Raw genomic sequence first — 72,089 nt, forward strand, 5'->3', positions numbered from 1 at the left:
TTTAATGGAAACCAGCAATGGCAGTATTTTCTGACAACGTATATTCGATCTGTTTGATGGAGAAAACATAGTTTAAATACCTGGCCTGTAGGTAAGTAGTTTAAACAGCAAACTACGGTGAATTGCTTCAATGACACACTAAAGGAAATTTTTAATGGAGGCCAGAAATGGCAGTATTTTCTGACAACATATATGTGATCAGTGTGACGGAGAAAGCACAGTTTTAAATACCTGATCTGTAGGTTGGTAGTTTGAATAGCAAACTGCAGTAAATTGCTTCACTGACACACTGAAGGAAATTTTTAATGGAGGCAAGAAATGGCAGTATTTTCTGACAATGTATATGTGATCCGTGTGACGTAGAAAACAGAGTTTTAAATACCTGGCCTGTAGGTAAGTAGTTTGAACAGCAAACTGCTGTGAATTGCAACACTGACACACTAAAGGAAATTTTTTATGAAGGCCAGAAATGGCAGTATTTTCTGACAACGTATATGTGATCCGTTTGAAGGAGAAAACAGAGTTTTAAACACCTGGCCTGTAGTTAAGTAGTTTGAACAGCAATCTGATGTCAATTGCTTCACTGACATACTGAAGGAAATTTTTAATGGAGGCCAGAAATGGCAGTATTTTCTGACAATGTATATGTGATCCGTGTGAGGGAGAAAACAGAGTTTTAAATACCTGGCCTGTAGGTAAGTAGTTTGAACAGGAAACTGCGGTGAATTGCTTCAATGACACAGTAAAGGAAATTTTTAATGGAGGCCAGAAATGGCAGTATATTCTGACAATGTATATGTGATTCGTGTGACGGAGAAATCAGAGTTTTAAATACCTGGCCTGTAGGTATGTAGTATGAACAGGAAATTGCTGTGAATTGCTTCACTGACACAATAAAGGAAATTTTTAATGAAGGCCAGAAATGGCAGTATTTTCTGACAATGTATATGTGATCCGTCTGACAGAGAAAACAGAGCTTTAAATAACTGGCCTGTAGGTAACTAGTTTGAACAGCAAATTGCTGTGTATTGCTTCACTGACACACTAAAGGAAATTTTTAATGAAGGCCAGAAATGGCAGTATTTTCTGAAAACGTATATGTGATCCGTTTGACGGAGAAAACAGAGTTTTAAACACCTTGCCTGTAGTTAAGTAGTTTGAACAGCAATCTGGTGTCAATTGCTTCACTGACATACTGAAGGAAATTTTTAATGGAGGCCAGAAATGGCAGTATTTTCTGACAATGTATATGTGATCTGTGTGACAGAGAAAACAGAGTTTTAAACACCTGACCAATAGGTAAGTAGTTTGAACAGCAAACTGCTGTGAATTGCTTCACTGACAGACTAAAGGAAATTTTTAATGGAAGCCAGAAATGGCAGAATTTTCTGACAACGTATATGTGATTCGTGTGACGGAGAAAACAGCGTTTTAAATACCTGGCCTGTAGGTAAGTAGTTTTATCAGCAAACTGCTGTGAATTTCTTCACTGACACACTAAAGGAAATTTTTAGTGAAGGCCAGAAATGGCAGTATTTTCTGAAAACGTATATGTGATCCGTGTAACGAAGAAAACAAAGTTTTAAATACCTGGCCTGTAGGTTAGTAGTTTGAACAGCAAACTGCTGTGAATTGCTTCACTGACACAGTGAAAAAATTTTTTAATGATGGCCAGAAATGGCAGTATTTTCTGACAACATATATGTGATCCGTGTGATGGAGAAAGCATGGTTTTAAATACCTGGCCTGTAGGTAAGTAGTTTGAACAGCAAACTGCTAAGAATTGCTTCACTGACACACTAAAGGAAATTTTTAATGGAGGCCAGAAATGGCAGTATTTTCTGAAAACGTATATGTGGTCCGTGTGACGGAGAAAACAGAGTTTTAAACACCTGGCCTGTAGTTAAGCAGTTTGAACAGCAAACTGCTGTTAATTGCTTCACTGACACACTGAAAGAAATTTTTAATGAAGGCCAGAAATGGAAGTATTTTCTGACAACGTATATATGATCCGTGTGACGGAGAAAACAGAGTTTTAAATACCTGGCCTGTAGGTAAGTAGTTTGAACAGCAAACTGCTATGAATTGCTTCACTGACACAGTAAAGGAAAATTTTAATGGAGGCCAGAAATGGCAGTATTTTCTGAAAAAGTATATGTGATCCGTGTGATGGAGAAAACTGAGTTTTAAACACATGGCCTGTAGGTAAGTAGTTTGAACAGCAAACTGCTGTGAATTGATTCACTGACACACTGAAGGAAATTTTTAATGGAGGCCAGAAATGGCAGTGTTTTATGACAACATATATGTGATCCGTGTAACGAAGAAAACAGAGTTTTAAATACCTGGCCTGTAGGTTAGTAGTTTGAACAGCAAACTGCGGTGAATTGCTTCAACGACACAGTAAAGGAAATTTTTAATGGAGGCCAGAAATGGCAGTATTTTCTGACAACGTATATGTGATCCGTGTGACGGAGAAAACAGAGTTTTAAACACCTGGCCTGTAGGTAAGTAGTTTGAACAGCAAACTGCTGTGAATTGCTTCACTGACACACTAAAGGAAATTTTTAATGAAGGTTAGAAATGGCAGTATTTTCTGAAAACATATATGTGATTCATGTGACGGAGAAAACAGAGTTTTAAATACCTGGCCTGTAGGTAAGTAGTTTGAACAGCAAACTGCTGTGAATTGCTTCACTGACACAGTGAAAGAAATTTTTAATGGAGCCCAGAAATGGCAGTATTTTCTGACAACGTATATGTGATCCGTGTAATGGAGAAAACAGAGTTTTAAATGCCTGGCCTGTAGGTATCTCGTTTGAACAGCAAACTGGTGTGAATTGCTTCACTGACGCACTAAAGGAAATTTTTAATGGCGGCCAGAAATGGCAGTATTTTCTGAAAACGTATATGTGATCCGTGAGACGGAGATAAGAGAGTTTTAAACACCTAGCCTGTAGTTAAGTAGTTTGAACAGCAAACTGCTGTTAATTGCTTCACTGACACACTGAAAGAAATTTTTAATGAAGGCCAGAAATGGCAGTATTTTCTGACAACGTATATATGATCCGTGTGACGGAGAAAGCAGAGTTTTAAATACCTGGCATGTAGGTAAGTAGTTTGAACAGCAAACTGCTATGAATTGCTTCACTGACACATTAAAGGAAATTTTAAATGGAAGTCATAAATAGCAGTATTTTCTGAAAAAGTATATGTGATCCGTGTGACGGAGAAAACAGAGTTTTAAACACCTGGCCTGTAGGTAAGTAGTTTGAACAGCAAACTGCTGTGAATTGCTTCACTGACACCCTAAAGGAAATTTTTAATGGAGGCCAGAAATGGCAGTATTTTCTGACAACCTATATGTGATCGGTGTGACCGAGAAAACAGAGTTTTAAATACCTGGCCTGTAGGTAAGTAGTTTGAACAGCAAACTGCTGTGAATTACTTCACTGACACACTAAAGGAAATTTTTAATGGAAGACAGAACTGGCAGTATTTTCTGACATCGTATTTGTGATCCGTTTGACGGAGAAAACACAGTTTTAAATGCCTGTCCTGTAGGTAAGTAGTTTGAACAGGAAACTGCTGTGAATTGCTTCACTGACACACTAAAGGAAATTTTTAATGAAGGCCAGAAATGGCAGTATTTTCCGACAACGTATATGTGATCCGTGTGACAGAGAAAACAGAATTTAAAATACCTGGCCTGTAGGTAACTAGTTTGAACAGCAAACTGCTGTGTATTGCTTCACTGACATACTAAATTACATTTTTAATGAAGGCCAGAAATGGCAGTATTTTCTGAAAACGTATATGTGATCCGTTTGACGGAGAAAACAGAGTTTTAAACACCTGGCCTGTAGGTAAGTAGTTTGAACAGCAAACTGCTGTGAATTGCTTCACTGACACCCTAAAGGAAATTTTTAATGAAAGCCAGAAATGGCAGTATTTTCTGAAAACGTATATGGGATCCGTGTAATGGAGAAAACAGAGTTTTAAACACCTGGCCTGTAGGTTAGTAGTTTGAACAGCAAACTGCTGTGAATTGCTTCACTGACACAGTGAAAGAAATTTTTATTGGAGGCCAGAAATGGCAGTATTTTCTGAAAACGTATATGTGATCCGTGTGACAGAGAAAACAGGGTTTTAAATACCTGGCCTGTAAGTAAGTAGTTTGAACAGCAAACTGCTATGAATTGCTTCACTGACACACTAAAGGAAATTTTTAATGGAGGCCAGAAATGGCAGTATTTTCTGAAAACGTTTATGTGATCCGTGTGACGGAGAAAACAGAGTTTTAAACACCTGGCCTGTAGGTAAGTAGTTTGAACAGCAAACTGCTGTGAATTGCTTCACTGACACACTGAAGGAAATTTTTAATGGAGGCCAGAAATGGCAGTGTTTTATGACAACGTATACGTGATCCGTGTGACGGAGAAAGCAGGGTTTTAAATACCTGGCCTGTAAGTAAGTAGTTTGAACAGCAAACTGCTATGAATTGCTTCACTGACACACTAAAGGAAATTTTTAATGGAGGCCAGAAATGGCAGTATTTTCTGAAAACGTTTATGTGATCCGTGTGACGGAGAAAACAGAGTTTTAAACACCTGGCCTGTAGGTAAGTAGTTTGAACAGCAAACTGCTGTGAATTGCTTCACTGACACACTGAAGGAAATTTTTAATGGAGGCCAGAAATGGCAGTGTTTTATGACAACGTATACGTGATCCGTGTGACGGAGAAAGCAAGGTTTTAAATACCTGACCTGTAAGTAAGTAGTTTGAACAGCAAACTGCTATGAATTGCTTCACTGACACAGTAAAGGAAAATTTTAATGGAGGCCAGAAATGGCAGTATTTTCTGAAAACGTATATGTGATCCGTGTGACGGAGAAAACAGAGTTTTAAATACCTGGCCTGTAGGTAAGTAGTTTGAACAGCAAACTGCTGTGAATTGCTTCACTAACACACTGTAGGAAAATTTTAATGGAGGCCAGAAATGGCAGTATTTTCTGACAACGTATATGTGATCCGTGTGACGGAGAAAACAGAGTTTTAAATACCTGGCCTGTAGGTAAGTAGTTTGAACAGCAAGCTGCTGTGTATTGCTTCACTGACAAACTAAAGGAAATTTTTAATGGAGGCCAGAAATAGCAGTATTTTCTGACAACGTATATGTGATCCGTGTAAAGGAGAAAACAGAATTTAAAATACCTGGCCTGTAGGTAAGTAGTTTGAACAGCAAACTGCTGTAAATTGCTTCACTGACACACTGAATGAAATTTTTAATGGAGGCCAGATATTACAGTATTTTTTGACAACGTATAGGTGATCCGTGTGACGGAGAAAATAGAGTTTTAAATAACTAGCCTGTAGATAAGTAGTTTGAACAGCAAACTGGTGTGAATTGCTTCACTGCCACACTAAAAGAAATTTGTAATGGAGTCCAGAAATGGCAGCATTTCCTGACATTGTATATGTGATCCGTGTGACGGAGAAAACAGACTTTTAAATACCTGGCCTGTAGGTAACTAGATTGAACAGCAAACTGCTGTGAATTGCTTCAATGACACAGTAAAGGAAATTTTTAATGGAGGCCAGAAATGGCAGTATTTTCTGACAACGTATATGTGATCCGTGTGACGGAGAAAACAGAGTTTTAAATACCTGGCCTGTAGGTAAGTAGTTTGAACAGCAAACTGCTGTGAATTGCTTCAGTGACACACTAAAGGAAAATTTTAATGAAAGCCATAAATGGCAGTTTTTTCTGACGCCCTATTTGTGATCCATTTGATGCAGAAACACAGTTTTAAATACCTGGCCTGTAGGTAGTTAGTTTGAACAGCAAACTGCGGGAATTGCTTCACTGACACACTAAATGAATTTTTAATGGAGGCCAGAAATGGCAGTATTTTCTGACAACGTATATGTGATCCGTGTGACGGAGAAAACAGAGTTTTAAATATCTGGCCTGTAGGTAAGTAGTTTGAACAGCAAACTACTGTGAATTGCTTCACTGACACACTGAAAGAAATTTTTAATGAAGGCCAGAAATGGCAGTATTTTCTGACAACGTATATATGATCTGTGTGACGGAGAAAACAGAGTTTTAAATACCTGGCCTGTAGGTAAGTAGTTTGAACAGCAAACTGCTATGAATTGCTTCACTGACACACTGAATGAAATTTTTTATGGAGGCCAGAAATGTCAGTATTTTCTGACAAAGTATATGTGATCCGTGTGACGGAGAAAACAGAGTTTTAAATATTGGGCCTGTAGGTAAGTAGTTTGAACAGCAAACTGCTGTGAATTGCTTCACTGACACACTGAAAGAAATTTTTAATGGAGGCCAGAAATGTCAGTATTTTTTGACAAAGTATATGTGATCCGTGTGACAGAGAAAACAGACTTTTAAATATCTGGCCTGTAGGTAAGTAGTTTGAACAGCAAACTGCTGTGAATTGCTTCACAGTTTTAAATAGCTGGATTTCTAGCCCTGTAATATGTAAAGGACCTGGCTGAATTCTGCAATACCAACAAGCAAATGGCGCAGAAATACTGTGTTCTCTGGATTGCTTTTTAAGCAAATAATGAGGATCAAGATCCAAAGAAAAGTATTCCTGGCCCCTGAGACCTGGGCCTTTGTATAGAAATATCTAACAACAGCAGAAGGCAGAATTGGAATGGAGCCTCTTGTGCTATATGCACTGCAGTCTGCTATATACCCTGCCTGCCTGCCTATATACACTGCCTGCCTGATATCTCTGCAGATGGATTATTTAGTCCTCAAAAGGACTGTTTGTTAAGATGGATATGTGTAATGTAAGGTTTTTCTTCCTACACTACCTAATACACAAGGAAATCTCTCCCTGATGCAGCAGCACCTCTCCCTACACTTTCTAATTCCGGAGTGACTGTGACCAACATGGCGGCGCCAGGTCTGATATAGTCCCGATGACGCTTTGCGGCCAGCTAATCACTGTAATGCCACAACCAACATGGCTACGGCATTACAGTGAGTGGCAGGCAATCCCTGCATGTTGACTGGCGCTCTAAAGAGCGCCAAACATGCAGGGAGGGGACCCGAGCTCCTGCCGAGCAACCCCGGAAATACTCAGCGAGCGCCGAGCATCTCGAGTAGTGAGATGCTCGGGCGAGCACCGAGCAGTAGCGAGCATGCTCGCTCATCACTAATGTCCACCTCTGTTACAGCTGACGGGCTCTCACTTAGCCTGATGAAAGTGGCTAAACAAGTGGAGGTAATGCGGTCAGAGACCTGCGTGACAACACTTGGCACAGTAAAAAAGGAGGAGGAAGAAGCTGCAGATGCGGCTGATGGGGAGGTCGATGGCTGGCGAGGTCCTCTGGTCTGCATTTTAGCACAGTGAGATTGCTAGAGTAACACATTTTGATTGCGCATGGGAAGTGTCATGCATATAGTAGTCAAATTAATGCACTTTTTCCCTCTACTCAGTTTTTATTTTTGCAAAGTTGGCTGATAATGTGAATTGGCTGATCCTTTGCGGTTTCAAAAAAGGCCCAGGCTAGGCAACCCTTACCACCCCAGCAAGCTGCAGTACCACAACTGCTACTGGCCACAGCCACAGTTGTGGCTAAGGATGCAGTGCTTGTCGTGGTTGCAACACTCCGTGTCTGCACTGTAGGGCGCAATGTAACCTCCTCGTCTTCCTCTTCCTTCACCTCCTCAGATGACCTACTCAGATGTGTACCCCTGGGTTAACATCAAGTGGGATCTACAACCACATCATCATCCTCTCTGTTCTCACATTCCTCGCCCTAAGAGTCACCCTCTTCCTCTTCCTGCCCTGACAGCCTCAGGTATCTGAGTCTCTTCAGGATCACCTCCCCCCAGGGGTTAACGTCTGGTGACGAGGGTCAGGATGCTGCTCGGACCCTACTTCGTCCTGCCCCTGGATCCAACCTAAAAAAAATTGGGGGATCAGTGCAGATGCTTTTCTCCTCTAGAGTCTGTGAATCTTTGGAGCAGAGTTCTGATGCCCATGGCATAGAATGTGTGAACAGCTCTGCAGATTCACCCATCTGTGGTTCCCTACAGTCAGTTGGGCGGTTGGAGAGTTGTGACATGGGGGGAAACAAGGGTAATTGTGGTACTAACTCTGAGGACTGTACTGTGTGTGATTTTGAGGTGGAGGAAGAGGAGAGGCCACTTGATGCAGCGCTTGCCATCCACTGGAGCACATGCTCTTTTTGGCCCTCATCTTCAAGGCGTACCACTGTGTGGCTGCCAAAGAAAGAGAGTAGAGTAGAGTAGCCCATCCAGTAACAGAAGTTGTCAGTTGTGTTGGGATAGGACGTGATGGTGTTGGATCACTATTGCTTTCACTAACATTACCACCTACCCCACGTATACCTTGAACACCAAGCCTACTCCCCCTTCCTTCACGACCTCACTTTTTCCCACTCCTGTAGCTCAGATAGTGTGGTTGGAACTTGATGAGGCCTGTATTAAATAGGGTATATGTTCCAAGCAATTTCAAACTGAGATCTGGCCTACTGTATCACGCTAGTAACAGAAGACATTTTTTTTACTGTGAATGAGGCCTGCATAACATAGAATATATGCTCCAAACAATTTCAAACTGAGATCTCCCCTGCTGAATAACCTTAGTAACAGAAAAAATTATTTTTTTACTGTGGATGAGGTGTGTATTAAATAGAATATATGCTCCAAACAATTTCAAACTGAAAGCTGGCCTGCTGTTTAACATTAGTGATAGAAAAAATAGATCTTGTTACTCTGAATGAGCTCTGCATACAGCTGAATTTCACTGCGACAAAATGACAAGCTGAGATATGGCGTGCTGTATCATGTTAGTAACAGAAAAAATAGATTGCTTTACATTGCATGAGCTCCGCATACAGCTGAATTTCACTGCCACAAAATGACATGCTGAGATGTGGTGTGCTGTATCACGTTAGTAACATAAAAAATTAGATTTTTAAGGGTGTACTCGTGCATGGAGCATAATAGAAGCAGTGCATATCAGAATTCTATGCTGAAATGTGCCCTGCTGTCTTTGTCTGGACCTCAATAATGGCACAAAAAGTTAGATTTCACAGCCACATGGGACCCGATCTATCTAAACTATCTGACTTAGAAGCAACTGCCTAGCTAACTATCTAATATCGCTCAGTATCCAAGAGCAGACCAGGAGCAGCCTCTCTGATCTGTTATAGTCACAAAATGGCGCTAAAACAACATGTCTGCTCCTTATATAGAGAGGGAAATGTGATTTCAGCAGCCAATGGCACAAGCCCTTTTGTCTGGCCATTGTGAATGGTTCCTGCGCTCTGATTGACTAGCCACAGTTTGCACACATAAAGTTAAGAAAAAAATAGATTACAAGCATGCCGCTCATGTCACTCATCATACAACACCACTATCCTAGCCAAAGTGATAAAAATACTGTAGTGGAAAAGCAATAATTTCCCGCACTTTTGCTGATTTTAAGTAAAAATGCTCGTGTGTCCGATAACGAATCCAAATGTGAAATGTTCATGCCAAATTTGAAATTGACGAACGTTTTTTGAACATGTTTGCTCATCTCTAGTCAAAACCGATAAGTCTGCAGTCACTCTACGGGCTGATATTAATAGCCTAGGAAGGGACAATTAGGCCCAAATGTTACTTGGCTAGAAATAATAGCTCACAGCTGTTTGATTAGCGTTTACTGGCAAGTTTACTGGGGGACCGCAGAAAAAAATTGATAGATAATAAATAGATAGGGGAATAAGACAGCGTGATGGAGATAGCAGCGCAATATGTGAGCCCATGCCATATGCTGTGAGAAAGAGAACTTTGAAATGCCATAGACTTCCATAGCCCCCACCCTGGATGTGCCCCATCCATCATCCCCACAGTCCATATTTCCTACTGTACACGTGCTTTCGTAAAACTAATGTTTGTTTATTCCTGCCAATAAAGCTTCTTTGAAATGAATTGATAGATAATTAGATAATTAGATAGATAGATAATAGATAGATAGATCGATAGATAGATAGATCGATAGATAGATATTTAGTAACAAATTGGAACATCACTATATATTTTAAATCCCGGGTGCATGGTCCCCCCCAAACAAATATCCATTTGAAGTAGTAATATCAATAAAAAAAAGGCAGGAAGCACTCCAAAAGTTCTTTTGTGAAAAAAGTGGACTTTATTAGCTCATATGGTGTGGCAACGTTTTGGTTTTGACCTGACAAAGGTTGGTCATAACCGAAACGTTGCCATACCATATGGGCTAATAAAGTATACTTTTTTTTGCAAAAGAACTTTTGGAGTGCCTTTTTTATAGATAGATAGATAGATAGATAGATAGATATTGTATAATAAAAGCAGGCAGCACTCCAATCTTTTGGAGTGCTGCCTGCTTCTCTCATACAATATACAGGTGCTTCTCACAAAATTTGAATATCATCAAAAAGTTAATTTATTTCAGTTCTTCAACACAAAAAGTGAAACTCATATTATATAGAGTCATTACAAACAGAGTGATCTATTTCTAGTGTTTATTTCTGCTAATGTTGATGATTATGGCTTACAGCCAATGAAAACACTCAAGTCATTATCTCAGTAAATTAGAATAATTAACAAAAAACACCTGCAAAAGCTTCCAAAGCGTTTAAAAAAGTCCCTTATTCTGTTTCATTAGGCTCTACAATCATGGTGAAGACTGCTGACTTGACAGTTGTTCAGAAGGCAGTCAGTGACACACTCCACAAGGAGGGTAAGGCACAAAAGGTAATTGCTAAAGAAGCTGTCTGTTCAAAGAGTCCTGTATCCAAGCATATTAATGGTTGCACAAGCAACCGGGATAACCGCACCCTTGAAAGGACTTTACTTGAAATAAAAGTCCACACCATTTTTTACACATTTATTTAAAAATAAAAAGCACTGTTATACTCACCTAACGCCCAATCTTCTGAAGCCATTGTCCCCTGTAAAAAACAGAAAATAAAAAAAGCAACCTTATACTCACCTAACGTCCAATCTATTTGAAGCCATTGTCCCCTGTAAAAAAAAAACAAAAAAAACAACAACAATATCCCTCACCAGTCCAAAATAATGAAATAATCCATAGTGTCCAATGAAGATCTGGATCACTTGTAGAACAGTCACATCAGCAGTAACTGATGTGACTGTTCTACAAGTGAGATCATCATTGAACAGTATGTATTACGTAGATTACGGTGGATAAGTGAGTATTAAAGTGATTTATTATTTTCACTCTTTTACAGGTGACTTGTTCTTTGGGGATTAGGCGTTAAGGTGAGTATCATGGTGTTTTTTTATTTTTTACAGGGGACAAAGGCATCAGCGATTAGGTGTAGGTGAGTATAAATGTGTTTTTTATTTTTATTTCAATATGTATTTAGCCATTTATTTATTTTAACTCTTTGTTTTTTTACTTTGAGCACAGGCGTCGGCTGATGAATACTCCCATCAGAGGCACCTGTGCTCACTGTTATCAGTGACAGCAGGCGTTGGCTGAAGGAAGTAGTAGTCTCTTATCAGCCGACACCTGTGACCCGCAGTAATCTTTTTACTGCAGGTCACAGTAACAGCTGCGGGCTTATGCTGACATCTGGCAGCGTGATCCCGCATTGTTTTGACCAGCAGTAAGGATCTTACCGCTGATCAGAGCTCGTGTTTCCTGTCTTGTCATGCAGATGAAAGTGCGGCAAACACCCAAACCCGAACATTAACACGGACTTCCTGAGGAAGTCCGTGTTCGGGGTCCGTGCCCTAACAGTAGGTATTCGGTACGGACCCCGAACTTTACTGATCAGGTTCGCTCATCTCTAATTTTTACAAATTTCTCCTTGTGAAAATGTAAAATCTGATGCTAAAATAACATTTTAGTGATAAAAAGTAGTGATGAGCAAGCATGTTCGCTACTGCTCGGTGCTCGCCCGAGCATCTCACTGCTCAAGATGCTCGGCGCTCGCCGAGTATTTCCGGGGTTGCTCGGCGGGAGCTCTTAGAGCGCCAATGAGCATGCAGGGATTGTCTGCCACACACTGTAATGCCGCAGCCATGTTGGTTGTGGCATTACAGTGATTGGCTGGCCACACAGCGTCATCAGGTCTATATCAGACCAGGTGCCACCATGCTGGTCAAAGTCTACTCTGAAATCAGGCAGTGTGGGGAGAGGTGCTGCTGAGCTAGGGAGAGATTTGCTTGTTTCTTAGTTAGTGTAGGTATACCACAACATATTCTACTCATATCCATCTCAACTAACAGTCCTTCTGAAGACTAATCCAGCTGTATAGATATCAGTGCTAGGCAAGCAAGTAGTATATGTGACAGACTACAGTGCATTTAGCAAGAGGGTCCATTCCAGTTCTGTCTGCTGGTGCTTTTACTGATATTTCTAGAAATAGCCTCAGATATCAGGGGCCAGGAATAATTTAATCCTGATTATATTTGCTTAAAAATCAATCCAGAGAACACAGTTTTTCTTCTCCATTTGCTTGTTGGCACTGCAGGTCCTTTCCATATTACAGCGCTAAAAATCCATCTATTTAAAACTGTGGTTTGTCCGTCACACGGATCACATATAAGTGCGCTGAAAATTCTGCCATTTCTGGCCTCCATTGAAATTTTGTTGCAGTGTGTCAGCGAAGTTATTGACAGGAGGTTGTTGTTAAAAATAGCTACTTACAGGCCAGCTATTTAAAACTGTTGTTTTCCATCACACATATCACATATTGTTAAGGGAGGGCAATAACCCTTCACGGTTGACCAAGTGAGTGTCAAATTATGTTGATTGCGCAATCCACAGAAAACCAAACGGAGGCAATGCGTGCTCTGTATTGGGAGGATTCAAAGAATCTCTGATCCCGTTTATTTTGCTTAGCATTTTATATTGTTTTGAGTATATAAAATAGCCAATCAACTCTACAGCCATACTACAATACTATAGGCTAACTGATGTTAGTACAATTATTATGGAAAACACATATATGGTCATATTATCATTGTTAGTTTGAAGCACTATGGAAATTTTACAAGGTCAAACCTGGCCTAAACAAGTTAGATAACAGAGTGTCTGACAAAATGTTCTCTTGAGAAAAAGTTAGTGTGAGATAAGTTCCATGGGAAGAGAAAGAATGTATGTTATACAAGGAGTGATAATAACATGATTTTAAAGCAAGCAGACAAAATTGAGTTGCTCTAGCATGAGTATCAATATGTCCTTTACATTCCCCCCTAAAAATTATGCTATTATCAACAATAGAGGTGCTTTCCCAGGGTCATGTTTTGAGCCTGAGGGACATTGGTCTTCACTCAATTAGTGCCCTTGTTACCAATTGGGGCTGTCGCGGCATGTCCACCCCCCCTTGTTAGTTGATATAATCATAAGCTCAGATCTGAGGTTGGTCGGGGCAAGCGGGTAAAGGTCATCATTCCCTTGTCATCCAGGTCCTCAATGATGGTTACATGTCCGTCTATAGTAGCACTGGATGTTGGTTAACAGCGTCCTCCTTGCTCTCTGATGACTGGCAGACTTTCCTCATGCAAAATGGGATACAATAAAAGACTAGTTTTAGTAAAACATATATTAACAAGCAAGCAACAATATTCAACACTCTTTGGTCAATTCGTTATGTTTGTTATACTCTTCCCTGAGTTTCCTAATGTCTTCCATTTTAGTCTTTAACCATATGGTAGAGTCGGGGTCAATATATGGGTCAATATAGTGACAACAGGCTGGGCCTACAACCTGACACACATCCCTCCTTGAGCTGCTGTCAAATAGTCCAGCACTAACATATGTTGATTAGCCACTATAATAAGCTGATTCTGCACTGCAACAGTAGTATTAATTACTTCCAAAATATTCCAAATCTGGTCATCTAAGTAGTCCGTGACTTCCACTAACTTGTCCCACATTTATGTAACCATAGGGTAGAGGAAGACAGTACTAACTATCTTATCGGGTATACTCATTTGAACTAAATGAGGTCCTTCCTGATGGGTGTGGGGTGTTGTCTTTGGCACGTTTATAACGTTTATAGATGGTATGAAGAGGGATGGCTCTCATATCTACTTTACTATGGGGAATAAGATAAGTGGCTGAAGTTAGCCGGCCCAACGTACAAGTCCCCCCTACTCCGACTGGGAGCTATTTATACGCATTATTCCCACAGACCCAATACGTGGCTGATGGCAGATCCCATAAAGCAGAGTGCTGTAATACTAATTTATGTACCAAATCAATAAAAACGGTGTTATTTGATAACATACACCATGAAGGCATTTGTCCCAGGGGGCTACAATATCCAACATCCGGATTACCACATGTTGGATCACTAGGCTTATATTCAGAAGATTCATTACAAGGGACATTACCAGATATTTTATAACGTGTCATTGGTGCCTTTTATAAACAGATTTGCATGTACCCATGAGTGATTGTGAATGTATATTTCCAATAATGATGGTCTGGGACGGACCGCCAGAAAGGGCATACTAGCGGCTGAAACTGGTGAGTGAGTACATATCCAACAGTCACTGATCTGGTTGTTTTCTAATTGTCTCAATTCTTGAACACAAATCTGATGGTGAATAATGAACTTATTATTAAAGGGGTCAGTACTCTGTGGTAGGCTATTCCAGGTATTGACTAGTTTAACCATACATATTATCATAAAACATCTCAGCTGTTGGGATTGTCAGGAGCACTTGGTATGGTCCGTCATACAATGGTTCTAGTCCGTGTTTCCGAACTCTTCACATACACATAATCTCCAGGCCTGAGGGTATGACAACCTTCTGCATCAGCTGTATCTGAAATAGAAGATGATACTAATGCATGGGTGTTAGTTAGGGTTTTGGCAAGCTGAATCACATATTGCACAACATAATCTGTTTCTTCTGATAATTGTTGTGGTGTAAATCTAGCTATAGCTGGTTGTGACCTAAATAGCATCTCATAGGGTGACAGTTTGTGTTTCCCTATGGGGGTGGTGCGTATGTGATATAGTGCAATGGGAAGGAGCTCAGGCCACTGGGCCTTAGTCTCCTGCATCATTTTGGTTAATTGCCCTTTCAGTGTGCCATTCAATCTCTCCACCTTGCCACTTGACTGTGGATGGTAAGGAGTATGTAACGTCACTGTTGATCCGATCATGGTAAATATTTCTTGATATACGCATGAGGAAAAGGCTGGTCCTTGATCAGTTTCGACAACTTCTGGGACTCCATACCGGCAAACAACTTCAGAGACCAGCTTCTTGGCGGTAGTCTTGGCAGTCATGTTTGGAACGGCGAATGTTTCTGGCCAACTGGAAAACATATCCACTACCACTAAGCAGTATTCATATTGTCTTGCTTTAGGGAGAGTGATGTGATCAACTTGCAAGGTTTGGCAAGGTGTTTTGTCGGTACATTCTGTAATCTACCTGGGTTGCAGGTTTGGCATATTGTGCAACCTTTGTCCTGTGCTCTCAACACAGTGGAAATTCCTGGAGCCCAACAGAGTTTCTGTACCAGTAACAAAGCTTGATTCTTCCCTCGATGTACCGGTCCATGGGCCCAGGCCGCAACGGCTGAATACAGGAGTCGAGGCAAACAGTACAGTTGTTTCTTCTTCCATAGCCCATCTATCAACTTAGCACCCGCCTCCTTCCACGACTGGCATTCTTCTTTAGAGCGTAGAGCATGTGGAGCGTAGCTTTGTGATTGGAGGGACCGGTTGATGCTCTTTTGCAGGTTGATCCTGGGTTGGCAAGGAATTTAGCTGTTTGGCCTGTTGCCGCGTAAGAGCCATGGACATGGATGTCAGAAGAAGAGCTGCTCGCTTAGCATGGAGATCAGCAAGTGCATTTCCTCTTGCTTCAGGGGCATCTGGTCGGGTATGAGCTTTTACCTTTACGACAGCCAACTGTCTTGGTAGTTGCACCACTTCCATCAATTGTCTGACGCTTTCAGCAGTTTTCACAGGAGAACCTGCAGTCAGAGCTTTGAGCTCTGCTTCCTGTGCTGACATACTGGGAGGTAAGACTGCAGCCTCTACCAATGTATCTTCAATTGTGACAGCATATCCAGTATGAAACCTGCCAGAGGTGTCAACATATCTGGATCCATCCATATATAACGTAAGTTCTGGGTTATCCAAGGGTACCTCCCCCATTAGAACAAGTGGAGTTGACTCCGCAGTAATCTGTTCCGGACAATCATGCAGTGGAGCCTCTTTCCCCTCTCCTTCAGGTGCTAGTAGCAGGGTGGCTGGGTTTATGGTGGTGCACCGGTGTAATTTCACATTTTCTGGCAACATCAACGAACACTGCAGCCGCAGGTGTCTCTGTGTAGACAGATGTTTAGATTGCTGTAAAGCCAGAACAGCCGCAATATCGTGTGGGACATAAATGTGAGTCTCATGTCCAAGGATGATGTCCGCCGTCTTCTCAAGTAACTGCTGTGTGGCGTGAACCGCTCGTAGACAGCTGGGGGAGGCTACCGGATCCAGATGCGCTGAGTAATACCCGACTGGGCACTGCTTTGTACAGTGTCTCTGCTTGAGTACTCCGGCAGCATGTCCTCCTGTCTCAGAGACATACAAATGGAAAGACATTCCAAGGGCAGGGGCTGTCATTATCCTTGACTTTAGTTGCTCAAAGGCTTGTTGCAGCTGTTCTTGGTGGTCCTTGTTGTTTACATCAGCCAGAGTGTCTTCTTTTAATGCATCATAGAGGGGCGGCTGCATGAGACGTGAGACATGAGGCATCTGGGATCCATTGTCTGCAGTATGTACATAGTCCGAGGAACCGTTGCAGCTCTATGGAATCTTTTGGGAATGGTAGTGCGTAGATGACCGTCTTCCTTTCTTCTGTGAGATGTCTGGCACCCTGAGTAAGGCAATGGCCTAAGAAGACCACTTGACCGAGGAAAACTGAAGTTTCGAGGCTGAGACTCGACAATTCAGTCCTGCTAGATGCTTGAGGAGGCTAACACTGGCCCTGATGGACATTAGCTACGTGTAAATGTAATATGTAATGTAATATGTAAATGCAAACAGAAACTGACAGTGTTTGTGTAGTGGAATGCTAATAAAAAAAAAAACGTTTGCTAAATCAATTACTGTAAACCAGACAATGTGTATGTGCATCTATTAGACACTTAAGGATATATGACCATCTAGAGAATTAGTTTACATCACCATATTTTATCCCTAATGTCAAAGTGGACATAAATATGTGCTGTTGAGGGTAGTGGATCGATCAGCCAACTTATCACACACTGATCATGATGATCTTCCTCATACACATTCTGGGTGTAGTGTGTATTGCTGCCTGTATTTCGGGTGTGCCAAGATGGCTACCACCAGAAGGAAGCATACTACAGGAAGGGTGCACCAAGATGGCCACCACCAAAGGGACATGTGGTCAGAGGCTGGAGGTGATGCAATGGGTGTAGCAACATGGCAGCTGCAGGAAGGGTTGGAAGTTTGGGCGGACATAGGTATAACAGATGAGGATGGGGCACTAGGAGTGGCTTGGGTAGTGGCAAGGGGTGTAGTCCCATTAGGGGTCTGATATTATTTAACTTCAAAGCAGTATCACCTCGGATTGACAAGTGAATATTGTGTGAACCTTTCTCAGCTTCTGACAAAAATCCTTAGGAGAGACTGAACATTGTTATTTTCAGTCGCGGCAGGTGATCGAAGATTGGGTAGGACACGCAAGTAGATATACGTATATCGAGTGTCCGGAGCGCTGCAAAACTGCAAAGCTGCATAGCTGCAGAAGTGCTCCTCCTTTCATTTGTTGTGTGAAAGAATATAAGAATTACAATATAAGTGTGCTCCAAATTCAGGCATTTCAGGCCTCCATTTCAATTTGGTTGCAGTGTGTCAGCGAAGTTATTGACACAAGGTCACTGTTAAAAATAGTTACCTACAGGCCAGGTATTTAAAACTGTGGTTTGTACATCACACGGATCACATATAAGCTTAAAATTCTGCCATTTCTGGCCTCCATTGAAATTTTGTTGCAGTGTGTCAGTAAAATTATTGATATGAGGTCGCTGTTAAAACTAGTTACCTACAGGCCAGATATTTAAAAGTGTAACTTGTCCGTCACACGTAAATGTGGAAAATATTCTCCTCCATTTAAAATGGGCAAGGCGCGTGGCAAGGGACGGGGAAGTAGACGTGATGGCGATGATGGTGCACGCAGAGGACGTGGGCTAGCGGAAATTGTGCCACAACAAACACCCACATCTACTCGCTCGACCTTCCTGTCCCAATTAATAAGGGACCGCAGAACACCACTACTGAACACAGAGCAGTGTGAAAAGGTTATTGGTTGGATCTCATATTCCTCACCCTAATCCTCCTTCCTCCCACCATGCCGAGTGCCTGGAGACAACTGATCCCATGCTTGGAGACTCCGAAGAGCTAATCACTTTTCCATTTATAGATTCGGGCCTTTCGCCCGGTTCACTTCAAACGGGTCAAGAGGAGATCGCATGTAGCAAGGCCCAAATATTTGAGCAGCCACGGTCACATGAAGGCGACGGTGGGAAAGTGTCACAAGAGGTGGACAATGATGAGACACAATTGCCAGTAAGTCAGGAGGAGGACCAGGGTGCGGAAGTGGAAGACGAGGTGGTGGATGATATAGTAAGTGACCCAACCTGGCATAGGGAAATACAGAGTGAGAACAGCAGCACACAGGGGGAGGATGGCATAGCACCACAACAGGCAGGAAGAAGCAGTGTGGTGGCCGCAGACACAAGGAGGGAAAGCGTTCCTCATAAGGTCAACACGAAGGAAGTTGCCAGTACACTATTAGGTCTTCCTGAGTCTGCCGACTCTGCCGATAACCCCAAAAAGGCCATTTGCACCACCTGCCAGGCCAGCATCAGCAGGGGTAGCAAAACTACTAGCCTGACCACCACCAGCATAATCAGGCAAATGGCAGCAAAGAACCTGACTAAGTGGACTGAACAACAGGGTCTAGGAACAGTGTCTGACGGTGGCACCACTGCTTCTTCGCTGTTGTGCATGCAAGCCAGCCCTCTGTCCATGAGGCATGCGAAGATGCCTCCTGCCTTTCACACTCTCAAGTAATAGCATTTGCAAGCATGTCCACGTCCTTGTCCCAAGGAAGCGTTCAGTTGTCCCTACCCCAGCTCTTGGAACGCAAGCACAAATATGCAGCCAACTCCCCACAGGCCTCACTACTAAATTTACACATTTCGAGACTGTTTGCACTCGAAATGTTGCCTTTTAGGCGCTTGGAGACAGAAGCTTTCCGCAGCTTGATGGTGCCGGACGTCCCTCGGTACTCAGTCCCAAGCCGCCACTATTTCTCCTGGTGTGCCGTCCCCGCATTACAAAAGTATGTGTCCCACAACCTTAGCCGTGCCCTCAACAACGCAGTTACTGGGAAAGTCCACCTAACCATGGACACATGGACAAGTGCTTGTGGGCATGGACAGTACATCTTGCTGACGGCACACTGGGTTAACATAGTAGAAGCCAGGACCCAGTCGGACTTTAGGACAGAACACATCCTCCCAACGCCAAGGATTGCCGGCCCTGGGTCAATCAAGGTTGCCCCCACATTCTACAGTTCCTGCACCTCCTCCTCCTATTCAGCATCCATCTCCGAAATGACCAGATCAGTCGCAAGCTGAAAGCACTGCAGCACTGCCTCGGCCAAGTGGCAACAGGATGTGCTGAAGCTAATATGCTTAGGTGACAAACCACACAATGCTGAAGAGTTGTGGACAGCTCTGAAGAGCAGGCAGATCTGTGACTGACACCGCTGAACTTACAGCCAGGCATGGTCATGTGTGACAATGGCCGGAACCTGGTGCCGGCTTTGAGGCGAGGTGAGCTCACACAAGTACCATGCCTGGCCCATGTGCTTAATCTCATGGTTCAGAGGTTTCTCAAAACCTACCCGGAGCTGCCGGATATGCTTGTCAAAGTATGCCGCCCATTTTAGACAGTCACCTACAGCTTCCTCCGCCCTTGCCGTGTTTCAGCAGTGTTTGCAGCTTCCGGCTCACCGACTGGTATGTGATGTCCCCACGTGTTGGTACTCTACATTGCAGATGTTGTGAAGGATTTGTGAGCAGAAGAGGGCAGTTGTTGACTACCAGCATCAACAAGGCAGTTTAGACTCCACACATAAGACCCCATCCTCTAAAACTTTGAGGACTCCACCAAGATGTTGAGCGTCAATCACGCCATCTCTGCTCACAATCAAAGAAGATGCATTGCAGGCAGAGCACGATGAGAAGGAGCAAGGAACCATACAGTGTGATTACCAGCAGACCAGCCTCATCTCATCCCAACATGGATTGGGTGACAATGAGGAAGAGGAGGAGGAGGAGGAGCTAGTTTCACGTGCTATAGAAAGTACTACCTGCACAACTGTCATACCGTCTATTCAGTGTGGATGACCTGATGACAGGGAGGAGGAGTAGGAGAAGGAGAGCATAGTCAGTCGTCCTCTTGGTGAGGACACGGAAGTCTTGCCTGTCAGCAGTTTGGCACATATGGCTGAGTTTATGTTACGCTGCCTTTCCCATGACCTTCGCGTTTTCAAAATTTTGGGTGACAGCCATTACTGGTTGGTTACACTTCTTGACCCACGCTACAAGGAGAACTTTCTATTTCTTATTCCCCAGGCGGACAGGTCTACTAAAATGGGGCAGTACCAAAAGGCCCTTGTTGCGGAATTATTAAAAAAATTCCTATCTGAAAACGCTGGCGGCACAGATCACAGTTCGTTGAACAACCAAGGAGTACAGGTTGGAGACACAACTCCAATCCAACAGAGGCAGGGGAACACTGTCAAAGTTCTGGGACAGTTTTCGCAGACCCTCCAATCTTACAGGCCCTGAGGCGTGGAGTACTCTCACAAGGAGTGCAAAGTTTGGGAAGATAGTGAGGGTGTACCTTACCAACTGTACCAACATCCTCCATGATTCCTCTGTGCCTTATAACTACTGGGTATCCAAGCTGGACACATGGAATGAACTGGCTCTCTATGCCTTGGAAGTCCTGGCCTGCCCTGCCACTAGCGTTTTATCAGAGCACGTTTTTAGTGCCGTCGGTGGAATTATAACCGATAGGCGCATCCGCCTGTCAACTGAAAATGCTGACAGGATGACTATTATAAAAGTGAACAAGGGCTGGATTGAGCCAGACTTCTCAAAACCACCGAATGATAGCAGCGTAACCTAAACTCAAAAACAGTGTCTTTTTTTGGGAGGTCTAATTCTATTCCCATGCACATCTGTCTTCACACCCAGACATGGGTATACGCTTCCTGATTTTGTCTATTTGCTCTTGTCCTACTCCTTCTCCTCATTCTCCATCACCACATCATTCACCACCATATTTACCATATCACCTCCTTTACATGCCTTGCAAGGGGCACTGGAGTTCCTCCAAATTTTTGGCAGCTTTTCCATTCACTGCATAGGCAAACACTATGGGAGATCCACTTCCTAATAATGGGAACATTGTTTTTAGGAGGTTCTCTGAACTCTACGTCTCTTCCAAGGTTCATTAGAGTACCTCCAAATTTTTGGCAGCTTTTACATTCACTGCATAGGCAAACACTATGGGAGACCCACTTCCTAATAGTGGGAACATTGTTTTCAGGAGTCTCTCTGACCTCTGTCTCTTCCAAGGGGCATTGGAGTGCCTCCAAAATTTTGCCAGCATTTGCATTCACTGCATAGGCAAAAACTATGGGAGACCCACTTCTTAATAATGGGAACATTGTTTTAGGAGGCTCTCCAACCTCTACGTCTCTTGCAAGGGGCATTGAAGTGCCTCCAAATTTTTGGCAGCCGTTGCTTCACTGCATAGGCAAACACTATGGGAGACCCACTCCCTAATAATGGGAACATTGGTTTTAGGAGGCTCTCTGACCTCTACGTCTCTTGAAAGGGGCATTGGAGTTCCTCCAAATTGTTGGCAGCCGTTGCTTCACTGCATAGGCAAACACTATGGGAGACCCACTTCCTAATAATGGGAACATTGTTTTTAGGAGGCTCTCTGACCTCTATGACTCTTGTAAGGGGCATTTGATTGCCTCCAAATTTTTGCCATCCCTTGCAGTCACTGCATATGCAATAACAGTATAGGAGACCCACTTGTTAATAATGGGAACAACAAAGCATAGCCGGCTGATGACTCTCTAACAATAGCGAGGGCCGACTGCTGGCCCTTTAAGAATAGTAAGGGCCGCCTAATGGCCATATAAAAATAGGCTTTGTGACTTTCAGAGTCCCTCCATCATAAATGAAACAGGATGTGCTGGATGATGTCACACACCACATGGCCAGATAAGGTTGTAAAATGTTAAAATGACATTTCCCAGTAAATGCATTTGCCTTGGTTGAAAGCAATGCAAATGTGCAAAAACGCATCAAAAACGCTACGTGTGAACATATCCCAACCTGTGAAGGAGCATTTTTGTTTTTGTATATTTATTTTGACTTTTATACAAGTCATTACCCTGGAAAGGATGTTCCTTAACATTTTTCCCAAGAAAATCCATTTTGGCTTCGTTTTTGTATGTTTTATTGTGAGTCCCTAAAAGTGATACCTCTGACAGCATTGTTGACAGCAGTGACCTGGGAGTCAGAAATGCTTCCAGGGGTCTTCCGCATGCTGTTCCCATGTTATTTGAGCACTGTTCCCATCGATTTGGGCAATTTTTAGTCCCTCTGCAGTCTGCCGGGGGGAGCTGTCTGAAAAATGCTCGAGTTTCCCATAAACTTACATTGGCCTCGTTGCTCGAGTCGAATACCCGAGCATTCCAATTTGCTCAAATCGAGCATCGAGCACCCGAGCATTTTAGTGCTCGCCCATCACTAATAAAAATGTAATTTTTTTTTCTTCATTGCCCAATGGTATAAATCTGTGATACATTCGTTGTGTCAATATGATCACTGGACCCTTAGATGAATACTTTTAGGGGTGTAGTTTTGTTTAAATAGGGACACTTATGGGGGGGGTTCTACTGTTCTGACACCTTAGGGGCTCTGCCAAGGTGACATGGCAACCGTAAACCATTCCAGCAAAACCTGCACTTCCCTTCTGAGCTTTCCACTGTGCCTGAAAATTATTTATTGATTGCATGTAGGGTATTGGCACACTCAGGAGAAATTGCACAATAAAATATGCCATTCAATTTAACTATTAGCTAGTGATGAGTGAGTTTGTTTTGCTAACCCTTTCGCCGAGTATGCTCGGGCGAGCTCCGAGTATTTACAGCTGCTCGTTGTTATGTTTGAATCACTCCCGTGTGCATGATTTGCGACTGTTTGACAGCTTTAATACATGTGAGGAATGTGTAAGAAATAGACATTCCTCACATGTATTAAAGGGTTAACAAAACATTTTTGTTCATCACTACTATTAGCCCTTATAAAATTACAAATTTGAGGCTAAAACAACATTTTAGTGGTAAAAATGTAATTATTCTTTCTTCATCACCCAAATCTACACAATTCACAGAGGCACATGTGGTGTCAATATGTTGACTGCACCCCTTAATGAATTCATTGATGGGTGTAGTTTGTAAACTCGAGTCACTTATAGGGTGTCTGCTTTTGTGGCATGCCAATGTGATGTGGCACCCTCAAACTATTCCAGCAAAACCTGACCTCCAATAGGGAATTCCTTCCCTTCTAAGCATTGCACTGTGCCTCAAAAGCAGTTTTTGACCACCAATGGGGTATTAGCATACTCAGGAGAAATTGCGTAACAAATTGAACCATTGTTTTCTCCTATTACCCTTTTGAAAATGAAAAACTTGGGGCCAAAGCAACATTTTAATGGAAAAAATGGAAATTTTCCATTGACTCAGCACACTGTCATACAATTCTCTGAATCACCAGAGGGTTAAAAATGAATTCCTCAGGAAGTATAGTTTCCAAAATGGACTCACATATGGGGATTTCTGCTGTTTTGACATGTCAGGGGCTCTGCAAATGTGACATGGTGCCCTGCAATCTATTCCAGCCAAAATGGCGCTCAAAAATTGAAATAGCTCTCCTTCCTTTCCAAGCCCTGCTGTACACCCAAAGGGTATGTGCCCACGATGCAGAAATGCTCCGGATTTTTTCCTGAGCGCTTCTGCATCTCCCTGGCAGAAAAAACGCATGCGGATTGTACATGCGTTTTTCCTGCCAGGGACAAGTGGAAGTGAAGCGTTCTTCACATGCATTTCCGCATAAGGGTTGTCAAGGGCTTTCCAAGCGATTTTAGCATCACTTGGAAAGTGCTTGACAACTTGTTCACACTATATAAATCCATGAAACCAGCATGGATTTATATAGTGTGACCGAAAGAATGGTAAAATATAAAAAATAAATATTATACTTACCTTCTTATAGCCCCCGGTGTCTTTATCTGATGCGTCCTGGCTTGCCGGCAGCTCGCGTTACACTAAAGGACCTGCCGACGGCAGCGGTTGCGTGACTCGTCACATGACTAAATGACATCATGGCAGGTCCTTGAGTCCACCGCGAGCTGCTGGCAAGCCAGGATGCATCAGATAAAGACACCATGGGCCATCAGAAGGTAAGTATAATGTATATTTTTTATTTCATTATTCTTTTCTTTACAGGTACAATGGCACCTGGGTCCGGAGGAGAGTCTCCACTTCTCCAAGCCAGGGTACCATCTGCACATTGAAATGCATGGAATCCACATGTACAGATGCAGTGATGCGGATTCCATGCCTTCCAATGCAAGTCAATTGCGGAGAAAACGCTGCACTTTCGCAAAATAATTGGTAGTGCTGCGTATTTTTCCGCAAGGATAATCCACAGCGGAAATTTCCGCAGCATGTGCACAGCACGTGCGGATTATCATTGGGGAACATGGCAGACCTTCTACCAAGCATTTTTTAAGCGTTTCTGCAGCGTAATTGCCGCTGCGGAAACGCTTAAAAAACGCATAGTGGGCACTAGTGATGAGCGAGTGTGACGCTCGCAAGCCCTACCCTGGGAAGATGGGGGATACTCGGAGCAGGGTCCGATGTTGAGGGGGATGCAGCTGTGGCCTGGACCCGTTCCGTGCCCAGGGCCGTCACATTAAAAAGGATGTAAGGGCTTTCCGGGTTGAGTGGTAATTGTCGACTACGCCACCTGTGGTGTCTGGTGATGCGCCACCAGCGCTGCTACAGTCCGCTGAGGCCCGGTGTCATGGCGGCCTGAGTTCTCGCTGCTCCCCACAGGCGGAGCGTGGCATCAGGGCAGGCAAGGCAGGATAGAGGAGGGTTAGTAGTGCGGGGAGTAAGGGCACCGCGTCGCATGGTATGGCGTGTAATGAACAGTCTGGAGGCCATAGGGATGAACTTCCAAGGCTTTACTCACAGTTGTCTCTCAAGCAGCGCAAGGCTTCTCCCTGCTCCTCGCGGAGTCCTGCGGCCTCCAGGGACGGGGGTCCGACTACCTCCGAGGAAGTCCAGAGTGAGGTAGCATCCCTACACCAGAGTGTTCCTGCACTACAGACTTTACCCTTTCCCGTCTGTGCGTGTGTAGATAGGTCGGGTTTCCCTCTGAGCTCCTCTCAGGTGTAGGGCTCGGGTGGCAATTCCTCTCCATTGAAGGCCCGGCAGGATCCTCAGGGCCTAACCAGGCTTTCCAGTCCTGGACATAGAGTGCGAGGTCGGGTGTCGGGGGCCGATACCCCTCTCGCAGCCGGAATCCCTCTGAATAGATCAGGTAGGCGAGGACAGGTGGCGTGCTCCGCTCCGTCTGCATCCTCAACGGGGCCCATTTGCTAGGGAGCCACACTCTAAAGCTCCCGGGCCTTCTTGATCCTGGTCCTTGGCCGGGTTAAGACATTCCTTGTCTGCAACCTTCCTCTCGTCCCATAGATCGGGGTACGAGGGCTGTGTCCCATACCGGTGCAGGCCCACACAGGATCTGCGCTCCCGGAGGTAAGTCACTTTACACACAGTAGTTTAGACCGCTTGACAGCCCAAGAACAACCAAGATCAAAGATGGCATTCTATTAAATATGAAATTTGAAGTGTAACTTACTAGTGTTCCTCCACCCACACCCACTAGCTGGTTCCTACCACTTTGTTTTCCCCAGTCTCCCTGTAACCAGGGGAGCAGCACTAGTGCATACTAGCTCCCTCTGGTGGAATGTGGTGTTGGATGCAAAAGGCTAGGTCACTACCATCACACAGGCCTTACCTCAGAGGAGGAACACCACACTCCCTTAAAGAAGTGCAGCATTCCTATGGCGGTCGAACACTCAGGGGCGCCACACGAGCATGCTCGCTACTGCTCGGTGCTCGCCCGAGCATCTCACTGCTCGAGATGCTCGGCGCTCGCTGAGTATTTCCGGGTTGCTCGGGCGGGAACTCGGGTCCCCTCCCTACATGTTTGGCGTTCTTCCGATAGCCAATGAACAAGCAGGGATTTCCTGCCATGCACTGTAATGCCGTAGCCATGTTGGTTGTGGGCATTACAGTGATTGGCTGGCCGCACAGCGTCATCAGGTCTATATCAGACCTGGCGCCGCCATGCTCGTCACAGTCACTCCGGAATCAGACAGTGTAGGGAGAGGTGCTGCTGCGTCAGAGATTTGCTTGTGTATTAGGTAGTGTAGGGAGAAAAACCGTACATTACACATATCCATCTTAACAAACAGTCCTTCTGAGGACTAATCCATCTGCAGAGATATCAGGCAGGCAGGGTGTATAGGCAGACAGTGTATATAGCAGACTGCAATGCATATAGCACAAGAGGCTCCATTCCAATTCTGCCTTATGCCGCTGTTAGATATTTCTATACAAAGGCCCAGGTCTCAGGGGCCAGGAATACTTTTCTTTGGATCTTAATCCTCATTATTTGCTTAAAAAGCAATCCAGAGAACACTGTTTTTCTGAGCCATTTGCTTGTTGGCACTGCAGAATACAGCCAGGTCCTTTCCATATTACAGCTCTAGAAATCCAGCTATTTAAAAGTGTGTTTTCTCTATCAAAGGGATCACATATATGTTGTCAGAAAATACTGCCATTTCTGGCCTCCATGAAAAATTTCCTTTAGTGTGTCATTGAAGCAATTCACAGTAGTTTGCTGTTCAAACTACTTACCTACAGGCCAGGTATTTAAAACTCTGTTTTCTCCGTCACACGGATCACATATACGTTGTCAGAAAATACTGCCATTTCTGGCCTCCATGAAAAATTTCCTTTAGTGTGTCATTAAAGCAATTCACAGCAGTTTGCTGTTCAAACTACTTACCTACAGACCAGGTATTTAAAACTCTTGTTTTCTCCTTCACACGGATCACATATAAGTTCGCTTCAAACTCAGTCATTTGTAGTGAGCGTGGAAGATACTGTTCTCCATTTAAAATGGGCAAGGCACGTGGCAAGGGACGGGGAACTGGACGTGATGGTAATGGTGCACGCAGAGGCCGAGGACAATGCCGTGGGCAACCCAAATTTGTGCCACAACAAACACCCACATCTTCTCACCTGACCTACCTGTCTCAATTTCTAGGGAACCGCAGCACACCACTATTGAACCCAGAGCAGTGTCAAAAGGTTGATGGTTGGATAGCAGATAATGCTTCCAGTCACTTTGCCACCACCACCACCAACACCCTGTCTTCCACACGGTCAAGTCTCAGTAGCCGTGAGTCTGGACCGCATATTCCTCACCCTGATCCTCCTTCCTCCCACCATGCCGAGTACCCAGAGACAACTGATCCCACACTTGGACACTCTGAAGAGCTGTTCACTTTTCCATTTATAGATTCAGGCCTCTCGCCCGGTCCACTTGAAGCGGGGCAAGAGGAGATCGCATGTAGCGATGTCCAAATATTTGAGCAGCCACGGTCACACGAAGGCGACGGTGGGAAAGTGTCACAAGAGGTGAACGATGATGAGACACAATTGCTAGAAAGTCAGGAGGAGGACCAGGGTGCGGAAGTGGAAGACGAGGTGGTGAATTATATAGTAACTGACCCAACCTAGCAGGAAGACATGCAGAGCGAGGACAGCAGCACACAGGGGGAGGGAGGCAGAGCACCCCAACAGGCAGGAAGAAGCAGTGTGGTGGCCGCTGACAGAAGGCAGGCAACCGTTGCCCGAAAAACCAACACGAAGGAAGTTGGCAGTACAACTGTTACGTCTTCACGAGTCTGGTTGTTTTTTAAAGACTCTGCCGATAACCCCAAAAAGGCCATTTGCACCACCTGCCAGGCCAGCATCAGCAGGGGTGTCAAAACGACCAGCCTGACCACCACCAGCATTACCAGGCACATGGCAGCAAAGCACCCGACTTTGTGGGCCGAACCCCAGGGTCCAGGAACAGTGTCTGCGGGTGGCACTATTGCTTCTTCCACTGTTGGGCATGCAAGCCAATCCCCTGGCTATGGTGCATGCGAAGATGCCTCCTGCCCTGCACCTGTCATTGCACACTCTCAAGTAGCAGCATCAGGAAGCATGTCCATGTCCTTGTCCCAGCGCAGCGTTCAGTTGTCCATACCCCAGTCCTTGGAAAGCAAGCGCAAATATGCAGCCAATGCCCCACAGGCCACACTTCTAAATTCCCACATTTCACAACTGCTTGCGCTCGAAATGTTACCTTTTAGGCTCGTGGAGACGGAAGCATTCCGCAACCTGATGGTGGCGGCCCCTCAGTACTCGGTCCCCAGCCGCCACTATTTCTCCCGGTGTGCCATCCCCGCATTACACAAGCACGTGTCCAAAACCATTAGCCGTGCCCTCAACAACGCAGTTACCGGTAAAGTCCACCTAACCACGGACACGTGGACAAGTGCTTGTGGGCAGGGACGGTACATCTCGCTGATGGCAAGCTGGGTTAACATAGTGGAAGCCGGGACCCAGTTGGACCTTGGGATGGAACACGTCCTCCCGACGCCAAGGATTGCGGGCCCTAGGTCAATCAGGGTTGCCCCCACAGTCTACAGCTCCTGCACCTCATGCTCCTCACCCTCCTCCTCCTCTTCAGCCTCCATCTCTGAAATTACCTCATCAGTCACAAGCTGGAAGCACTGCCGCACTGCCTCGGCCAAGCGGCAACAGGCTGTGCTGAAGCTAATATGCTTAGGTGACAAACCACACAATGCTGAAGAGTTGTGGACAGCTCTGAAGAGCAGGCAGATCTGTGGCTTAAACCGCTGAACTTACAGCCAGGCATGGTCATGTGTGACAATAGCCGGAACCTGGTGGCGGCTCTGAGTCGAGGCGAGCTCACACATGTACCATGCCTGGCCCATATGCTTAACCTCTTTGTTCAGCGATTTCTCAAATCCTACCCGGAGCTGCCGGATCTGCTTGTTAAAGTACGCCTCCTGTGTGCCCATTTTAGAAAGTCAGCTACAGCTTCCGCCGCCCTTGCAGTGTTTCAGCAACATTTGCAGCTTCTGGCTCACAGTCTGGTGTGTGATGTCCCCACGCATTGGAACTCTACACTGCAGATGTTGGGAAGGATTTGTGAGCAGAAGAGGGCAGTTTTTGAGTACCAGCATCAACAAGGCCATCGGTATTCAGTTCAGACTCCACACATAAGACCTCAGGAGTGGACATGGATGTCAGACATATGTACCATCCTCCAAAACTTTGAGGACTCCACCAAGATGGTGAGCGGCGATGACACCATAATTAGCATCACCATCCCGCTTCTCTGTCTTCTGAAACGCTCTCTGCTCACAATCAAAGAGGATGCATTGCAGGCGGAGCACGATGAGATGCAGCAATGAACCATACAGGGTGATTACACACAGCCAAGCCTCATCTCATCCCAATGTGGATTGGGTGACAATGAGGAAGAGGAGTAGGAGGAGGAGGAAGAACAGGAGCTAGTTTCATGCACTATAGATGGTACTAACAGCACAGCTATCATACCGTCTGTTCAGCATGGATGGCAAGAGGACAGAGAGGAGGAGGAGGAGAGCATGGTCAGTCATCCTCTTGGTGAGGACACGGAAGTCTTGGCTGTTAGTAGTCTGGCACGCATGGCTGAATTTATGTTGCGCTGCCTTTCCCATAACCCTCGCGTTCTCAAAATTTTGGGTAACAGTCATTACTGGTTGGTGACACTTCTAGACCCACGCTACAAGGAGAACTTTATATCTCTTATTCCTGAGGCGGACAGGACTACAAAAATGGGGCTGTACCAGAAGGCCCTTGTTGCGTAACTATTAAAAAAATTCCCATCTGAAAACGCTGGCAGCAGTGGTCACACTTTGTTGGACAACCAAGGAGTACAGGCGAGAGAGACACAACTTCAATCCAGCAGAGGAGGGAAACACTATCAAAATTCTGGGAGAGTTTTCTCAGACCCTCCCATCGCACAGGCCCTGAGGCATGGGGTACTCTCACAAGGAGTGCAAAGTTTGGGAAGATGCTGAGGGAGTACCTTGCCGACCGTACCAAAGTCCTCCGTGATTCCGCTGTGTCTTATAATTATTGGGTAACTAAGCTGGATACGTGGAATGAACTTGCTCTCTATGCCTTGGAGGTCCTAGCCTGCCCTGCCGCCAGCGTTCTATTAGAGCGGATTTTTAGTGCCGCTGGTGGAATTATAACTGATAAGCGCATCCGCCTGTCAACTGAAAATGTTGACAGGCTGACTCTTATAAAAGTGAACAATGGCTGGATTGGGCCAGACTTCTCAAAACCACCAAATGATAGCAGTGTAACATAAACTCAAATCCAGTGTCTTTTCTTGGGAGGTGTATTCCCATGCACCTTTTCACACCCACACATGGGTACACGCTTTCTGATTTTGGCTATTTGCTCTTGTCCTCCTCCTTCTCCTCATCCTCCACCACCATATCACAAGGGTGACCGTGGTCCATGATGCAATACCCACATAATTTTTTTAAAGGGTGTTTATGATACCCATAAAAAAAAAAATGTATACAGTATGTTCATGTATACCACCCAGGGGTAAATGTTTGTCAGCCCATACACTTAGTGCATGGGCATTACAAGTATAGGAGGCCAGCTCCTTTCTAATGGGAACATTTATTTATGAGGCCCTCCTCCACGTCTCTTCCGAGGGGCATTGAAGTGCCTCCAAATTTTTGGCAGCCCTCGCATTCACTGCATAGGCCAACACTATAGGAGACTCTCTCCTTTCTAATGGGAATTTGTCATTACTGTGTCCCTGCTCTATGTGTCTTTAAATTCTTAGTGGGGTTTTTCCTAAAATTGGTCAGACGTTGGACTCACTGCATACCCTATAACTGTATAGCAGACTCTCTCCTTTCTAATGGGAACATGTCGTACCTTGTTACTGTGGCCCTGCTCTGTGTGTCTTTAAATTCTTAGTGGGGTTTTTCCTAAAATTGGTCAGTCGGTGGACTCACTGCATACCCTATAACTGTATAGCAGACCCTCTCCTTTTTAATGGGTACATGTCGTACCTTGTTACTGTGGCCCTGCTCTATGTGTCTTTAAATTCTTAGTGGGGTTTTCCTAAAATTGGCAGCCGTTGGACTCACTGCATACCCTATAACTGCATAGCAGACACTCTCCTTTTTAATGGGAACATGTTGTACTTGTTACTGTGGCCCTGCTCTGTGTGTCTTTAAATTCTTAGTGGGGTTTTTCCTAAAATTGATCAGCCGTTGGACTCACTGCATACCCTATAACTGTATAGCAGACTCTCTCCTTTCTAATGGGAACATGTCGTACTTGTTACTGTGGCCCTGCTCTGTGTGTCTTTAAATTCTTAGTGGGGTTTTTCCTAAAATTGGTCAGCCGTTCGACTCACTGCATGCCCTATAACTGTATAGCAGACTCTCTCTTTTCTAATGGGTACATGTCATACTTGTTACTGTGGCCCTGCTCTGTGTGTCTTTAAATTTTTAGTGGGGTTTTTCCCAAATTTTGGCACCACTTGCAGTCACAACATGGGCATTACCACTATAGGAGACCCGCTCCTTTATAATGGGAATATTTTTTTACTGAGACCCTCCTCTATGTCTTCTCAAAGGGGTATTGGGTTGCGTCCAAATTTTTGCCAGCCCTTGCAGTCACTGGATACGTAATAACAGTATAGGAGACCCACTTGTTAATAATGGGAACAACAAAGCATAGCCAGATGATGGCTCTCTAACAATAGCGAGGACCGACTGCTGGCCTTTTAAGAATAGTAAGGTCCGTCTGATGTCCCTATAAAAATAGGCTTTATGACTTTCAGAGTCCCTCCATCATGAATAAAACAGGATGTGTCTGATGATTTGTCACACACCACATTGCCAGATAAGGTTGTAAAATGTTAAAATGACATTTCCCGGTAAATGCATTTGTCTTAAAAAATAACATAAAAAAAACAAAACAATAGGATCTTACTTTAGTATAAAAAACAGCGTCACCAATTTAACCTCAATGTAATAACATTGTTCAGCTCATGCAACTACTCCTCCATCTCCGAAATGACCACATGAGTCACAAGCTGACAGCGCTGCAGCACTGCCTTGGCCAAGCGGCAACAGGCTGTGCTGAAGATAACATGATTAATGCTTAATTGACAAACCGCCCAGCGCTGCAGACTTGTTGAAACGTGTAACACAGAAGCCTGATCTGTGGCTCTCACGGCTGAACATACAGCCAGGCATGGTCGTGTGTGACAATGGGCAGAACATGGTGACGGAGAAATGACAGCCAGAGTAGATACGGTTTCCCTCTATGCCAGTCCTTTCACCGAGCTAAATACAACTGTCAGCAAAAAAAGTTGTGTACTGGCTCCGTAGCGTCCCTGGCCACATTCACCTGTCCACGTGTTTGTGGTCAGGCGGTCCTTCCCAGTAAGATCACTGGGGAGGGCACGGGTAATGTTGTGGGACCCGTGCTTGTGGAAGGCGGAGACGATACCGGGAGAAATAGTGGCGGCTGGGGACCGAGTATGGACACCAGGCCGCCGCCAGCATGAGGTTGTGAAAGATTTTGCCTCCACAAGCTTAAAAGGCCATATTTCAAGTGCAAGCAGCTGCCCAGAAATCTGGCAGTTTAGTGTTGCGGCCTTTGGGTGTGTGGCTGGCTGCATACTTGCACTTGCATTCCAAGTAACAGAAAACTAAGCAGATGGTGGCCTCTATCATCATCATGGCTGCACCTTGGCACTATGAACTCTCCTGAAGGAGAAGCCAGGGCTCTCCGGAGGAGTCTCCGGTTCTCTGGTGGGCCCGTCCAACCCTGCCGAGAAGCAGCCCTGGCTAAGAAAAGTGTAGCGGAAGGTTCCCAGACACTCTATGGCTGCTTTTTTAATATGGATCGGCCATGCTCATGCATGTTATTTCTCAAACCGCATTACAGATCAGGCCATTGTCCAACTCTGCATTCAAGAAATTAAATGTGCAAATAAAGATGTGTGCGTATCAAAGCACCACCGACAAGTGCGAGTTGATGTTGGACGGGCTCCCATTGCTTCTGTAACAAGCTGCATTAGATAACTTCCTGAGAGAAATGACACGCATGGTACATACGGTTTCCCTCTATGCCAGTCCTTTCACCGAGCTAAATTCAACTGTCAGCAAAAAAAGTTGTGGACTGGCTCTGTACCGTCCCTGGCCACATTCACCTGTCCACGTGTTTGTGGTTAGGCGGTCCTTCCCAGTAAGATCACTGGGTAATGTTGTGGGACCCATGCTTGTGGAAGGCGGAGACGATACTGGGAGAAATAGTGGCGGCTAGGGACTGAGTATGGACACCAGGCCGCCACCGGCAAGAGGTTGTGAAAGGTTTCGCCTCCACGAGCTTAAAAGGCCATATTTCAAGTGCAAGCAGCTGCCCAGAAATCTGGCAGTTTAGTGTTGCCGCCTGTGGGTGGGTGGCTGGCTGCTTACTTGCACTTGCATTCCAAGTAACAGAAAAGTAAGCAGATGGTGGCCTCTATCATAATGTTGTGGGACCCGTGCTTGTGGAAGGCGGAGGCGACACTGGGAGAAACAGTGGCGGCTGGGGAACGAGTATGGACACCTGGCCGCTGCCGGCATGAGGTTATGAAAAGCTTCCGCCTCCACGAGCCTAAAAGTCCACATTTCAAGTGCAAGCAGCTGTCAAAAATTTGGCAGTATAGTATTGCAGCCTGTGGGTGGGTTGGTGGCTGGCTGCATACTTGCGCTTGCATTCCAAGGAATGGGGTAGGGACAACTGAACATTGCACTGGGACAAGGACGTGGACGGTGATTGCTGCAAGTCTGCGATGACAGATCCATGACAGGAGGCATCTTTGCATGCGCCAAGGATCACTTATGATGGGGATACTTTTAGGGAGTCAGAAATGCTTCCAGAGGTCTTCCCCATGCTGTTCTCATGTCTTTTCAGCACTGTATGCATGTGTATGATGATGTGTCACGCACCACATGGCCAGATAAGGTTGTAAAATGTTAAAATGACATTTCCCAGTGAATGCATTTGTCTTTGTTGAAAGCAATGCAAAAGTGCAAAAACGCATCAAAAACGCTACGTGTGAACATAGCCCAAGGTGTGGAGGAGTATTTTTGTTTTTGGTTATTTATTTTGCTTTATATGCATTGTACATGTCATATAAAGGATGTTCCTTAACATATTTCCCAGGAAAATCCATTTTGTTTTTGTTTTTGTATGTTTTATTGTGAGTCTGTAAAAGTGGCGTAATACTCTGACAACGTTGTTGACAGCAGTGACCTGGGAGTCAGAAATGCTTCCAGGGGTCTTCCCCATGCTGTCCCCATGTCATTTGAGCACTGTTCCCATCAATTTGGGCAATTTTTAGGCCCTCTGCAGACCGCCGGGGGGAGCCGCCTGAAAAATGATCGAGTTTCCCATAGACTTACATTGGACTCGTTGCTCGGGTCGAGCACCTGAGTATTCCAATTTGCTCGACCCGAGCAATGAGTACCCGAGCATTTTAGTGCTCGCTCATCACTAGTGGGCACACAGCCTACAGTAGTTTTCCATCACATATATAAGTTATCAGTATACTCAGGAGAAATTGTATAACAAATTGTATCATCAATTTTCTCCTGTTACACTTGTGAAAATGAAAAATTTGAGGCTAAAGCAACATTTTTGTATGAAAAATGTCATTTTTTATTTCCACTACTCAACATTATAAAATTCTGTGAAGCACCTGTGGGTTCAAGATGCTCACCACACCTCTAAATTAAGTCCTTGTTGTGTGCAGTTTCCAAACATAGATTCACTTGTAGGGGTTTTTAACTGTTTAGGCACATCAGAGTCTCTGCAAACGCGACAAGGAGGTGTCTATCTGTTTCAGCCAATTTTGCACTTCAAGAGTTAAACGGTGCTACTCCCCTTACGATTCCTTCCATGCACCCAAACAGTAGTTTTCTACCACATGTGGGGGTATCAGCATACTCAGGAGAAATTGCACAACAAATAGTATGGTCCAATTTTCTTGACACCCTTGTGAACATGAAAAATTGGGGGCAAAACTACATTTTTGTGAGAAAGATGTATTTATCCATTATAAAAACTCAACACTATAAAATTCTCCGAAGCACCTGGGGGTTCAAGGTGCTCACCACACCTCTAAATGTGGGTAAAATCCTGGAGGGTTTTCTAAGAGATGCTATACTAGAGTATCTGAAGAAGAATAACTTCATGACCCAATATCAACATGGGTTTATGAGGGACCGTTCCTGTCAAACTTATCTGATCAGTTTTTATGAAGAGGTAAGTTCCGGACTGGACCAAGGAAATGCAGTGGATGTTGTGTATATGGACTTTTCAAAAGCTTTTGATACGGTTCTACACAAAAGGTTAATACATAAAATGAGAACAATGGGGATAGGGGAAATATATTTAAGTGGGTTAAAAACTGGCTCAGTGATAGGAAGCAAAGGGTGATTATTAATGGAACACACTCAGACTGGGTCACAGTTAACAGTGGGATACCACATGGGTCAGTTTTGAGCCCGTTTTTTTTAACATATTGATTAATGACCTTGTAGGGGGCATACAGAGTAGTATTTCAATATTTGCGGATGACACTAAACTCTGCAGGGTAATCAATACAGAGGAGGACAATTTTATATTACATGAGGATCTATGTAAACTAGAATCTTGGGCGGATAAATGGCAAATGAGCTTTAATGGGGATAAATGTAAGGTAATGCACTTGGGCAGAGGAAATAAAATGTATAATTATATGCTTAATTGTAAAACACTGGGCAAAACTGTCACTGAAAAAGACCTGGGTGTACTGGTGGATGACAAACTCATGTTTGGTGGCCAGTGTCAGGAAGCTGCTGCAAAGGCAAGTAAAATAATGGGATGCATTAAAAGACGCATAGATGTTCATGAGGAGAACATAATTTTACCTCTATACAAGTCACTAGTGCGACTACACTTAGAATACTGTGTACAGTTCTGGTCTCCGTTGTATAAGAAAGACATAACTGAACTACAGCGGGTGCAGAGAAGAGTGACCAAGGATATTAGAGGACTGGGGGGTCTGCAATACCAAGACAGGTTATTACACTTGGGGTTATTTACTGTGGAAAAACGAAGGCTTAGGGGTGATCTTATTACTATGTACAAGTATATGAGGGGACAGTACAAAGACCTTTCTACTCATCTTTTTACTCTGAGGCCAGAGACGGGGACAAGGGGGCATCTTCTACGTCTGGAAGCAAGAAGGTTTAATCATAATCACAGATTGGGATTCTTTACTGCAAGAGCAGTGAGACTATGGAACTCTCTGCTACATGATGTTGTAATGAGTGATTCACTGTTAAAATTTAAGAAGGGCCTGGATGCCTTTCTTGAAAAGTATAATATTACTGGTCATATATACTAGATTCCTTGATAGGGCGTTGATCCAGGGAACTAGTCTGATTGCCGTATGTGGAGTCAGGAAGGAATTTTTTTCCCCAATGAGGAGCTTAGTGTTTGCCACATGTTTTTTTTTGCCTTCCTCTGGATCAACATGTTAGGCTATGAGTTGAACTAGATGGACTTAGTCTTCCTTCAACCTTAAAAACTATATTACTATGTTAAATAAATACATTGAGGAGTGTAGTTTCCAAAATAAGTTCACTTGTGGGGGGTTTCCAGTATTTAGGCACACCAGGGTCTCTTCAAACGCAAAATGAACTCCAAGAGTCAAATGACTCAAAAGCTCCTTCCCTTCCGAGTCCTGCCGTGCACCCAATCATTAGTTTTCCACCACATGTGAGGTATCGGAGTACTCAGGAGAAATTGCACAACAAATTTTTTGGTCCATTCTCTCCTGTTACCCTTATGAAAACGAAAAAATTGATGCAAAACAACATTTTTGTGGGAAGAAATTAAAATGTTCATTTATTCCCTCTCCATTCCTGTAAAGCACTTTAAGGTTTAATAAACTTCTTGAATGTGGTTTTGAGGACTTTGAGGGGTATAGTGTTTAAAATAGTGTTACTTTGGGGTATTTTCTGTCACATAGGGCCTTCAAAGTCACTTAAAATGTGATGTGGTCTCTAAAAAAAATTGGTTTTATAAACTTTGCTGGAAAAATAAAAAAAATTGCCGATGCGCTTTAAGCCTTCTAACATAGTAACAAAAAAAATTGTTTAAAAAATTATTCTTATGTAAAGTAGACATGGTAAATGTTATTTATTATCTATTTTGTGTGGTATGTGGTATAACTATCTGGTTTAAGGGCATAATAATTCAAAGTTTTAAAATTGCAAAAGTTTCAAATTGATTGTAAAATTTTCATAAAGACAAATCACATCGACCAAAATGTATCACTAACATGAAGTACATCGTGTCACGAAAAAACAGTCTCAGAGTCACTGAGATATGTTGAAGAGTTCCAGAGTTATTACCTCAAAAAGTGACACTAGTCAGAATTGTAAAATTTGGCCTGGGCAGGAAGGTGAAAACAGGCTTGGGGGTGAAGAGGTTAAAATCTATGGGTCTTTCATAGATCTTCCTGAGAATCTGCCTCCAGGGATTATTTTAAATGAAAGAGGGTGTTACCAGAGTGAGACAAGAAATGACTGACACTTATCAGATCATATGTGATGATGAATAGAGATAAGCAAACGTTTTGATGCTTGGGTTCATAGACTAAACCTGAGCATCAAAAAACCTTTGTGTTCGGGCACCCGTGCTTGAGGATGAGCCCGAAGATCCCTGGTTTTCCACACTATCATCTGCGTGACAGTACAGGAAACAGGGGCTTTGATCTACGGTAACATAGTAGTCTCTCATCAGCCGGCGCTTGTGCAGAGAAAGTAAAAAAAAGTAAAATTTAATAAATACTTATTTAAATTAAAAAAAACACATTATACTCACCTATACCTAATCGCCGATGGTCTTGTCCCTTGTAAAAAATAAAAAATAGAAACACACCATATACTCACCTTAATGCCTAATCCCCTAAGGCCATGTCTCCTGTAATAAAGAAAAATTAATAAACCATCATAATCCTCACCTATCCGCCATAGTCCACATAATTGTCCCACGGTGATCTGATTATTGAAAGAACAGAGAGAGATGTGACTGTGCTATCTGGCAGCTGGAGATTTACTGATAAGAGCATCATCGCTCCAGCAGCGTATTGCGATGAGCTGCAGTGAGAGAAGTCACACAAGTTTATCAGCTGATGAACTCCTGTGACCTTACTTACGGCACCAGCGCTGCTTGAGAAAATTCTCACGCAGTGCTGGTGCCGTAAGTGAGGTCACAAGAGTTCATCAGCTGATGAGCTCAAGTGACCTATCTCCCAGCAGCTCAGCGCTATACACTGCAGGAGCGATGATGCCCCTATCAGTGTATCGCCGGCTGCTGGATAGAACAGTCACATTAGTTCATGTGTCTGTTCTATCTATGATCTGATCATAGTGGGACAATATGGGTTATTTCATCACGTCGGAAAGGTGAATATTATGTTGGTTTATTATTTTATTTTTGTTACAGGAGACATGGGCTTCAGTGGATTAGGCGTTAGGTAAGTATTATTGTTTTTGGATAATTAAGAATCTTAAATAAAGAACTGTGTTATTATTTCAAATAAATTACTTTATTCTGAGTGTTTGGTGTTTTTTCTTACAATTTTACTAAGGGGATAGTAATGTCTTATAGATGCCTCTCCTTTACAAACCTGAGTTTCATGTCAGCTGCCAGTACAAGGCTGACATGAAGCCCAACCCTATTACCTCACTTGCCACCAAACCAGGGTAAGTTTGGCGCATTTTATGGATGTGCCATTTCTGGGATGGCAGAGAGCTGATGTTGTTAGCTACAGAGGGGGCCAGGCTCCATGGCCCCTTCCCTGGCTATTAATATCAGAATTCAGCTGTCTGCCTAGCCTTTGCTTGTTAGAATTTATAGGGGGACCCTACTCTTTTTTTTTCTGGGGTCCCCCTGTAAAGTAGCCAATAAAGCCTGACTAAACAGCTGTTATTAATAGCCAGGGAACATTTTGGACTAATGGCCCCTTTCCCCGGCTAGTAATATCAGCCCCCAGTGGTCGGATTTCCCTCTGCTGGTTATGAATAATCGGCGGGAGCCCACATTATTTTTATTTTTATAATTCTTTATATTACACATTATATACACTGTGGGTACACAGCCTCAATGACCGGGGGTGAAATCTATGACGTCACCTCTAGTCACTGAGGCCGAGCTCGCAGCAGCAGCAGCTCATTCTTCAGTGATTTTCAGCTGGGGACGGTCGCTTTTTGGCACTGTCCAGGTTGAAAACTATTTATCCCAGACTTGCATTACGTTGTGGGACAGAACTTTGGACAGGTGAGGGATATTGTTGTTTTTTATGTTTGTTTTCTCACAGGAGACGAGGGCATCTAGGATTAGGTGTTAGGTGAGTATAACTGTGTTTGTTCTTTTTAAATAAAAAGTAAAAGTGTGTGTGTACTTTATTTCAAATAAAAGAATGTATTTTGAGTGTTTGTAAATAAAGACAATATAACTATAGGATTAACTTATAGACACCTCTCCATTACTAACCCATGAGGTTGATGTCACTGGACAATACAAAGGTGACACCAACCACACAAATATTACCCCACTTGCCACCGCCACAGGGCAGTGGGAAGGGCGGAGGCAAAGAGCCAGAATTGGAGCATCTTATGGATGCACCATTTCTGGGGCGGCTGAGAGCTGATGTTTTTAGCCTCGGACGGAGCCAATATCCATGGCCTCTTCCTTGGCTATTAATATCTGCTCACAGCTGTCTGCCTAGCCTTTGCTGGTTATTAATTATAGTGGGGGCCCGCGTTATTTTTTTTCTCGGGTCCCCCATTTTAATAACTACTAAAGGCTACGTATACAGCTGTGGGCTGATATTAATAGTTTAGAAAGCTCCATGGGTATTACCCTCTTCCCAGTCTATAAACATCAGCCCTAGCTGTCCATTTTCCCTCTGCTGGTTAATAAAATTTAAGGGGATTCCAAGCATTTTTTTCTATCTATCCATCCATCTATGAATCTATCCATCCATCTATTGATCTATCCATATATCTATCAATATATAGAGAGATATAAATTGGATATATATACAGATAAATAGAAAGATATGGATATATGGATAGATAGATAGATAGATAGATGTGTGATAGATAGATAGATAGATAGATGGATAGATACAGTAGATATATGGATAGATATGTGATAGATTGATAGTCTATCTATCTATCTATCACAATGCACAACACATGATGACATGGCAAACAGGGACCCCGGTGAGTCAGGAAGAACATAATCCTTTTTATAAAAATAAATAGAACTTTACTGTTGAACTGGATATAACTAGTACATAAAGAATAACTGGTACAAGACTTCATCATTAAAGATGAGCGAACATGTTCTGAAAGCGTTTGTTTTTTTCAAATTCAGAATGAACGTTGCAAATTCGGATTCGTGCTTGGACCCCCAAGCGTTTTTCATAAAATCGGCAAAAGTCGAGCAGAACCCAAAGATCCCTGGTTTCCCTCATTGTCATCTACTGTACAAGACAGTGCAGGAAACAGGGGCTTTGATCTGCGTTAACATAGTTACCACCGGTCACAGCGCTGCGTGATCACGCTGTCAGATGTCAGCGTGATCCCGCAACTGTCGCTGTGACCCGTGATAAAAAGCATACCGTGGGTCACAGGCGCCGGGTGATAGGACTACTACCATCAGCCGGTGCCCGCTCTCACTGTTAACATAGAGCGCAAGCACCGTTGATGAGAAGAGTAGTCTCTCATGAGCCAGCGCTTGTGCAGTGAAAGTAAAAAAAAAAGGTTACAACTAATAAATAATTATTTAATTAAATATACAAAAAACACATTATATTCACCTACACCTAATTGTCTATGGCCATGTCCCATGTAAAAAATAAAAAAACACCATATACCCACCTTAATGCCTTAACCCTGATGACCATGAAATGATTCTCAAAAAAGTGCCCCGATGCCCAGAAAATTCTCATGCAGCGCTGATGCCGTAAGTGAGGTCACAGGAGTTCATCAGCTGATGAACTCAAGTGACCTTTCTCCCAGCAGCTCACTCCTATGCCCAGAAAATTCTCATGCAGCGCTGGTGCCGTAAGTGAGGTCACAGGAGTTCATCAGCTGATGAACTCAAGTGACCTTTCTCCCAGCAGCTCACTCCTATACCCTGCAAGAGCAATGACGCTCCTGTCAGTGTATCGCCGGCTGCTGGATAGAGCAGTCACATCAGACTGCTGATGTGACTGTTCTATCAATGATCCGTGGGACAATCTGGATTATTTTATCACATCAGACAGGTGAGTATTATGCTTCTTTATTATTTTATTTTTGTTACAATTTCTGGAGCAGCTGAGAGCTGATGTTTTTAGCCTCAGAAGGGGGCCAATATCCATGGCCTCTTCCTAGGCTATTAATATCTGCCCACAGCTGTCTGCCTAGCCTTTGCTGGTTATTAATTATAGGGGAGACACCACATTAAATTTTTTTTTGGGATCCCCCATTTTAATAACCAGTAAAGTATATAAAAGAATTAATGGTGTGAATTGCACCTTGTGGGAGAAAAAAAAAATTTTATTTTTTGTTTGTGGTAAAAACACAAACATTGCAGAGATCACCGGGACATTTATCAATTGCGATTCTGACTACATTGCATATTGTATTGAATGCCGTATTTGCAATATTAAATACATTGGATGCACGATCAGAAAAATAAAAGAAAGAATTGCTGACCATGTAGCAAATATAAAAGAACAAAAACAGCACCTATTCAGGTGCTGTGAAACACTTCACCTTTTACACAAAGAAGATTTGTCACAGTTTTCCTTCTTTGGGATTGAAAGAGTTGAATGTACGTTTCGTGGAGAAAACTGGCAAAAAGCTTTAGCCCTATGGGAGGCATATTGGATTCTCCATTTAGATGCAAAATTCCCAAAAGGCATGACTTAAAAGAATGATTTATTTTATATTCATTAAGGAATATTGCAACCATAAAATAATAGGAATTATACACTTCAAATGTAACCTTTTCCACCTGCATTTTCCTTTTTATGTATCTGACACAGATCAATGTACTCAGGTGTTTTAGGATTGTTTAGCCTTGGTCTGCATAATTAAATTTACCTAGATCAATTGTGATTGGTTCTCTTTGCTTATATAATCCTGCCATCTTTATTTTATATCCTATGACTAAGGGCACACCTTGGTGCCAGAAATGCGTCAGGAACTCTGATTTTAATCTGTTTTTAATGTGATAAGAATAAAGGTTATCCCCTGTCCTTCCTTGACGTTATTTGGCTGTCGCCAGCGGCAGGACTAGCACCCTCCAGGATATTTCCAACCAAAGTTGACAAATATAACGGTGTGGTGAGCTATACCCATTTTTTCCCTAGTACATTATCTGTACTCAGAAAATGTAGATGATGTTTGGGGGGCTTGGGCCCCCGATCTTTCCTGACCCTAGCAATGCTCCTGCATGCTGCTAATATCGGCAGACTATGTGGTCGACATGAGGCACCTGAATATGGGGACAACAGTGCCAGCACTGGCTCCAGGCCCCTCTGTCAACTGTATCCGCATCCTGTGCATGTAATGTAACTTAAATGTTTCTTTGTGATGGTGCAAAATGTTAGCATTTGGGACCCCACTTTAAGCTTTTGCCCAGGGCCCCACTTTGTCTAAAACCGGCCCTGACTACCCTGATACCGATTCATCAAAACTGACACATTGCACAGTAGTATTGATGAATGACTTGCTGGAGTAAGATGTGAGAAATTTATCAAATGGCATGAATAATGAATTTGGTGCATCTCTCCGATTTTGTGTGCCACTACAAGAAATGGACATTTTTTAAGAACAAATTGTAATTAATTTGTTGTTTGCTCTCAGCCATGCATCTTCTTGTCTAATCTCTGCCTACATTTCAAAAAATTGGTGGAGCTGGCTGGTACTAAAGTAGAATCCCCAAATTTATTTAGCAAAAATGTTGTTAATCAATTTTACACCAGAAAACTGTTGAAAGCTAATGGGGGTATTTGTCTGTTAAATTAAGACCCCTGAAAGGAAATTTATAGATCAACTTTTTGTGTTAAATGTATTTATTTTAAATACAGATTGTGAAATGAATAAATTAAATTGCCAAAAATGTTTGAAAAGGTACATTTAAAGAGTATTCATCGTTTTCCTTTCTTTTTTAATAAATCAATAGTACACGTGAAAATAAGAAACTTTGTTATACAAAGCCAATTCCAAAAAAAGTTGGGACGCTGTATAAAATGTAATGAAATCAAGAATGAAATGATTTAAAAGTCTCCTATAGGAATATTTTACCAGAACAGATAACACATATCAGAAATGGAAGTTAGACATTCTTTCCATTTCATTTCAAAAGATTTACTCCTTTAGAAATTGATGGCAACAATACATCTTTAAAAAGTTAGCCAGGGTTATCAAAAGGCTGGAAAAGTAAGCAATACTAATGAAAAACAGCTAAAGGTTCAATATTCATCTAAGTCACATGATTGTGTATAAAAAGAGCATGTTAGAGAGGCAGAGTCTCTCAGGAGCAAAGATGGTCAGAGGCTCCCCAATCTGTGAACAACTGCATGTAAAAATTGTAAAACAATTTCAGAAAAATGTTTCTTAGCATAAAATTTCAAAGATTTGGAATACCCTACCATGTACAGTACATAATATCATTAAAAGAGTCAGAGATTCTAGAGAAATCCATGTGCACAAAACTGATGGTCAATAGTGGATGCTCATGATGTACAAGCCCTCGGGTGGCACTGCATTGAAAACAGGCATGATTCAAATGTGCAAATCACTGCATGGGCTCAGGAAAACTTCTAGAAATCATTGTCAGTGAACACAGCAACCCGTGCACACCACTAGCGCAAGTTCTATCACGCAACACAATCAACACAATCCAGAAACACTGCTATCGAAAGATGTGCTAAATTAACTAAAGAGGTGCACATCGTTTCTTGAACATCTTTCATCAGATTTATGATTTTATTCGCTTCTTATATTATTGAATTTCACTCCTGTTATATCATTGAATTTTTCAGAATTTACAATTTATTTTCTTTTGGCAGAATTTCTGGATTGTTATCTCTATACTAATATTGTACTGAACTAATAAAAGACTATATATCTAGGGATGTATATAAATCTCTGTTGAAGATTTTATTAATATGGATGAGCTCTGCTAGATGTTACATGTATAGCACAGTTTATTATAAAAAAGATTATGAATTTTTGAGGACTGTCTGAGTTAAGTTTCTCTCAACCTGCCAGAACTAGTCAGTAATGTTTAATGCTTCTAAATAACAAGCTCGTTGGGACTCACCCCTTCACTGCTGAAAGGATTAAGTTATATTTTCATCGTATCCCATGTGTGCAAATACCAAACAATTATGGTGTTCTTATGTGACCTTATGGGGCATGTGTTTGTCTCTTCGGTCCCTCAGCCAGTGCTACTATAGTGAATATGCGGCCAAGATTTGGGAGAACCCTGGCTCTCATACAGTATTTTTTTGGCAGGGCTCTGTGGATTCTCAGCCTGGCAAGAAAACACCATTTTGGAAGCACTGGCAGCCATCGTGCGGTTTGTCACAGCATTGCTTATGATTTAGAATCCTGATTTAGGGTCAACACTGTGCTCTTTTGTTTGTCTATGTTTGAACATCATTTGCAAATTTGTATTAGTTAATACACGTCCTAAGAGTGGAGCATGTCTTACACTGTGGTATGAGAGTTGGATCTTTGGCATGCAAGCCACAGTAAGAACTTGGGGCTCTAAAGCTGCAATATACCTATATAATTCTCTAGATCAGAGGTCTCAAACTACGGCTGGGTATATGGGCCGCACATAGAAAAGATTTGAATTTGGGGGTCTACATACTTTGCAGGACAAAGTGACATTTTTAGTGATACCATTTATTTTTTTTCTATACACCTTTTGATCATTTTTTGGAACATTTTTGGAGTGTTTATTTTATTTTTTTAAATGGCATTTATCGTATGAGTTACGGTACAGTTTTAGAGTTTAGGTCGTTATGGATGTGGCCATAACAAACGTGCCCTTTTTTGTTTAGTTTAGTTTATATATAAAACAACATTTTTAGTGGCAAAATAATTTTTCATGTTTTATTTTGAATTAATTTTTCCATTTTTCCATTTTTTTTTACCCCATTTGGCCACATACAGTAATATTGTCTTACAATTAGCACCTTATAGTAATTCTTGAAAACATCTTGTAGTAATGTGCCCCATCCAGGTCCCCATCTGTCATAATGTCCCCCATCCTGGTCCCCATCTTGTAGTAATGCCCCATCCTGGTCCCCTTCTTGTAGTAATGCCCCATCCAGGTCCCATATTGTAGTAATGTCCCCATCTTGGTCACCTTCTTGTAGTAATCTCCCTATCCAGGTCCCCATCTTGTAGTAACTATCAAATAAAGTTTCACTCTGTAGTGCTATAGCATGTAAACATGAAATGCTCTAGATAATAGAAACTAATGAAGATACTTAGCACATAATTTGGCCAATTCATGCATGCCCTGTAGCCAAAAAGAAAATGATCCTCTTTTGCTGGGTACCTATCCTAATGTGAATCCTCTCCTAGGCTGAGGCCTACATTTATATGGGTAGGTAAGATCCTGCTATAATTTAAACCACCATGGACTGATGAGTGGCGTACTCAGTCAGAGAGCCTATATATAAATAACAAAAGACTGACTGTCACTTCCAAACAGAAAACTGGTGTGTACAGGTGCATACTAAGAGTAGCCATTTCTATACATAACTAAAAAATAGAGTTGCTCTCTGTAGTGCTATAGCATGTAGACATGAAATATATGAAATTTGAATTGCATTTTGTGTTTGGAAATAACGGTCAGTCTTTTGTTATTTATATATATATATAGACTCTCTGGCCGATCACTCCACCCATCAGACCGTGGCGGTTTTATTGACAGTGTTTCATTTTTTCTCATTACGCCATTTACCGATTGGATTCATTTATTTAATATTTTGATAGGTCGGATATTTCTGAATGCAGCAATGCCAAACAAGTATTTTTTTTATTGTTTTGAATGGGGCAAAAGGGGGGTGATTTGAAATTTTCTGTTTATTAATTTTTTAATATTTTTTTAACTTTTTTTTTAACCTTTTACTTGCTTCAGCAGTTTCCTTAGGAGTCTGATCGCCTGTGCTACACATATCAGGGCTTGAGCCCTGCTATGTGTAGCATAAATCATGCTGCACGGGTCAGGGGCCAGTGGCACAGGCCAGTGTTCATAGAAGATTTACAATGACAGGCACAGAAGTCTTCTACAGACTTCCGACTGTCTTGACAACCCGCTGGTGCCCCGCGATCCCGTGAAAGAGACTCCAATGTGCGTGTCTTGTGATGCGCTTTTGCCCGGCGCCTGTTAAAGATTGGCAGCGGCATTTACTTGTTAACAGCCACGAGTGGATCGCGGATCCACCTGCGACTGTTAGAGGCACATGACAGCTGATCAGATCAGCTGTGATGTGCAGGGAAAGATGCAAGTTCAGCGCTGGAGCCTGCATCAACTGCAGGGAGATGACGTTGGAAGATGCTATGAAAATATGACAAGGTCATAATGTGGTATGAAGTTGCTCAGGAAATGACTATGACTGAACACAAGGTTAAGGGCAGTGACAAAGGGAATGTTCCCTGTGATAAGGCTTTTCCGCAGTCTGGGACTGAATTCATTACTTTATGGCACAGGCACAAGCCTTGAAACAGACAGTAGCTGACTATGCAACTGCTTTATGGTGACTATTGCCACAGCCAGAAACAATGCTAAGAAAACAGTTCAATGTAGTGGGAGCATGGAGATTCGTTCTGACCAGACATGAAATATTCAAATTAAGAAAGTGGGTAGATTCCACCTCCAGTGAAAAATACATATTCGTTTATTGAAAAAAATTAAAATACAACATCCATGAAAATCCCAGGAAAAGCATGTATGAAAATCCTATGTCCAGCATCCTTTGTGAAAGCTTTTGAGACTTTGTTTGGCTCAGCTCCAGGAGCAGGACTGCATTTCTCACAACAGCTGAAGGCAGATTACTCTACTTTACTTTGCTATTTTGCGGAACTGTATGAACATCTGTCTAAGGTGCATTCACAAGTTTTCTCTTCAATAGCAGATCCAAATTTGTTGGAAAGATCTCATTCCCTTCTGCCAGAAGATTGGATGGTCCTAAAGAAACATGCCAGGAAGACCCTCAAGCACAGATCTGATGATCCATACCAGGTTCAGCTGATTACTCCCACTACTGTCAAGCTTGAAGGATGACCTACCTGGGTTTACGCAAGCCACTGCAAAAAGATCCTGAAACCAGTTCAAAAGAGAAGCATCATTCCTGCTACAGACACTAATCAAATTGACTTTGGGCATATACTGTGCCTTTAAAGATGACGAGGACAATAAATTTGTCAGACACCGAGAAATAGATATACTCCTAGTGGAGCAAGGTTCATGACCTATTTAGCCAAACCATTAAGATTGGATGAATTGATTACTCATGAAACAAATTTATGTCATGATCTAAGTCCAACAGACCCTTGTTTTGCTATAGACACTGAACAAACTACAAATCATATTGCTTATGTATGTGATAACTAGGATGATATTTTATTGTGCACCTAGACTAACAAAAGTTTTATGTAAGAAAAAGAAGAAGAGAACAAAAAATATTGGATATATCTCCTAAAATATGATTTATTGTTCCAGTCTGATAATATGGTATCAGGCTTAATGAAGACTGATCTCCCTCGTGTCACTAGGATGCGGGATAGCACCTCAATTGCTCCTAAAAAATTTAAACAAGAGAAGGAAAATGATGAAGTAGGCCTCAGGCGTACTCCTGCTCAGCAGTCATTTTACAGACTTTAGATCAAGACTCCATTTTGTGTTTGAATTTCTTTGTGCGCCATGGAGAAGCATTTAGTGTTGTTATTTCACCCTGCTTGTGTCCAAGCTACGCCCTGCCAATTCCAAGAAATGGCTGAACACAAGCTGATACCATCACAACCGTATACGTCATAAGCAGCAGTGTGTCTATGATAAGAATAAGCTCATAGAAATATATTGCATTTACTGTATAGATGTGATTTGGCATGATGCAGCAAGTTTCCATTGAAGCACATTGATCTAACTTTATATATGTAAACCTATCAGACACTAGCCTGCCAGGAACCTGAGAATTAATCAGACCACATGTCTTTGAGTCTCCTTTTGTTCTTTTGTTGCAACAACATCTACCTGCACCATGTGGCTCGATCATTACCATAGCAGACAATGGGTTTGCTGTGCCTGGGGCTTGGTTAGCAAGGTTGTATTACTTTTGGGTTGATATGGCAGCTAAGAAATAAAAATTTTTTTAAAAAAGTTATTTCTGTGTGTGATCGAGTTTGAAGACATTTAAAGGGGGCATGATTAAATTGTATACTTTTCTTTATAACCCTTACAAAAAACATGGTAAATGCTGTTCCATTTATAATGTCCTTAAAAGACAAGAGGGCAGGGGCAAAGCTTAGCCGAGGAAGAGTATTGCTGCATGATCTCCCAAATGTGTACTTACTTTGCTCCAAATGCCTCAGAGCGGTTGAAAACTTGAGCTAAACCTTGAGTTACTCACATACTGTATCCTGGCTCAGGCACCAGCTCTGGTACCCTGGCCTAAAACAGTTCTTTTTCTGCACATTTACGCCCAGTTATTTTATTGACTTGGCCACCACCTTTGACATTATCACCCAAGGCCTTTTAAGGATGACTCAGACAGCTTTGTAGTGTCTAAGTATTCATTACGCATAACATTCATTTACCACATGTGCTTAAGGAGTTTGCCTCTCCATCCACTTGATTCACCTACGGTTATCCGTTTGTCTGCTGAAAAAATAACAAACTCTTCCCTGCTAATGCTTGTGTTGTTCACACAATTCTACTGCAACTGTGTGCAATATTCTCTGCAAGTAAATATCCAGTATGCCTGTTTATCATTGCTGTCCTGTGGTTAACCATTTGTCTGCTACAAGCATACCAAACTCTTCTCTGGTAATACTGGTGCTGCAATAATGTGTAATCTTCTCTGTAAACAAGTATTTATTTTTCCTGTTCATCACTGATGCCTTGCAGTTAACCATTTGTCTACTGAATGCAAAAAAAAATCTTCATTTAACCAATTGTTAGCTGCAAGTCCTTAATTAACTATTCTTGGCTCTGTGTCTTCTAGTGTTTCCTGCTTCGGTTGTGCTTGTCTGCCTGTTATACTGCATATTCTGCTTTCATTTTCCTCTCTGATCCATGTGCTATATGACTCCAGTGTGCCATTCAATTGTTGTGCATGTTTGAAATTTGCTTTTGAAGTGAAGATTGGGATGAGTGAACGTGCTTGGTGATACTGGGATATCACTCGAGCATCTGGGTGCTTGAATGTGCTCGGCACTCGGTGAGAATTAGCCGGCTCTTTATTTCATACTCAAATCCCTGCCCTGCATATTTGGTGCCTGTACACAGCTAATAAGCATTTAGCCTAGAGAGGGAGAGAGAATTCCAGAAGCAGGGAGAGTGGCTGAATACAGTCTCTAGGTAGGGATTAGGGCTTTGCAGTCCATTGCTAAATATATAGCTGCTGCAGTTGACCACATTCTTTTTTCTGTGTGAAAAAATATATTATATTTTTTTTATCAATAGAATATTACATGCTTTGTGGTACATTTTAGTGTCATATAACACTCAAAAAAATTGTTAAATTTTTTTTCTGGCTTCAATTACTCACCCATAGAGTATTGTGTGCTTTGTGGTACATTTCTGTGGCAAATATCATTCAAAAAAAGCATTCAAAAATTGTGGATTCACTTACTCCTCCATAGAGTAATACGTGTTCTGGGATACATTTCTGTGGTATATAACCCATCAAAAAAGCATTCAAAAATTTTTCAGTATTCAATTACTCATCCATAGAGTATTATGTGCTCTTGGGTACATTACGGTGGTATGTAAAACTCAAAAAAAGGATTCAAAAAATGTTCTGAATTCACTTACTTATCCATAGAGTATTACGTTCGCTAGGGTACATTTCAATGTTATGTAAGACTCCAAAAAAAGCGTTCAAAAAATTTTCTTTATTCACTTACTCAAGAGTAGAGTATTACATGCTCTGGGGTACATTTCTGCTGTACATATGACTCGCCCCCAGGGGCCTTACTATTCGGGGTAGTATATCACGGTGGCTGGCCCAGGGCGGTCAGTGCACAAAGGGGTAGCAAATTCTAATAACAGTTCAGAGAATTTGTGACGCCATCTGTGGTGTCTGGTGATGGTCACCAGCACTGCAACAGTCCTCTGAGGCAGGTGTCAAGGCAGCTAAAGATGGTACAGCTCCCCACAGGTGGAGTGGGCCTCAGGGCAGTGTAGATGGATAGATAGTGGAAGGTGCGCTGGGCGTTGTAGTGCAGGGGAAGAGCGATGGCACAGCCGGAGTAACGGACAGAGATAGGGGGTTTTGCTTCATTACCTTTACTGGTACAGCTGTTAGATATGGTCCAGTTTACTCCAGGTGAAGGGCGCACTTTTCGACTTCTCCCCAGGGAGCGGGTATAAGGCATCCTAATCCGTGTCTGCCTCTGTGTAAGCTCCTGGCCAGCCTGCAACTGGGCCTAGCTTATGTGTCCTGTTTTTACCCCACCTGTTGCTCTGAAGTAGGACCTCCGGTTGGTAACGACTTTCCCTAGACGTCGGGGCCTTCGTGGTTCCTGGTCCTGTATGTGTCTAGCTTTAGGTTTGCCAAGGACTTGTAGTCCTCCTGGGATTCTGGTTATCCCTACTGGGTGTAAAGGGTCCCTGTAGTCTCAGACCCGGTGTCCGATATATATACTGGGGTGGGCCTGGTATGCTCCTCTGCCCCCTTTTTGTCACTCTTTCCTTCTTCTCACCTTGGGCCACGCTCGGGGCCCTCACTAGGCTTCAGTGCTGCTGGAGGCCTAGCTTGTCTCACACAGCAGCCTACGTGCTGCTCTCACTCTGTCTGAGCACACTGTAACTGATCTCTAGACTCAACTAGACTCAACTCCACTGCCTGGCTCCACCTTCCCTTTATATATCCCTATCAGGGCTCCCTCTGCGGGTATGAGGTGGAAGGTGGAGGTGTTTACATGTAGTGAGGGCCTCTTGTGGAGAAATCTGCCCATGCACCCTTCTGGGGTCTGTGGCCTCATGCACAGCAGGGCGCCACACATAACATTCCAAAAAAGCATTCAAAAACTTTTCTTTATTCATTTACTAGCTTACTTACAGTCTTGTAGACTGTGAGCCTTCGCGGGCAGGGTCCTCGCTCCTCCTGTACCAGTCACCGTCACATTTTATTCAAGATTATTGTAATTGTTTTTGTATATATACCCCTTTTTCACAGGTAAAGCGCCATGGAATAAATGGCGCTATAACAATAAATAATAATAATAATTACTCATCCATAGAGTATGATGTGCTCTGTGGTACATTTCAGTGTTATATAGCAGTCCAAGAAAGAGTTGAAAATTTTTTTCTGTATTTAATTGCTCATCCATATACCAAAAAAAGCATTGAAACATTTTCCTCTATTCAATTGCTCACTCACAGAGTATTACGTGCTTTGCAGTACATTTTGGTGTTATAGTTTTTAAAGATGGTCAAGCAATACCTGGCAGACACATCCAGCATACCCCCTAATTCCTTTGCGACTTTCAACTATTGGGTCTCAAAGCTCATAAGAGAAAGGCTCTTTCACTTGTCAACAGGGAATGCTGACTGCTCACTCTCATAAAAATGAAGAAAACCTGGATTAGCCCCCACTTTTCCACACCACCAGATGACAGCAGCTCAAAAAGTGTTTTTAATATTCAATATTTGAATGAGACCCTCGAGTTGTTACCTTCAAGGGTGCATTGATGACCCTCCTTATAATTTTCTCCTGGCTTTGCACTTTGCACTTTGTTATAATTTTTTCCTGAATTTGCACTTTCAAAAAAGCCTTTATGAGTGTAGAAGTACATAAACTACACTTTCAAAATATTTACAGTATTGTGCACATGACTTATTCAGAATGTTTATAAAAGTGCCGAATTTGCTTTCAGTACTAGTGTTGAGCCACCCCCGTAGTGTTCGAGTTCGGTTCGGTTCGTCGAACACCCATGTGTTCGTCGAACTGTTCGTCGAACACCTTCGAACACCGTTAAAACCAATGGCAGGCAAACAAAAACACATAGAAACACATAGAAAACACCTTCAAAGGTGTCCAAAAGCTGACAAACTGCTCAGAAGACACAACTAACACATGGAAAAGTGACAAGTACATATAGTCATGCGAAAAGAAAAGAGGTGGAGGAGTAAAAGGAGGGGGAGACACAGATATAGGCATGTCATGCCCTTCTAAAATCCAAAAAGTGAGAAGCCGACACGTTCAGTCCGCTCCTGCCCGTGCCACCTCCGTGTCGCCGGGTTTGTGCCAGAGCCGCGGTGAACCCTGACGGCCAGCCCCCCTCTCCCAATACTGGTGCCTGTCCGCTGGTGGGTCGAGCGAGCCCCCCTGTGGTGGAGGCAGCTCTAAGCTTTTTAATTTAAATTGTCTCTCTAATTTGAATGAATACACTTTAAATCCATTTACAAGGATTTATTGGAGGGCAAGTCTCATGCCAGCAGCCGCGTAATTCCAGCTCCAGTAGCGTCCACTAAAGCTGCTGCAGTTAAAAAGCTTTTATAAGGATCGAGCTCGGCTGTCCACCGCAAGGCATCCTACTGCCAGTCCCAGCCCCTATGCCTTGGGGTGCCTCCTGATGCTCTTCACTGAGTATCCCGTGGTCCCGAAGCATTTCCTTTGAAAAAATTAAGTGTCCAAACTACAGGTGGTGTAGCTTGCTTAACAGCCGGGATAATCCGCTGACTAGCAGATACTGCTACTAGGCACAAAGTATTTCCTGGGCTAGATGCAGTTAAAAATTTGTAATTAGATACTCTCGTTGGATGCTGAGAAAGCATTCCATAGAGTCTCCTGGCACGCCATATATGATTCTCTTAAAAAGCTTGGGGTAGGGGTCTAGGGGACCCTTTTATAGCCAAAATCACGGCCCTGTATCACAATACGTCACCTAGGCTGAAGATAAATGGAACTGTAGCACCCTGAGGGCTCGGTTGCTACAGAGGTATTGCACCTCACCCAGAGGTGTGATATCTCACTCTCAGGTAAGGATGGAGTGTGGATCAGGACCCGACACCTGCATGCATTACACCACATTGCCGTGGGGCAGGGCGACCAATATGCCCCTGAGATGGGCACGACAGTCCCTGTCCCTGGCTGGAGTGGGGGGAGGGAACACTGAGGAAGGGGAACCCTGTAGTGCAGGAGCAGGGAGGAAGCAGTTCCTGGGTGCATTGAGAAGGGAGTATAAAAGGTGGGCACCATCTTAGTTCAGTGCAGAGAAGTCTGAGCAGAAGTGGCAGGGAGCAGGGGCTCTGCATGAGCTCTGCTCCGGAGGCGGGCCTAGTAACAGAGGCCCAGGCCTGGAAGAGGGAGACAGAAGGAAGAGGAGCGGAGAAAGCTCCAGGAATGAGGAATGAAGGGATCCCAGGGGTGCAGACGGGCGAGTCGCCACCGCACGCCCGAATCCACCTGCGTGGAGGGGTCAGGACAAAGGGGGAGACCGGTCCCAGAAACTAGTGGAGGCAGGAAACGACCCTCAGCTAGAAACCGGAGGCTGTGACATTTTATGTGGCGCAGCCCCTCGCTACACCCGCTAGGAAAGCACCACATAGGGTCAGGGAAACTGGCGCCAAGTTTACCAAGAGGAGGCCCGAGGCAGCCGGACAGAAGGGTTGGTAAGAAAGGCCAGACAAAGGACACACAAAGGGGGTCCTGTGAAGCGCTCCAAAGTTATCTGGGAGTTGTCTGAGCCCCTCACCTGGTGAGCACAGTACGACGTGGGCAGCCGTTACCTGCAGACGTGGTCTGGATAATAAGAACTGTGAGTAAAGGCCCTGGACTGCATCACTGACTCCGTGTCGTTACTGCTGCTGCCCTGCACCATCACCCCCATCCTCCGCATACACTGCCCTGAGGCTATACTCCTCCCGTTGGGAGTTATGCTATGCTCTGCTGCACCCACAACACCAGCCTCAGCGGTCTGCCCTGCAGCGGCAGTTCACTCTGACCGCAATCCACGGGTGGCGTAGTCGGACATTTAAACATCAAAACCACATAAATAGTTCCGCCACTGGTTTGACCACCCTGAGCCACGGAACCGGGTCGCCGCCACGAAGACTACAACCACCAGCATCCACCAAAAAGGGTCCGGCTCCGGGTGTCCCAAGGCCCAGGGGGTGCATCAGAGCATTTTCATCACCTTTCACAGTCACCAATGGGACAAGGCAGGGATGTCCTCTGTCCCCTCTCTTATACATCCTAGTGACGGAGCACCTGCTCTCATCAATTCGCCATAACCCCAATATTAGGTGGATTGAGGTGGGAGGCACCGAGTACAAGTGCTCTCTATTTGCTGATGATGTCCTAGTATATATCACTCAATCACATATATCCATCCATGCTGTTATGGCTGAAATAGATCACTTTGTTACATGGTCAAATTTTAAAATCAATGCAGCGAAGTCTGAGGCCCTCGATGTCTCCCTCCCCAAATCCATATAGGATTCCATCCAGTCCAACTTTCCCTTTGCCTGGCCCTCACAGGGTATCAAATACTTAGGAATTCCTATTCATAGAGACCTCTCCCATCTATGTTATCTTAATTTTGGGCCCTTTATTGAACAACTCCATACAGACCACGGTTGGCAAGTTAGAACTGTAAGATTCACTACGTGAACCACTGGTGTTTTGTGGAAAAGCACATGTACACTGTGTTCCAAATTATTATGCAAAAAGTGTTTAGGAGTGATAAGGGAAGAATTTGTTTGTTTGTTAGTTAAACTCATTGATGGTGATGTGTGTCAGGGCTCTTTATATCAAAGTGAAGCAATTGCAGACACCTGTGCTAATTAGTTTGGCAGGTGTGTCCAATGAAAGGCAAGACTACTTAAGAAGGCTGTCTCACATTATTAAGCAGCCTACATTTTCTGCCAAAATGGGATGTGTCGGCTGCTGAGAAGCAACAAATTGTGGAGTGTTTAGGTCAAGGCATGACTACAATCAACATTGTGCGATGATCAGGATGAAATGTCTTGGCAATCAAGAAGTATGTAGCTGATTCACAGTACACACGTGTGCGTGCTGATAAGGGCAAATTGAGGACTCTTTCCTACAGGCAATTACGTCAGGTTAAAAGAGCAGCGGCAAAAAAGCCTTGTCATAGCAGCAGACAAGTTTTTGAAGCTGCTGGTGCCTCCAACGTCCCCCGAACAACAAGATGCAGGGTCCTTCAGAGATTTGCAGCTGTGCATACGCCATCCTGTCGACCTCCTCTATCCACTTCACACAAGCAGAAACGGCTCCAGTGGGCCAAACATTACATGAAGACTGATTTCAAAACTGTTTTGTTCACGGATGAGTGCCGTGCAGCGCTCGATGGTCCATATGGATGGAGTGGAGGATGGCTGGTTGATGGACACCCCACGCAAACACGGCTACAGCGCCAACAAGGAGGAGGTGGAGTAATGTTTTGGGCTGGAATCATGGGGAGAGAGATTGTCGGCCCCTTTAGGATCCCTGAAGGCGCTAAAGATGAACTCCATAATGTATGTGGATTTTCTCAAACAGCACTTCCTGCCATGGTTCAAGAAGAAGAACCGTGTATTTCACAGCAAGATCATTTTTTTGCTTGATAATGCACCATCTCATGCTGCACATAAAACATCTGCATCTCTGGCTGATATGGGCATAAAAGGGGACAAACTTATGGTGTGACCCCCATGCTCCCCTGACCTCTACCCCATTCAGAACCTCTGGAGCATCATCAAAAGGAGTGTCTATGATGGCGGGAGGCAGTTCACATCTAAGCAACAGCTCTGGGAGGGTATTCTGTCCTCATGCAAAACAATTGAAGCAGAAACCATCCAAAACCTGACAAATTCAATGGACGAGAGAGTTCAGAAGCTCCTTTCGAACAAGGTGTCCTATGTGAAAATGTAACATCACCTAGAATAAAGTTTTGAGTTGAAAACTGTTTGATTTCAGTTTCTAATAACCTGCTAATGCTTATAATTTCAAAAATGACCATTTTTTTGGTCTTTATTAAAATGAAAAGGTTGATCGAAAAGTTTGGGGGATCTAAGAGTGTGGCAACCCAGTAGTCATGATTACTTCGAATTCTGACAATATGAGGGTCATGTTGCAGGTAGTGCAGCAAGAAGGCACTTATGTGTCTTGCGCATCTCAGATCCCCAAAATCATTTTCCGGGCTAGATGCAGCTAAAAATTATTATTAATTTTAAATCTGGTGGAGCTTAGTATAGATGGCCTAATAGGATCAGTGCTGCACACTGCTACAAAGCCCAAATTATTTTCCAGTCAAGATACAGATAAACATGATTAGTAATTTTAAATCTGGTGGAGCTTATTATAGATGGCCTAATAGAATCAGTGCTGCACACTGCTACAAAGCCCAAATTATTTTCCAGCCAAGATACAGATAAACATGATTAGTAATTTGAAAGCTTAAAACGGTTGGTAGGGTGATTTTAACCAATCATCAAGCTTTTACTCTCCCCAGGATGACACAGGGGTAGAAAAGTCGTTTCGGATCCATGATTTGTTCATCTTTATGAACGTGAGTCTGTCTACATTATCAGTGGAGAGCCGCGTGCGCTTATCTGTCAGCACAACACCAGCAGCGCTGAACACACGTTCAGACAGAACGCTGGCTGCGGGGCATGACAAGATCTCCAAGGCAAAAGTGGCTAGCTCCGGCCATTTATCCAGATTGGAAGCCCAAAAAGAGCAAGGGTCCAGTGACACAGTCATGACTTCAATGTTTACTTGGAGATACTCCTGTACCATTGTCTCTAGGCGTTGACTATGTGTCAGACTTCTTGTCTCCTGTGGCCTTGCAAAGGATGGGCTAAAAATGTGGTGAAATGATTCCGCAAAATTGATGTTACCAGCAGATACTGTGGTTCTGTTACAGTTTGAGTGCTGAACACTTGACGGTCCCACGGTTGGCAAGTTGGAACTGTGAGACTCACTACGTGCACCACTGGTGTTTTGTGGAAAAGCACATGTAAGATTCTGCAACAGTCTCTGCTGATACTCCTGCATGCGTGCATCCCTTTCTATGGCAGGAATAATTTCTGCAAATTTACTTTTGTACCGGGGATCTAACAGTGTGGCAACCCAGTAGTCAGGATTATTTCTAATTCTCACAATTCGAGGGTCATGTTGCAGGTAGTGCAGCAAGAAGGCACTCATGTGTGTTGCGCATCCAGGAGCACCAAGTCCCTGTTGTGTTGGTGGTGAGGTAACAATCATGCTTCCTTCCTCTGTCCTCTCCCCCCAACTTCGCACAACAGAAATGTGATCAAGGTCTCCCTCATCTGATGAGTCTTCCATCAGTTCGTCCTCCACTTCTTCCTGGGCTCCTGCACCTTCCTCACTAGTTTGGCTGCTACCATGCGCCCTGGTAAAACCATCTCCCCCACCCTCACATGCCTGCCGCCTTGGAGCTGCCGACCGTCTGGACCTTGCAGATGTTAGCCCTTCCGCATACAACTCCTTCTCCTCTACTTCCTCCACCTCCTCTTGTGCCACCACCTGACTCCGAATTCTGTTTCACATGTGCTCCAGCATGTAAATCACCATAATAGTCATGCTGATAATGGCATCGTCAGCACTAAACATCTTCGTCGCCATTTCAAAACTGTGCAGAAGGGTGCATAGGTCCCTGATCTGAGACCACTCCTCCAGCGTGATTTGCCCCACCTCTGGATCTCGTTGGCCCAGGCTATACGTCAGAACGTATTGCACCAGGGCTTGTCGGTGCTGCCACAGTCGCTGCAACATGTGCAGAGTTGAATTCCACCGGGTAGGCACATCGCATTTTAGCCGGTGAAGTGGCAGGCCCAACGACTTCTGTAGAGATGTAAGTCGCTGAGCTGCGGGATGCAAACGGCGGAAGTGAGCACACAGCGACCGTGCCCTCTGCAGAAGGCCTTCTAGTCTGGGATAGTGGGCTAAAAATTGAGCCATACAAGGCACGTGTGTGACATTGCCCCGGCGAAGGGCCGCACCCAGGTTTGCAGCATTTTCGCACACGGCCTTCCCTGGTTTCAGGTCCAGTGGAGACAACCAATCATGAAATTGGTTCTCCAGAGCTGACCACAACTCCTCAGCTGTGTGACTCACATTTCCCAGACATTTCAAAGTAAAAACCGCCTCCGCGGCCTCTTCATCCTCTGTGACTGGGGGGACAGCAGTCACACCTGTTTTGGGGCGCAGACCTGCCACCTCTTTACCCGCAACAGCCAGCATGATTGGCAGGTCATCATTTTCTTTGGAGGTGGAAACACCAGCTGGTGTTGAGCGCTCTCCGACATCGAGAGCACCACCTTTGGATCAAGGCAACCTAACATGTCCGCCTGCATCTTCCTCACAGACCGGCAGTTTGCCGGGGACACCCTTCTCAACCCCGTCTAAGCACAACAGCCAGCCCTCGGTCCCTCAGATGTGGACAAGTAAAAGACCATTTCCTCCTAGCCATGAGAAAGCTAAGAGGTTGAATTTCACCATCTGCAAGCTCTTGGCTACAGAAATGCTGCCTTTCCGCCTGGTGGACCCAGAGGATTTTCGAGACCTGTCCATCCCAGTACCCCAGTACCAGATGCCCAGTCGGCACTACTTCTCAAAGAAAGGTGTGCCTGAGCTCCACCAGTATGTCGCACACAACATCACCGCTTCTTTGAGAAACTCTGTGTGTGACAGGGTTCATTTCACCACAGACACTTGGACGAGTAGGCATGGACAGGGGCGTTACATGTTGCTGACTGGGCACTGGTTAACTATGGTGACAGCAGGACAATGGGCTGCTGTCCAAGTCTTGCCATCCCCACAAGTTGTGCATCAATCCTCTTTATCTCGAAGTTCCTCCACTGCTTCTGCCTCCTCAACCTCCTCTCGGTCCTCCACCTGCACCCAAAGCCTGTCTGGTCATGCCACATGCTTTCTAACTGCACAGAAGGGATCCTGCACACCTCCATACTATGCTGGCAGCAGGGCTCAACGTCTTCAGGCGGTTTTTACTTTGAAATGTCTGGGAAATGTGAGTCACACAGCTGAGGAGTTGTGGTCAGCTCTGGAGACCCAGTTTCATGAATGGTTGTCTCCACTGGACCTGCAACCAGGGAAGGCCGTGTGCGACAATGCTGCAAACCTGGGTGCGGCCCTTCGCCGGGGCAATGTCACACACGTGCCTTGTATGGCTCACGTGTTGAACCTGGTTGTCCAGCAATTTTTAGCCCACTATCCCAGACTGGATGGCCTTCTGCAGAGGGCACGGTCACTTTGTGCTCACTTCTGCCGTTCGCATCCCACAGCTCAGTGACTTACATCTCTACAGAAGTCGTTGGGCCTGCCACTTCACCGGCTAAAATGAGATGTGCCTACCCGGTGGAATTCAACTCTGCACATGTTGCAGCGACTGTGGCAGCACCGACAAGCCCTGGTGCAATACGTTCTGACTTATACCCTGGGCCAATGGGATCCAGAGGTGGGGCAAATCACGCTAGAGGAGTGGTCTCAGATCAAGGTCCTATGCACCCTTCTGCACAGTTTTGAAATGGCGACGAAGTTGTTTAGTGCTGACGATGCCATTATCAGCATGACTATTTTGGTGATTTACATGCTGGAGCACACGTTAAACAGAATTCGGAGTCAGGTGGTGCGACAAGAGGAGGTGGGGCAAGTAGAGGAGGAGGAGTTGTATGCGGAAGGGCGGATGTATGTGGAACTCCTGGATGCGCAAGACACATGAGTGCCTTCTAGCTGCACTACCTGCAACATGACCCTCGAATTGTCAGAATTCGAAATAATCCTGACTACTGGGTTGCCACACTCTTAGATCCCTGGTACAAAAGTAAATTTGCCGAAATAATTCCTGCCATAGAAAGGGATTCACGCATGCAGGAGTATCAGCAGAGACTGTTGCAGAATCTTACATGTGCTTTTCCACAAAACACCTTTGGTGCATGTAGTGAATCTCACAGTTCTAACTTGCCAACCGTGGGACTGTTGAGTGTTCAGCACTCAAACCGTAACAGAAACACAGAAACACAGTATCTGCTGGTAACAGGAATTTTGCGGAATCATTTCACAGCTTTTTTAGCCCATCCTTTGCAAGGCCACAGGAGACAAGAAGTCTGACACATAGTCAAGGCCTAGAGACGATGGTACAGGAGTATCTCCAAGTAAACATTGAAGCCATGACTGTGTCACTGGACCATTGCTCTTTTTGGGCTTCAAATCTGGATAAATGGCCGGAGCTCGCCACTTATGCCTTGGAGATCTTGTCATGCCCCGCAGTCAGCGTTCTCTCTGAACGTGTGTTCAGCGCTGCTGGTGGTGTGCTGACAGATAAGTGCACGCAGATGTCCACTGAGAATGTAGACAGACTCACGTTCATAAAGATGAACAAATCATGGATCCGCAAGGACTTTTCTACCCCTGTGTCATCCTGGGGAGAGTAAAAGCTTGAGGATTTCGTAGAATCACCTTACCAACCGTTTTAAGCTTTCAAATTACTAACAATTTTTAGCTGCATCTTGTCTGGAAAATAATTTTGGGCCTGTATGCCATCTATACTAAGCTCCACCAGCTTGCAAATTACTAATAATTTTTAGCTGCATCTTGTCTGGAAAATAATTTTGGGGATAGTAGCAGTGTGTGGTACTCATTCTAACCAACCGTTTTAAGCAACTCTGGGGCAATTGATGCCACTTAAGTGGTGTCTGTGCCACAAATTTTTGGAAAAAATGGAGACTCTTTTTGGAGTCCCCTTGCCTTGTTTTACGTGACGTTGCCATCGTTAATTAGAGGTGGGTTGGGTCCCCCCCCCCTTTTAACCGTAAGAAAATACATACACTATGGCTTGGGGTAACACAGATGGTTGAGTCTGAAGAGCTGTTTACTCAGACGTCTGCTCCAAAGCTTCAGTGTCTGCTAGTCAGCGTAGTAACCCAGCTGCAAAGCAAGCTGCACCGCCTGTGTATCTAATAATGATTTTTAAATGCATCTAGCCTAGGCAGACTGTGGGGACCCCTAACCAAACCCAGACGCTCAGCCCCCTAACGTCCCCCTTTCATTGACAATACAATCATGTAACTCTTACAACTGGATGGTCACAGCTTTATTAACTGTTTATACTTTTTCCATTAGAAATGCATTTTATTTCTAAAATAATTCAGCTTGTTGCAGCATGCCCTGTGTCTCCAGTCTCCACAACGGCACGTTGGCCAACAAGCGTAACTCTCCAACATGTCCTTTCTATTTCCAGGCTACGGAGGATCCTGCTTACTCGTATGCAGGACTCCGACCCCCATCCATCACTCTTAACGCTTGTTCCACTCCGTTCTGGAGTCCTGACAGGAATATGTCCAGTCCAATATCCATTAAGTGAACACCGTCGGGCCGTATGAGGCCTGCTTTATCTCCTTCCAGTTGTCGGTGTCGTATCACTACACAGCCTCTGTCTCTTATAAATTTTGCCATCCGAATATTTATTACCTGCCTTGTCCGTTCGATGGCCGTGATGTCTCACGCACCTTGCCATACCAATCTCGGCACAATCTCTGACCATACTATAGTTAGTTTTATGAAAAATTCTCTGAAGCGCTCAGTGTCTAGTTTCATTATTGCCATTAGTTTTGCGCTCTTGTGATAAGCTATGTCATTTCCCCCGGCCTGTATAACTAAGATGACCGGACCTCTTGCCTCTCTCCCTACCTTGATTACCTCCATTAGTACCTGTGGCCCTTGCAGACGTCTAAACCTCTCCAGTTCAAATATGTGTTATGAAATTCCAATTTCCTCCCGCCTGGGCGGACTTTCACCCTTCTTTCTGCACAATATATATACGAGTTCTTGATCATTGCATAGCAAAAAAACAGCAAGGAAGTGGAATTTATATGTCATGTCCTGCTATGCACCTGTTCAAGGCTGAGTTAATCAGAAATTTAAACACACATACCATGTTAAATTCGAATAGCATAGAAACAATGCATAAAAATGTAAATAATCAAAAAGAAAAAGAAAAGAAGAAAAAAGAAACATATATAATAATAATAATAATCTATAAATGATCACTCATAATGATACATCAAATCATGTCTAATGTTTAAACCTGCTGGTACACGTGTATTTAAAGTATAAATCCACCAATTTTCTCTATTAAGGAGCTTTCTCCTATAATCATCCACCAAATCTCCACCAATCGCCACGGCCCACGGAGGGGCCACCACAGTCAGTGAATCCTTCCTTATTTAGTATAGAGTCTACCAATACTTTGGGCGTATTAGCCCAGCTGCGAAGCAAGCTGCACCGCCTGTGTATCTAATGAGAATTTTTAACTGCATCTAGCCTAGGCAGACTGTGGGGACCCCCAACCAAACCCAGACGCTCTGCATCTAACCCAGCAAATCATTTGATAGTATTGCTAGTAGCAGAGTCACATGGGCTCTAAACCTTGCATAGCCTGTGCATTATTTCAGATCGCTAAGGATAACTCAACTCGTGTTATCTGTAACATTTGTCACCAAGAGCTAAGTAGAGGCCAAAAAATCCATAGTTTGAGCACTTCATGCATGAACCGTCACATGGATATGAAGCATAAGTTGCAGTGCGAAGCTCACTGTGCTACAATGTGGCCTAGCGGGCCGGGACAACCACCATCTGCCCCACCTGTGTCATCCTGGGGAGACTAAAAGCTACTGCGTAGTCTTTTCCAAAAATTTGAGGGAATTACCACGGGAATGATTTGGAAGAGGTATAAGAGTTTAGGTAGGACATTCATTTTTAGTATACTTATTCTACCGAACCAGGAAAAATCCTTCACTGTCCAAGTAGTAAGATCTTTATGGAGTTGTTCAATAAAGGGCCCAAAATTAAGATAAAATAGAAGGGAGAGGTCTCTATGAATACGAATTCCTAAGTATTTGATACCCCGTGAGGGCCAGGCAAAGGGAAAGTTGGACTGGATGGAATCCTGTATGGATTTGGGGAGGGAGACATCGAGGGCCTCAGACTTCGCTGCATTGATTTTAAAATTTGACCATGTAACAAAGTGATCTATTTCAGCCTTAACAGCAGGGATGGATATATGTGATTGAGTGATATATACTAGGACATCATCAGCAAATGCAGAGCACTTGTACTCGGTGCCTCCCACCTCAATCCACCTAATATTGGGGTTATCGCGAATTGATGAGAGCAGGTGCTCCATCACTAGGATGTATAAGAGAGGGGACAGAGGACATCCCTGCCTTGTCCCATTGGTGATTATGAAAGGTGATGAAAATGTTCCATTTATCTTCAGCCTAGCTGACGGATTGCGATACAGGGCCATGATTTTGGCTATAAAAGGGTCCCCTAGACCCCACCCCAAGCTTTTTAAGAGAATAATATATGGCTTGCCAGGAGACTCTTTGGAATGCTTTCTCAGCATCCAACGAGAGTATCTAATTACAGATTTTTAACTGCATCTAGCCCTGTCAATACTTTGGGCCTAGTAGCAGTGTCTGCTAGTCAGCGGAGTAGCCACCGCCTGTAGATCTAATTCCAAATTTTTACTTGCATCTAGCCCAGGAAATACTTTGGACCTAGTAGCAGTGTCTGCTAGTCAGCGAATTATCCCACCTGTTAAGCAAGCTACACCACCTGTAGTTTGGACACTTAATTTTTTCAAAGGAAATGCTTCGGGCCCCCGGGACACTCAGTGAAGAGCATCTGGGAGGCACCTAAAGGCATAGGGGCTGGGACTGGTGGTAGGACGCCTTGCAGTGGACCGCCAAGCTCGATTCTTATAAAAGCTTTTTAACTGCAGCAGCTTTAGTGGACGCTACTGGAGCTGGAATTCCCACAGCTGCTGGCATCAGACTTGTCCTCCAATAGATCCTTGTAAAAGGATTTAAAGTGTACTCATTCAAATTACAGAGACAATTTAAATTAAAAAGCTTAGACCTGCCTCCACCGCAGGGGGGCTCGCTCGACCCACCAGCGGACAGGCACCAGTATTGGGAGAGGGGGGCTGGCCGTCAGGGTCCAACGCAGCTCTGGCACAAACCCAGCGACACGGAGGTCGCACGGGCAGGAACGGACTGGCCGTGTCAGCTTCGCACTTTTTTGGTTTTAGAAGGGCATGACATGCCTATATCTGTGTCTCCCCCCCCCCCTTTTACGCCTCCACCTCTTTTCTTTTTGCATGACTATATGTACTTGTCACTTTTCCATGTGTTAGTTGTTGTTATGTTCTGCTACCAGAGCTAAGGAAAGAGAGGAGATATGTCCCTACTATAGGACTCAGCTGAATCCCTACGATGTAACAGGGAACCTGATCCTGCGATCAGACCTGCTAAAGTCCTAAGCTAGTCTGTACGAAGACCTATAGATGTGGGGGAGGAATCCCTACAAGTACTAAGGACTGGGAGGAATATGGGACACCTCCTAACAGAAATAGTAGCAGACAGACGAACAAACAAAATATAAAGAACATAGAGGTCCGTAGACCAAGCAAACTAACAGAGCAAGACACAGAGCACAGGCTAGCTAGAAAGTAGATATTCAATGAAGTCCAGCAAAGCCAGAAGGGCGGAGCAGGATTAAATAGGCCAACAAGGTCATGTGACCAGCAAAGGAAAAAAAAACCTCACAGCAAGGTTCTAACAGTACCCCCCCTTCTAAGAGGATCCTCCGGATCCCCTAGGACCAGGCTTATCAGGAAATCTCCTGTGAAACGCTCTGATAAGTCTGGACGCGGAAACATCATCTGACCTCACCCAAGAGTTATCCTCGGGTCCGAAACCTTTCCAGGCCACAAGATACTGCAAACTACCTCTATACCGTCTAGAGTCAAGGATGCGAGAAATTTCATATTCCCCGTCCTCCACCACCGGAGGAACAGAGGCAGAGGCGTCACCATCCGACACAACAGCTTTTTTTAACAGAGAGACATGAAAGACCGGATTAATTCTCCAGGAGGTAGGAACCTCCAACCTAACAGCAGATTGGTTGACAACCTGAAGCACCTTAAAGGGCCCTACAAACTTGGGACCCAATTTCTTAGAAGGAATCTTCAACCGCAGATTCCTAGAGGACAACCAAACCATGTCACCAACAGCGAACAAAACCTCCTGTCGTTTCCTATCAAAGTAGTCTTTAGATTTTCTGTTGGCCTCCTGAAGATTACCACGCACATCCGTCCAAACTCTTTCCAAATCACCGGAAAAATTCTCCTCCTCAGGCACGGCAGATCCCAACTTGGAGAACGACCCAAACGACGGATGTCTCCCAGAACAACAAAAAAAAGGCGAACAACCAGCAGAAGAAGATGTATGATTGTTCAGAGCAAATTCGGCAAGTGGCAGAAACTCAGACCACCCCTCTTGATTGTCTGCCACAAAACAACGCAAGAACTGCTCAACATCCTGGTTTTTCCTTTCTGTCTGGCCATTAGATTCAGGATGATATCCGGACGAAAACGACAAATGAATTCCCAACCTGTCACAAAAGGCACGCCAAAAACGAGCCACGAACTGAGGACCCCTATCAGAAACAATGTCAGTAGGAACGCCATGAAGTCTGACAATTTCCTTGACAAAGGCCTTAGCGAGAGTTTTAGCGCAGGGCAGTTTGATGAAGGGAACCAAGTGACACATCTTGCTAAAACGGTCCACGACCACCCAGATGACAGTAAAACCCTCAGAGGGGGGGAAGGTCAGTTATAAAGTCCATAGCCAAATGTGTCCAAGGAGCACTGGGGACCTCCAAAGGACAAAGCAACCCCGCAGCAGGAGTATGTGAGGACTTAGATCTAGCACATACAGTACATTGGCGTACCCACTTAATGACTTCCTTCTGCCATCCAGGCCACCAAAAACTGCGACCCACCAGTCTCTTGGTCTCAGAGATTCCGGGATGACCTGCCAACCGAGATTCGTGACACTCAACAAACAAATCTCTCCTAAAGGTCCCAGGCACAAACAACCTCCCATGAGGAGTGTTAGATGGGGCATTCTCCTGAGCTTTAAGAATCTCATCTTCCAAAACGGAGTCTAAAGCAGCTATCACAACACCTTCTTGTAAAATGTTTTCCTCTTTCTCAGCACCGACTATGGGAGAAAAACTGCGAGACAAGGCATCCGCCTTAACATTCTTAGTACCAGGGATGTAAGTAACGGAGAAATTAAACCGCGAGAAAAACAGTGCCCACCTAGCCTGACGGGCATTCAGGCGCTTGGCAGCGTCAAGATATATCAGATTTTTATGATCCGTAAGAACCTGAACGGGAAATTCCGCACCTTCCAAGAAGTGGCGCCAGTGTTCAAATGCGAGTTTAATAGCCAATAATTCCCGATTACCAATATCGTAATTCAATTCAGTCTCCGAAAATTTTTTTGAAAAAAAAGCACAGGGATGTAATCCATCCCCGTTATCCTGAGACAATACTGCGCCAACCCCCACAGAGGAAGCATCAACCTCAACCAAAAACGGCCTAGTAACATCAGGCTGCATAAGGATGGGAGCAGAGGTGAACCTCTCCTTGAGATACACAAAAGCTTCAATGGCCTCAGAAGACCACTGAACCGCATCAGCACCTTTCCTGGTGAGATCAGTCAGAGGTTTGACAATACTAGAAAAATTTTTTATGAATTTTCTATAGTAATTGGCGAAACCCAAAAACCTCTGTATCGATTTCAAACCAATAGGCCTAGGCCATTCCTGCACAGCCTGAACCTTAACCGGATCCATCTCAAAACCTTTGCTGGAGATAATGTAGCCCAAAAAACTAATTCTCTGTACAGCGAACTCACATTTCTCCAGCTTAGCAAAAAGCGAATTGTCCATTAATAACTGTAATACCTCACGCACGCTCCGCCAATGAGACTCCAGATCTGGCGAATAAATCAAAATGTCATCCAAATACACAACCACATTTTTACCGATCAAAGGTCTAAGGATGTCATTAATCAGATTCTGAAAAAATGCAGGAGCATTAGTAAGACCAAAAGGCATAACCAGATTCTCAAAATGACCCACAGGAGTGTTAAAAGCAGTCTTCCATTCATCACCCTCCTTCATGCGCAACAGATTGTATGCCCCCTTAAGGTCAATTTTAGAGAACCACTTGGCCCCCAATAACTGGTTAAACAGATCAGGAATCAATGGCAGTGGGTAAGGATTGCGTACCGCAATTTTGTTAATCTCACGAAAATCCAGACAAGGACGTAAACCGCCGTCCTTTTTTTTTACAAAAAAAAATCCAACCGCCACAGGAGACTTAGAGGGCCTAATGTGACCGGCGGCCAAACTTGTCTGTATGTATTCCTCCAAAGCCTTCCTCTCAGGAATAGTAAGGTTAAATAAACGACTTTTAGGAAGAGTCGCTCCAGGGACAAATTCAATAGAACAATCATAGTCTCTATGGGGAGGCAAAACCTGCGAATCTTTCTCAGAAAAAACTCTCCAAAAATCCTGAATAGGAACAGGTAATTCTCCCCTATCCAAAGCTGCAATACGCCCGTTACAACACTTGTCATAACATTTATGGCTCCAGGATTTAATTTCACTGGTAGACCAATCCAGTACAGGATTGTGAAATTTTAACCAGGGCAAACCCAATATTACTGGAGAAGGCAAGTTATTCAACACTACCAAATCCAATTTCTCATGGTGAACACCATTAATAGTGAGAGGAAATTCACAGACCTTGAGAGTAATATTCTTCAAAGGGGAACCATCCACAGAAACCACAGCAATGGGGGATGATAAAGGTTCAGGTTTTAAATTGAGTTTTTCCACGAATCCCCCATCAATTACATTCAGTGTAGACCCGCAATCAACAAACACCCGAAATTCCATTAATTTTTCCTGAGCAATCGTGGAAGCAGCTAAAAATACACCCTTGGAATTTAAACAGGCAATACGGGCGTGACTGACCATTTTTTTTTTCTTTCTTCATACGAAGCTCACAGCCTTTAATCAAATGACCAGATTTTCCGCAATAGAAACACAAGCCTTTCGAAAAACGACGGTCTTTTTCTTGAGAGCGAGGTGCCACCGATCCAATCTCCATCGGTTCACCACTGTTAGTACACACATTCTCATAACCAGAAACTGACATAGCAGAGGATTTGCTCTCATTAACCCTAGCACGCAGTCTTCTATCCACCCGTATAGCTAATTGCATAGCCTGTTGCAAATCCTCAGGTGTAGGATAAGCAATTAGCAGGTCTTTAACCCTTTCACTGAGCCCAGCAAGAAATAGACTTTTCAGAGCAGAATCGTTCCACCCTGTTTGAGTGGACCAACGACGAAAATGTGTACAATATTTTTCGACATTACCTGATCCTTGTTTTAAACGTCTCAACTCAGTCTCAGCTGATGCGACACGGTCAGGATCATCATATAATAGTCCTAAAGCAGAAAAAAAACTATCCACTGATCTGAAGCATGTATCACTAGGTTGCAAAGAAAAGGCCCACTCCTGAGGCTCTTTGCGCAAAAGTGACATTATGAACCCTACGCGCTGGGATTCATCCCCAGAGGACTTGGGTCTCAAACGAAAATACAATAAGCAAGCATTTTTAAATGAAAAAAATTCTCGATGTTCACCAAAAAATAAATCCGGCAAACATACCTTAGGCTCCAAGAAATGTGCTCCAGAACAGTTACTCACGTGCTGACGGAGCTCGGCCACTTCCAGAGAGAGTCCCTGCAGGTGTTTAGCCAAATCCTGAACCGACACCATGATGGAACAAAAAAAATCTTTCCTTAGAGAATTTGCTGGCTGGACTTACTGTTATGTTCTGCTACCAGAGCTAAGGAAAGAGAGGAGATCTGTCCCTACTATAGGACTCAGCTGAATCCCTACGATGTAACAGGGAACCTGATCCTGCGATCAGACCTGCTAAAGTCCTAAGCTAGTCTGTACGAAGACCTATAGATGTGGGGGAGGAATCCCTACAAGTACTAAGGACTGGGAGGAATATGGGACACCTCCTAACAGAAATAGTAGCAGACAGACGAACAAACAAAATATAAAGAACATAGAGGTCCGTAGACCAAGCAAACTAACAGAGCAAGACACAGAGCACAGGCTAGCTAGAAAGTAGATATACAATGAAGTCCAGCAAAGCCAGAAGGGCGGAGCAGGATTAAATAGGCCAACAAGGTCATGTGACCAGCAAAGGAAAAAAAAACCTAACAGCAAGGTTCTAACAGTTGTGTCTTCTGAGCAGTTTTACAGCTTTTGGACACCTTTGAAGTTGTTTTCTTTGTGTTTCTATGTGTTTTTGTTTGCCTGCCATTGGTTTTAACGGTGTTAGACGAACAGTTCGACGAACAGTTCAACGAACATACTGGTGTTCGACGAACCGAACCGAACTCGAACACTACGGGGTTGGCTCAACTCTACTCCTTGTTTCCTTTCTTAATTACACTGAAATTTTACATTTTTTTTTTTTAGAAAAATTCATTTTTTGTTTACTTAATTTATATATTTTTTTAAATTCTTTTAAAATGTATCCTTACATACAAGTCATTATACAGGAACTAATATTTCTTAACATTTTTTTTCCTGTAAACTCCAATTTCTCATCGATTTTGAATGTTTTATTGTCAGTCCTTAAAGTGGAGTAAACGTGTGACACCATTTTTCTCAGCAGCGATCTGAGAATCTGAGATGCTTCCAGGGCTCTTCCCCAACTGTTCTTCTTCTATTCAGCACTTTTTCCATCCATTTCAACATTTTCACTGCCCCACAGACTTGTTTGTAGGGTCTGCCGGAAAATGCTCTGATTATCCATTGACTCCCATTACACTTGTTACTCAAAATGAGCACCCAAACATTAGAAATTGATCAATTCGAGTAAATTCGAGTAACGAGCATACGAACATTTGAGTGCCTGCTCATCTCTAGTTCTTAACATTAAGGATGAATTATTTAAAATCTGTCATAACAACAAAATCAGCTTGGTCGATTATACAATGGGCAGCTTTAGAAATTGTGGAATATGTGTGGAATGGCATGCATGGGTGTCATCCATGTAGGAAGCTCTTCCTAAAGCTCATGCACAAAAAAAACCTGCTTAAAATGTGCCAGGGCCCATGCTGAGAAATATGAAGACTACTGGGGCTCTTTACTCTGGAGTGATGAGACCAAGATAAATGTTTTTGTAATTAATGGCTTCAATCAGTATGGTGTCGCAAACGTGAGGAGTACAAAGAAAAATACATGGCGTCTATAGTGAAATATAGTGGTGACTGTGTCCTTATGTGGGGCTGCATAAGTGCTGCTGATGTCAGGAGCTACATTTCATTGATGGTATCATGAAGTCACAGATGTATTGATCTATATTGATAGAGAAAATGCTACCATCACTCCATGCTCTTGGTAGATGTGCACTTTTCTAACATGACAATAATCCAAAATACACATCCAAGGCCACTGTTGCATTTCTGAAGAAAAACAGGGTGGAGGTGATTCAGTGGCCAATGATGTCTCCTGATCTAAACCCAATTCAATACCTGTAGGGAATTCTGGAGAGACAAGTAGAGCATCACACTCCATCCAGCATCCAGGCTTTAAAAGAGGTACCATATTTTACGGACTATAAGACGCACTGGACCATAAGACGCACCTAGGTTTTAGAGGAGGAAAATAAAAAAATAAAAATTTAAGCAAAAAATGTGGTCATGATTAGAGATGAGCGGTGTTCGACTCGAACTGTTCGCCAATCTCAAATTCGAGCTGTTTTGGGCGGTGTTCGAGCCGTTCGGCGAACACGAACAATTTGGAAAAAATTTGCCTGTTCGAGGTTATGTTCGATAACTGTTCGTGCACCAAAATCATAACTGGATTTTTTCTCAGTAAGGCTGAAAATTAATGTTAATATGCAGTTTGAGTGTACAGCGGTTGGGGGGAGGGGCAGGGGATGGATCTCCATTTTTTTTTCTCTTTCCCGCATTTACAGTGGGGAGGTGCAATCTGTCAGCCTATCAGCAGTGCACACACGGAGCGAACTGCTTTTTTCCACACAAGCAAGGGCATGTGTCATTGGCAGTGTATGTCACATGTCCTTGCCCTATAAGACCCAGCCATTTTCCACGTAGCCACCATTTTCTCACTGCTGCAGCTGCGTGTTAGACGGCACCGCTGTTGCTGTGTGCGCTATACTTTGAGTGTTAATTTCAAGCCAATTTTCACACAAATCTACAGATAGCTTGGGAGTAAAGACTAATTGTAATTGCAGTCCTTTTGAGGGCTAGATTACATCAGTTCCTATCACTTTTATCATGCAGGTCTGTGCTCTTAAATAGATAGGTTGGGAGTAAAGACTAATTGTAATTGCAGTCCTTTTGAGGGCTAGGAACATCAGTTCCTATCACTTTT

This window comes from Phyllobates terribilis, unplaced genomic scaffold (assembly GCF_046119375.1).
Source record: "Phyllobates terribilis strain yellow unplaced genomic scaffold, ASM4611937v1 Scaffold_11__3_contigs__length_659146591, whole genome shotgun sequence".
Taxonomy (NCBI): Eukaryota; Metazoa; Chordata; class Amphibia; order Anura; family Dendrobatidae; genus Phyllobates; species Phyllobates terribilis.